Genomic DNA, 72,089 nt, shown 5'->3' with positions numbered 1-72,089 from the left:
GAACCCCGGCCAAAATTTAAAAAAAAAAATGACGTGGGGTTCCCCCTAAATTCCATACCAGACCCTTCAGGTCTGGTATGGATTTTAAGGGGAACCCTGCGCCAAAAAAAAAAAAAAAACGGCGTGGGTTCCCCCCAAAAATCCATACCAGACCCTTATCCGAGCACGCAACCTGGCAGGCCGCAGGAAAAGAGGGGGGGACGAGAGTGCGGCCCCCCCTCCCTCCTGAACCGTACCAGGCCACATGCCCTCAACATTGGGAGGGTGCTTTGGGGTAGCCCCCCAAAACACCTTGTCCCCATGTTGATGAGGACAAGGGCCTCATCCCCACAACCCTGGCCGGTGGTTGTGGGGGTCTGCGGGCGGGGGGCTTATCGGAATCTGGAAGCCCCCTTTAACAAGGTGACCCCCAGATCCCGGCCCCCCCCTGTGTGAAATGGTAAGGGGGTACATAAGTACCCCTACCATTTCACGAAAAAAGTGTCAAAAATGTTAAAAATGACAAGAGACAGTTTTTGACAATTCCTTTATTTAAATGCTTCTTCTTTCTTCTAACTTCCTTCATCTTCTGGTTCTTCTGGTTCTTCTGGCTCTTCTGGTTCTTCCTCCGGCGTTTTCGTCCAGCATCTCCTCCGCGGCGTCTTCTATCTTCTTCTCCTCGGGCCGCTCCGCACCCATGGCATAGGGGGGAGGCTCCCGCTCTTCTCTTCTTCTTTTCTTCTCTTCTGTTCTTCTTCATTTTCTTCTCCGGGCCGCTCCGCAATCCATGCTGGCATGGAGGGAGGCTCCCGCTGTGTGACGGCGCTCCTCGTCTGACAGTTCTTAAATAACGGGGGGCGTTAGAAAAGAAGAAAATGAAGAAAATGAAGAAGAACAGAAGAGAAGAAAAGAAGAAGAGAAGAGCGGGAGCCTCCCCCCTATGCCATGGGTGCGGAGCGGCCCGAGGAGAAGAAGATAGAAGACGCCGCGGAGGAGATGCTGGACGAGAACGCCGGAGGAAGAACCAGAAGAGCCAGAAGAACCAGAAGAACCAGAAGATGAAGGAAGATAGAAGAAAGAAGAAGCATTTAAATAAAGGAATTGTCAAAAACTGTCTCTTGTCATTTTTAACATTTTTGACACTTTTTTTGGTGAAATGGTAGGGGTACTTATGTACCCCCTTACCATTTCACACAGGGGGGGGCCGGGATCTGGGGGTCACCTTGTTAAAGGGGGCTTCCAGATTCCGATAAGCCCCCCGCCCGCAGACCCCCACAACCACCGGCCAGGGTTGTGGGGATGAGGCCCTTGTCCTCATCAACATGGGGACAAGGTGTTTTGGGGGGCTACCCCAAAGCACCCTCCCAATGTTGAGGGCATGTGGCCTGGTACAGTTCAGGAGGGAGGGGGGGCCGCACTCTCGTCCCCCCCTCTTTTCCTGCGGCCTGCCAGGTTGCGTGCTCGGATAAGGGTCTGGTATGGATTTTTGGGGGGACCCCACGCCGTTTTTTTTTTTTTTTTTGGCGCGGGGTTCCCCTTAAAATCCATACCAGACCTGAAGGGTCTGGTATGGAATTTAGGGGGAACCCCACGTCATTTTTTTTTTTTTTATTTTGGCCAGGGTTCCCCTTAATATCCATACCAGACCTGAAGGGCCTGGTATGGAATTTAGGAGGACTCCCACGTCATATTTTTTTTTTAATTTTGGTTCGGGGTTCCCCTTTGGGGAATTCCCATGCCGTTTTTATCAATGAACTTCTATGTGTATTGTCGGCAATGCAATAGCCGCGGGTAGTTTTAAATGAGTTTTTTCCTTCAAAATGTCATTTTGCTGTCAGACTGTTCTAAACACAGGAAACATGCGCCCCTTTACAGGCATACTATAGACACCCCCCAGGTATGAAATTTAAAGGGATATTACACTTTTATTGTTTGACTTTAAGCATTATTAAAATCACTGCTCCTGAAAAAACTGCGTTTTTAAAACTTTTTTTTGCATTGATCCATGTCCCCTGGGGCAGGACCCAGGTCCCCAAACACTTTTTATGACAATAACTTGCATATAAGCCTTTAAAATTAGCACTTTTGATTATTCATGTTCGTGTCCCATAGACTTTAACGGTGTTCGCATGTTCGAACGAACTTTTTTCCTGTTCGCATGTTCTGGTGCGAACCGAACAGGGGGGTGTTCGGCTCATCCCTAAACAAGAAGAGTACCTTGCCAAAGGGAACTCACCTGGCAAAGCAACTTGTTCCCATGGTGATGAGAAAAAGGGTCTCTTTCCCGCAACCTTGCCTCGGTGGTTGTAGAGGTTTACTGCCAGGGGGTTTCTGGAACACAGTGACACAGTGCAGAACAAGGTATAATACAGGCATACTCCACTTTTAAGTACACAATGGGGTTTATTTACAAAAGCTGTAAAGTACAAAATCAAGCTCACTTCTGCATAGAAACCAATGAGCTTCTAACCTCGGCTTGTTCAATTTAGCTTTGGTAATAAAACTTGAAAGCTCATTGGTTTCTATGCAGAAGTCAGCCTGATTTTGCTTTAGTAAATAAACCCCATTGTGTACTTAAAAGTGGGGTATGTCTGTAAGTTATAAATGGAAAAAACATCAGCTTCAGTGACCTTACAGGCAATACAGATTCCTTAGTTCAGGACCTGTTTAAAGATGATATTTCAGAATCAGAACTGAGGGGTTGCTAAGATGCTTCTGCAGCAAATGAATCCTACAGTGACTGAGTGAGTATGAATGGCATATATTACAGCATGTACTGACAGTTTTTAGTGATGTGGGTTTAATGACACCTAAATAAAATATACCTTTGAAAGTGTTTTGTTATATCTGATAGGTTAAAAAAAACAGATGATCTTGCCAGAAACATGTAAGGTTATAACTCCCTGTGCTGATTGTTATTAACTACATTATTCTCAACTAGGGTGAGCCGAACCCCCCCCCCGTTTTGGTTTGCACCAGAACATGCGAACAGACAAAAAACTGTTGCGAACACTGTTAAAGTCTATGGGACACGAACGTGAAAAATGCGGAAAAGTGCTAATTTTAAAGGCTTATATGCAAGTTATTTCCATAAAAAGTGTTTGGGTACCCTGGTACTGGCACAGGGGACATGTATCAATGCAAAAAAAGTTTTTTAAAACGGACGTTTTTTAGGAGTAGTGATTTTAAGAATGTTTAAAGTGAAACAATCAAAATGAAATATTCCTTTAAATATCGTGTCTGGGGTCCCCTTTATCTGCCTGTAAAGTAGCAAATTTTTCCCATGTTTATAACAGTACCCCAGCAAAATTACATTTGGAAAGGAAAATGTAATTTAAAATTGCTCGCGGCTGTAATGTATTGCCAGATCCCAGCAATATACATAATAACTCATTGAAAAAAATGGCGCGGGTCCCCCCCAGTCCATTACCAGGCCTTTGGGTCTAGTATGGATAATATGGGCTCCACGCCAAAATGTAAAAAAAAAAAATGCCGTAGGGATCCCCCCAAAATCCCTACCATATACCCCATACTCAGTCACAAGGGGGGGTGGGATCTGGGGGCCCCCTTGTTAAAGGGGGCTTCCAGATTCCGATAAGCTCCTCACCCGCATACCCCCCACAACCATCGGGCAAGGGTTGTGGGGTTGAGGCCCTTGTCCCCATCAACATGGGAACAAGGGGCTTTGGGGGGGACCCCACCCCCCCATGTTGAGGGCATGTGGCCTGGTACAGTTCAGAAGGAGGGGCCACTCTCTTGCCCCCTTTTCCTGTGGTCTGCCAGGTTGCATGCTCGGATAAGGGTCTGGTATGTATTTTGGGGAGACCCCACGCCATTTTGTTTTACATTTTGGCATGGGGTCCCCCTTAAAATCTATACCAGACCTCAAGAGTCTGGTATAGATTTTGGGGGGACCCCCACACTATTTTTGTTTAAATTTTGGCATGGAGTTCCCCTTAAAATTTATACCAGACCCAAAGGGCCTGGTATGGAAGGGGGGAGCACATGCTGTTTTTTTCTTCATTCTTAACTCTTAATTCTGTCATAGGGCTCCCCTTAACCACTTCAATACACTATATTATTTATTGTACACTGCACTATATTATATTTACTACACTGACTGCACTATATACTCTGAACTGCAGTATATTTACTATACAGACTGCACTATATACTCTGAACTGCAGTATATATACTATACGGAGACTGCACTATATACCCTGAACTGCAGTATATATACACATCACATATATACAGTATTGAGCCTTAGGTGTTGGTGGTGCCAGAACACTGTAACCCCTCACAGTTACTCTTGTTGGGCGCAGGAACGGGCCCTGCTGTTAAATATCATTTCACAAATTGTAATTACAGTCAGGTTCATAAATATTGCAACATCAACACAATTCTAATCTTTTTGGCTCTATACACCACCACAATGGATTTGAAATGAAACGCACAAGATGTGCATTAACTGAAGACTTTTAGCTTTAATTTGAGGGTATTTACATCCAAATCAGTTGAACGGTGTAGGAATTACAACAGTTTGTATATGTGCCTCCCACTTTTTAAGGGACCAAAAGTAATGCGACAAATTAACAATCATCCATCAAACTTTCACTTTTTAATACTTGGTTGCAAATCCTTTGCAGTCAATTACAGCCTGAAGTCTGGAACGCATAGACATCACCAGATGCTGGGTTTCAACCCTGGTGACGCCAGGCCTCTACTGCAACTGTCTTCAGTTCCTGCTTATTCTTGGGGCATTTTCCCTTCAGTTTTGTCTTCAGCAAGTGAAATGCATGCTCAATCGGATTCAGGTCAGGTGATTATATATATATATATACTATACAGACTGCACTATATACTCTGAACTGCAGTATATATACTATACGGACTGCACTATATACCCTGAACTGCAGTATATATACACATCACATATATACAGTACTGAGCCTTAGGTGTTGGTGGTGCCAGAACACTGTAACCCCTCACAGTTACTCTTGTTGGGCGCAGGAACAGGCCCTGCTGTTAAATATCATTTCACAAATTGTAATTACAGTCAGGTTCATAAATATTGCGACATCAACACAATTCTAATCTTTTTGGCTCTATACACCACCACAATGGATTTGAAATGAAACGCACAAGATGTGCATTAACTGAAGACTTTTAGCTTTAATTTGAGGGTATTTACATCCAAATCAGGTGAACGGTGTAGGAATTACAACAGTTTGTATATGTGCCTCCCACTTTTTTTGGGCCTTGGGTGGTGGTACCCTAAACCGAAAATAATGTTGGAAGCTAGCATCATCATTATTGAGGAGGAATAGGATAGGCAGCATAGGCGGTCTCAAGGGATCCCAGATCTATAGCAAATACAATCAGTTACATCAGCATCAAGTGCTTGATAGCTGCTGATCCAGGACTGATTCATTTTTATAAATGTGAGCCTATCAACGGAGTCTGTGGACAGGCGCACTCTTTGATCCATTACAAACCCCCCAGCAGCACTGATTGTGCTTTCAGAAAGCACGCTGGGTGCAGGACAGGCCAGTAGCTCAAATGATGCATATTGAGCAAGTTCTGGCCAGTGATCCATCCTCAAGACCCAGTAACCCAGTGGATGTTCTGTTGGAAAGGTATCCAAGTCTGCCCTTTCCCTAGATATCCCTGCACCATATAATGCTGATGCTGGCGATGGTTGCTTGAACAGATCAGACCCTGGCACTGAGGACTGAAAAATTGTTTAAAGGCATCGGTCAGCTGACCGCCTTCTCCACCGCTGTTCCTCTGACTGAACAAAGCCTCAGAAACACCTTGTCCAGCACCAGGAAATGGTAACCTCCCAGGGTCCGGAAATGCATTACACAAACTTTTCTTCAAGGCCTCCTGAAGATGTTTAATCCTCTGCTCCCTCTGTGAAGGCAGGATGAGTTCTGCAACCTTACCCTTGTGACGTGGATCAAGAAGGGTTGCCAGCCAGTAATGATTCCTCTCCTTGATACCATCCTTTCATAGGCTTTGAAGAATCAGGGAGGCCATGCAGCGTAAGTTTGCAGAGGCATTCGATTCTGAGTCCTCTAGGCCACTAAGGATCACATTATCCGTAACTACCTCCTCCCAGCCACGTAGAACTCCCTGAGTTTCTGGCGACTGATAACTATCCCTTGAAGACTTCTGCATGTTATCCTCAACATCCATGCTGACACAATCATCATCCTCCTCCTCCTTTTCTTCCTGTGTGTTTGGCAGCCCCGCAGGAATGCTATCTGGATAAAGGGGGCCTTGACAGGAAAGGAAGTCCTCCTCTTCCTCCCACTTTTCTGCCTCAAATGCCCTGTCCATTATTCCACACAGTTTGTGCTCCATCAGGAAGACTAGAGGGACAGTGTCACTGATGCATGCATTGTCTCTGCTCACCATCCTTGATCAGTAGCCACTGGTGTGGCGAAAAAAGATGTTAAGCTCCACTAACCCTATCCTGGTGCCATACTCACACATATACTCATTGATGGCCCTCTGCTTTGTGTGCAGCTGCTGCAGCATTGCCAATGTTGAGTTCCACCTGGTGGGCATGTCACAAATGAGGCAGTTGGTGGGCAGGTTGCATTCTCTTTGGATGTCAGCTGAGCACTGGCGTATGATCGGTGGAAATTACCACAGACTTTTCTGGCCTGCCTCAGGAGATCTTGTAATCCTGGATACCTGGTCAAGAAACGCTGCACCACCAAATTCAGGATGTGTGCCAAACATGGAACATGGATCAAGTGTCCCTGTTGGAGGGCGGAGAAAAGGTTGGTGCCATTGTCGCATACAACCATTCCTGGCTGAAGCTGAAGCTGGCATGGCGTCAACCACCTCTGAGCCTGCCCCTGCAGAGCTGACAGAATCTCTGCCCCAGTGTGGCTCCTGTCCCCTAGGCAGACCAACTCAAGCACCGCATGGCATCTTTTAGCCTGACTGCTTGTGTAGCCCCTTGAACGCTTACGTAAGAAACCGCTGGTTCAGAGGAATAATCTGCAGAAGAGGCCATAGAGGAAGAAGAAGAGGAGGGAGGGGAGCATACAGTTGTTGTGGCAGAATCACCACTAGCTTTTTGGAGGCATGGTGGTGGAACAAGCTCCAACAACACTGAACCCTGTCCTGCATCGTTCCCAGCTGCCAGCAGAGTTACCCAGTGTGCCGTGAAGGTAAGGTAACGTCCCTGCCCATGCCTGCTGGACCATGAGTCAGCGGTAATATAAACCTTACTGCTGACCACCCTGTCCAACAAGGCCAAAACATTGCTTTCCACGTACCGGTAGAGAGCCAGAATGGCTTACATGAAAAGATATGGCATATTGGAACCTGCCACTCTGGTACAGCACATTCCACAAATTCATGAAAGGGGGCTGAGTCTACCAGCTGAAAAGGCAGCAGTTGCAGTGCTAGCAATTTTACCAAGCTAGCATTTAGACACTGAGCATGTGGATGGCTGGGACCGAATTTCTTTTTAGGGTTCAGCATCTGGGGTAGGGAAATTTGCCTGCTGTAATCAACTGGTTGTGTACTAAAGTGATTGGCATCAGAGGGGGTCAGGGCCACCCGGTGACATAAACGGGTGACACCGCCACCCTCTGACAACATGGGGAAGCCATGGGGAAGTCTCTGTGGGTCAGAGGGGGCAGGGGTCACTGGGTTACGTCACCGGGTGGCACCGCCCTCAGTTATATAAGAGCTGTCACAGCGAAGATGCGTCAGATTATGGGAGCCTCCCATGGAGGCGGGTGGGTTCCGGCTTTTTGTTTTTTCTTTCTCGGTCTGTCGGGCGGCGTGAACTTACTTCATGGGACATTTTTATTTTTTAATAAAGGACTTGTCCCAAGCTGTGTCTTGTCTTTTTTACTATTTTGACACTTTTTTGTGAAATGGTAGGGGTACATTACTGTTACCAATTCACACAGGGGGAGGCTGGGATCTGGGGGTCCCCTTGTTAAAGGATAAGCCCCCCGCCCACAGACCCCCACAACCACCAGTCAAGGTTTGTGGGGATGAAGCCCTTGTCCCCATCAACATGGGGACAAGGTGCTTTGGGGGGCTTCCCCAAAGCACCCCCCCATGTTGAGGGCATGTGGCCTGGTATGGTTCAGGTGGGGGGGTGCTCTCTTGCCCCCCTTTTTTCCTGTGGCCTGCCAGGTTGCGTGCTCGGATAAGGGTCTGGTATGGGTTTTGAGGGGGACCCCTACGCCATTTTTTTATTTTGGTGTAGGGTTCCCCATAAAATCGGGTCTGGTATGGATTTCGGGGGGCCCCTCTATGCCATTTTTTTTTGAAAAATATTTATTGGGTTTTATAACATACAAAAGTATAAAAGCTTAGTGTAACAAAAGTTACAGAGTATTATCCGTTACAGTCTATAACATTCAATGACTTCTCATAATAGTTGAAATACAAGCTTGTCATATCGGTTAGAGCAAGGGAGAAGTAACAGAAAACATATGAATAAAAGAAAATTAGGGGAAAGGGAAGACAGGGGAGTTCATGTTTGCCATCTCATCAACACTATAGGGCGTAACTTTGCTTGACATATGAAATCTTAACATCTAAATAGCTTCAGGAGTGGAGGCAGCGTTTGAATAAACGTGGGGGGGGGTGGATGCCAAGGGGCACAATGGGTTTGTGGATATCCTACGGTGGGTTAAAAGTAAAGGAATCTGGGGTGGGGGGTATTTTGAGTCGGCCAAGAGAGTTGGTGAGATCTTTTGTCAAGTATCATTTCGTGTAACGAAATGGGTTCATTATCTCGATCAGAGCCTGTGAGGCGAATGTGGCTTCAATGTATTTCCTCCATCTTTTGAAAAAACGGGAAGTCGATCGGAGATTAAAGGTGATGGTGTCCAGTCTCTCTAGGTGGAAAAGTGATGCCAGGGCTTTTTTAAACATTGTTAGGGTAGGAGGAGTAGCTGATATCCAGTGAGACATAATAGTCCTGCGGGCCACTAGGAGACATAGGTGAGCCCAGTGTGGAATATTTTGTGAGACCGCCGTTGGCGATGAGGATGAAGGGGGTATGCTGAACAGGCATAATAGGCGGTCTTTGGTGCACTGAGTTTTGTGGACTTCGTTGATGTAGGTGATCACCTTAGTCCAGTAAGCATCAATCTTGTTGCAGTCCCAAAGCCTGTGCAGTAAAGTGGGGCGAGGTAAGTTACACCAGGAACATTGCGCTTGGGTGGGGTCTTTCTTGTTGAAGCGAAAAGGGAAATAAGCTCTGTGAATGATCTTGAATTGTGTCTCTCTCCAAGATTCAGAAATAGTAAGGTTACGGACTGTCTTGTACCCCTCAAGGATTTTTTCTGGCAGAGATTCGTCATCTAATACGTGTGACCACTTTTGAAAGGGTTTGAGGGCATACTTCCGTGTTTGGTGTTGTATGAGACAAGAGTAAATATTGGAGATGGAGTAGTTATTGCTTTTGATGAGAGTATCAATGCAGGATGTTTCAAGTGGGTTGGTGCTAGGTCCCGAGCAGGATTTAAGATAGCTGATGAGTTGGTGATAGAAGAAGACATGAGTTGGTGGTAGGGAGTACTCCCTCATCAGGGTTTGAAATGGTTTGAATTTGCCCGATTTGTTGAGATAGAGAGACGAGACATCTGTGAGGCCTTTAAGTTTCCATTGGTCAAAAGCTTTATGGATGATAGATGGAAGGAACATAGGGTTCCCTTGTATTTTGAGGTATTTGGAGATGCTGGATGGTACTTTGAGCAATTTTCTTACTTCTCTCCATGCAATGACCGTGTCCTTAATGATTACACTTGTTTTGAGGTGGGGGGGTAATGTATTGGGATTAGAATGAAGGATGGCCGAGAGGTCATATGGGTGCACCATAGCCTCTTCTAAGGATAGGTTAGAATATTTAGACCCACCAGTTAGCCAGTCTAAGCCCTGTCTAAGTAAACATGCCAGGTTGTAAAAACGCATATTGGGTAATCCCGCTCCGCCCTCGCCCTTCGGGAGACATAATTTCTGTAGCGCTATGCGAGGTTTCTTGTGAGACCATATAAAGGCAGTTAGGGCCTTCTGGAGTTTTTGGATGTCTGAATGCTTAATTAGAAGAGGTATGGTCTGCATTGGGTAAAGTAGGCGTGCGAAAGACACCATTTTGAAAAGGTGGCATCTCCCAAAGAGCGAGAGAGGCAGGGACCCCCAAGCCTCCAACTCCTTCACAATTTTGGTTATCAATGGGGGGTAATTTAAAGAGTACAGAGATGATGGTTCACGTCCTATTTTAATGCCCAGGTATGTAATGTGTTGGTTGGCTATGGCCAGGGGGGATAGATGTTTCCATTTACTGGAGAGATGGGGGTGTAATGATAGGATTTTGCTTTTATCAAAATTGATTCTAAATCCCGAGCAAAGTCTGAAGTCTGAAAAAAGTTGTTTGAGTCTGTCAAAGTCTGTTATGGGATCGGTGGAGAACAATAGTATGTCGTCTGCAAATAGCGCCGAACGAAGAGTGTGGTTCTCCAGAGTGATGCCACTGATTCCATCAGTTGAATTTAGTATTCTGGACAGGGGTTCGATTGCTAGAATGAACAGGAGTGGAGACAGGGGGCAGCCCTGTCTCGTTCCTTTTGTTAATGGGATCGTGTCTGAGATAAAGTCAGGGGTTACAAGACGTGCAGTAGGGGATGCGTACATTTGTGAAAGAAATCGCATAATCGGTCCTGAGAATCCGAATTGTGTCATCACTCTGAAGAGCCAAGAGAAACTGATGTTGTCAAAGGCCTTTTCGGCGTCTAATGACATGATGGCAATGTCTTGGTTGGGGTGAGTTTTGGCGTATTCCAGAGCCATTAACACTTTGCGAATGTTTAGGGTGGCCGATCTGCCCGAGACGAAGCCAGATTGGGCTGGGTGTAATAATGATGGTAGTAGGGGAGCCAGTCGTGTCGCAATTATTTTGGATAGGATTTTGACATCGACATTGATTAATGATATCGGTCGGTACGAGCCCGGTAATAGGGGATCTTTCCCTTTCTTAGAGATTAGTTTAATGTGGGCCTGTGTCCCCGTGGGAAGATAGGGCCCTCCGTCCCACATAGCTGCGTATACATGTTTTAATGTGTTCGGGATGAATTCCCTGGTCATTTTATAGAATTCGGCGGTGTATCCGTCGGGTCCCGGGGCTTTGGCCGAGGCCATGTCTTTGATCGTAGATCGAATATCATCAACAGTAATGGGGGCATTAATCGTCTCTAATTGTGTGTGACGGAGTTTGGGTAGACGTATTTTGTTGAGCAGTGAGTCAGTGGTAGGTAAGTCAGTTGGGTCGGCCTTGTATAAATTAGTGTAATATTCCACGAGTAGGTTGCTAATGTCGGCTGGGGAGGTGACCAGAGAGCTTGTCTTAGCTCTAAGAGCCATAATACGGGTAGGACGTCTGGGGCCTGAGGACATCTTGGCCAGGAGCCTACCAGCCTTGTTTCCGAATCTATGAAAATGTAGCTGAGAATATGACGTTTTGGCCGCTTCATGTTGTTCTGCCCAGAGGTCAAAGGTGTCTTTGGCCTGTCTCCATTTTTGTATGTTCTCTGTGGTGCGGTTTAATGTGAGCTGTTCATGTGCCAAGCGTAGGGTTTCGCTTGACTCAGTATATTGTTGCTTGGCTCTTTTTTTAAACTGTGTTGTGTACGAGATTATTTTACCCCGTAGAAAGGCCTTGCCTGCTTCCCAGAATAGGTTAGGGTCTGTAATGTGAGCTCCATTAGTGGAGATGTATTCCTCCCAGGCACAATATAGTGTATGTTGAAAGTCCTCATTGCCTACTAAATAGGAGGGGAAGCGCCAGGTAGGAGAGGGAGAGGAGCGAGCTGTTTGGGTTAGATGAACCACTATTGGGCTATGGTCTGAGATCACTGCGTCTTGTATGTCTGGTGCGTTTATTATGGAGCTTAGGGCGGGGGGGGCAAAGAAATAGTCTATACGTGAAAACGTATTGTGCGGGGGCGAAAAAAAGGTGTATTCCCGATCCGTTGGGTGCATTAAGCGCCAGACATCCACAAAGTGCATGGAGGCGACGGCTTGTGACAGTAGGGTAGATGCAGATGATGAGGGGGTACGGGTGTGTGATCTATGTGTAGGGGAACCTGTGCGATCAGCTAGGGAGGACATGACTGAATTAAAATCCCCACCCATTAGGTGTAGCGTCTCTGGTGTGGTTAGCACCCATTTCACTAGGTCCTGAAAGAAGGAGGTGTCAGGAGAATTGGGAGCATAGATGTTGGTAAGTGCTACAGGTTTGTCATCTATAGTCAGATGTAGAGTCAGTTTCCGTCCTTCCGAGTCAATCTTGACGTCTCTGACAGTGTGCTGTAAATTCTTGTGTAGAAGGATTGCAACACCCGCTTTACGGCCTACTGCTGGCGAGCCATAAACAGAGCCCACCCACAGTTTACGGAGACGCTGTAGGTCGTCTGCAGCCAGATGTGTCTCCTGAAGTAGAGCCACATCTGCCCGGAGACAACGCAAGTGTCTGAGGATAGACATACGTTTGTTTGGGGAGCGGAGCCCCTTAACATTCCACGAGACAAACTTTAGGTGACTCCCAAGTGCAGACTGTGACATAGTTGATATTTAAAAGCGTTTTGGTTGAGGGGTTTGTATAAGGACCCCTTTGTAGATGTGCTATCTACCTTTTGAGAGCCATCAAAGCGCCTCAGAGCCCCTGAAGACATATGAACTAAGCTGGCAAACATGAGCTTAAACTTCTCTAAGCAACAACAAATTATAAATATTAATAAGGCAGTATATCGTATAAGGAAATACATAACGTGAGTTGTGGACTTCACTTTTTTCCACATGAGGTCTTACCTATCTAGTTAGCATAGCTCCCATCGATTGCAAGCTCCTCACTTAGGGGCAGGGTGGTATCAACGGGGGGTGGGGATAGGGATTTTAGGGGAGAGGAAAGATGGATAGGGGGGAGGGGGTACAGGATAGGAAGGGAGAGTAGTCTAGGGGGGGATCCCCTGAGGAGGTAGTGCAGGCTTGAAGCAATCGATGGTGAGGTATGCCAAGCTCAGGGGAGGGCCCCCCTCTTAAAATTAGGCATAAACAGACCAGGAAATAGAAAATACAAGAGATTACAACATTCCATGTGTCCCTGAAAAGGAAAGTTTCCCAGGTATTGGGGGACTATCTCTGTTATTGAGTTCCATGACCATAACAGTATAGCTGCATAACTTTTAGCTGCGTACTTTTCAGCTACAGGTTGGGAGGGGTAGTGCTCCACAAGGAGCATGTACGGCAGTTTATAAGGTCATCATCAATAGCATCCTCCTCGTAATAATAAAACATTTTAAGAGAAAAAGAAAGGGTATGAGATGGGTTGATACTACCCGTTAGAAGATGGCGATGTGAAAAAGGTGGTGATGTGGAAGTCTCCGATGATTCCTTCAACGATTCTCAGAGCGGTATTCCTGGTTGGTGGAGCGGCTGCGCTTGTATGGAGGTTTGGTCGGGCTTCGGGGGTGTTTGGGGGGTCCATATGCATGCTGTGAAGATGACGATGGAGATCCCTCTGTCGCGGCGCTGTGTTCCATTTCGGAGCTTCTGTTGGTTAGGTAGGTTTCCGCCTCTTCAGGTGTGTGAAAGGTGAGTTGCTCCCCTTCAGGTGTTTGAACGCGGAGGACAGCTGGATAGGCTAGGGAGAATCGGGTTTGGGTGCGGTGCAGAGTGGAACATACCGAGGAGAATGCCTTGCGTTGTTTCATTACCTCTATGGAATAGTCCGCGAAAAGCAGCAGTTTCGCGCCATCTACCACCAGTGAGCGCGTGCGACAAAATTTTTGCATTATGGCGTTTTTTTCGGCGTAGTTTAAGTATTTTACTATCACATGCCGAGGTTTAGCGCGCGTGTCAGAATATTGACCCATACGGTGTGCTCGTTCAACAGTGCATGGTATGCGGAGGCCAAGTTGCTCTGGGATGGTTTTCGCACATATGTTTGTGAGGTGGGAGGCTGGGATCGACTCTGGTAAGCCAATGATGCGCAGGTTGTTCCTCCTTGAACGATTTTCCAAATCGTCCAGCTTGTCCCATATGTCTCTATATGAAGCATTGATACGTGCAAGTGCTGCAGATGAGGCTGTGTAGTCATCTTCAATTATGGAAATCCTTTCCTCTACCTGCGTAATGCGCTGGGCCTGAGCCTGGAGCTCTATGTGTAGCTGTTCCAGCCCTCTGTGTACCGCTGCGTCCACAGTGGCTGTTAGTGATGGCCCCAGTAGTTGCACTACAGCCTGGGAAATGTTGGCAGGGGATGCGGGGTCAGCTTCTGCCATTGCAGGGACAGGGGGAGGTTGTGGCTGCTGCTGAGGCCGCTCTGCTGTGTCCGGAGCGGCCGCCATCTTGGCTGTGTCAGCCGCTATGTCTCCCGCCGGCGGAGCTGTGGAGGGGGGCGAGGACAGCGCCCGAGCGTAGGATCGCTCCACGAAGCGGTCCATGTCTGCCTGAGATGGAGCAGAGGCAGTAGGGGTTTCCCCCGGTGCTGTGGCTGGCTTAAATGCCGGTTATGTGAGGAGCTGTGCGGGAGCTGGAGCTTCTCACCTCCTCCTCATGTGGCGCCGGAACCGGAAGTAGATGCCATTTTTTTTTTAATTTGGCGCAGGGTTCCCCATAATTTCCATATCAGACCCGAAGGGCCTGGTATGGATTTTAGGGGGACACCCCATGCAATTTTTTAAAAATTTTGATTCGGGGTTCCCCTTAATATTCATACTAGACCCAAAGGGCCTGGTAATGGATGGGGGATCCCATGCTCTTTTTTCAATTATCTGTATCTATATTGCCAAGACCCGACAATTCATTACAGCCGTGATCAGTTTTTAATGACAATTTTTCCTTTAGAAATGTCATTTTGCTGTGGTACTGTTCTAAACACGGGAAAAATGTGCCACTTTACAGGCATACTATAGACCTGCCCCAGGCATGATATTTAAAGTAATATTTCATTTTTATTGTTTCACTTTAAGCATTAAAAAAATCACTGCTCCCGAAAAAATAGTCATTTTTATAAAAAAAAATTTGCATTGATACATGTCCCCTGGGGCAGGACCCAGGTCCCCAAAAACTTTTTATGACAATAACTTGCATATAAGCCTTTAGAATTAACACTTTTGATTTTTCATGTTAGTGTCCCATAGACTTTAACGGTGTTCTGGCAGTTTTCGAATTAGCTGTGAACACCACACATTGTTCGCTGTTCGGTGAAAAGGTGAACACCCGATGTTCGAGTCGAACATCGGGCTCATCCCTATCTGACATGCACCCTCATCACAACATGGGAGTAAACAGCCAAGCCTCATTGTGGCTGTGATCACATGACACCCAAAATCTCAAAGGAAGCACAGCAAGGCGCAGAGTGACGATGCCCACAGCATCGTACTACTCTGCGTCCAGACCACACCCATATGTGTCAAAACACAATGACAGATCGGGTAAAAGATCACACAGACACAAGTCAATGGCACACCCCACTATAATATAATCAAATGTAGGTAGGCTAAACATCACTATTTCTGCAAAAAAAAAATCATAACAAGGTCCAATAGTGTGTAAAACTAAGAACCAATTGGATAATACAATGTCCATCACATCACAATAATATCATGCATAAATGTGGTTTAGAAATAAATCATGAAAATACATAAATTGGGGAAAAAAGAAGGGAGTGGGTTATCAGAAATTTGTCGACAACCGTCTAAACTCTATTCCTTATTGATGAAGGCATTTATATCTCAGTCGATATTCATTCTAAAAGGTAAATATGATTTGAGCTGGTAAATCCAGAATGTTTCCAGACGTGATACTCCCCGTAAGGAAGATTCGCCTCTCCAATGAGGGACAAACCTATCTATAATCTGAAATGTGGTACCTAATGGATTCTTATTATGATGGTGAAGACAGTGTCTAGGTACACTATGATTGATACAGCCTTTTTTAATGCTGGCAATGTGTTCATTCACCCTCACAAAAAAAGTTCTAATGGTTCATCCAACATATTGTTTTTTACAGGGGCAAGTTATTAAAAAAATGATATATCGAGTAGCACAGGTGGTAAATTGTTTAATTTCATATGTTATAGAGATAGTAATGGACATAAAGGACTCAGACTTACTTCTGCCGCATGTATTGTGTATGCATACATTGCATTTACGACAGGGATATTACCTTTAAGATTATGAACAAATTAAGCTCTTATCGGAGGTTCAATAACATTTGGGGCAATCTGTCCACTCAAAGGCTGTGCTCCCCATTACACAACTCCAGCATGATCCGGAAGTACGAGACCCAGCACTCGATTGTTTTTAAGCACCTTCCAATGATGATTTAAAATATCTTTAATTTGTTTGTGTTGCACAGAAAATCCAGTCACAAAAGACCACCTAAATCTTGTGTCCTGTATTTGTTTATGTTCTTCTGTTATCAATATACTCCTATCTAACAAAGACACTTTACTAATTTCCTCATCTATCCTCAAAGGGTGGTAGCCTTTCTCCACAAACCTAGACTTAAGGGTTAAAGCCTGATGGTGAAGATCGGATAAGTTCGTAAAATTGCGCTTAATGCGCAATAGTTGACTATGTGGGACCGATTTCAACCATGAATCCTGGTGACAGTTATCGACCAGAATGTATCCATTCCGTTCGGTAGGTTTAAAATAAGTCCTAGTGACCAACTGGTGGTCTAAAATGGATGTTTCCAGATCCAAAAAATGTATAGCTGTGAAACTGGCCTCATAACTCAATATGATGCCTCTCTTTGTCATTCAAAATGGTCATGAAGTCTCGTAAAGAGTCTTCATCACCCCTCCACAGGAGGAGGATGTTGTGTAACTGGCCCAAAGCACCAATTCAGGTCTATTGAGGGCATAGACAACATCCACCACCCATTGGGCCATAAAAAGGTTAGCTAAACTGGGGGCAAATTTAGCCCCCATAGCTACTACCTTTTGTTGCAACTAAAACTGATTGTTAAACCAGAAGTAATTGTGTTCAGTATAGGGATGAGCTTCGTGTTCGAATTGAACGCATGTTCGACTCGAACATTGCCTGTTCGGTCGTTCGCCGAATTCCGAACGATATGGGCTGTTTGTGCCAAATTCGAGTGGCGCGTCACGGCCCATAATTCACTGCGGCATCACAGTGCATTGCTGGCTGATGATTGGCCAAGCATGCACTATGACCTGCATGCTTGGCCAATCACAGCGCCGTCTGTACAGAGAGCTGTAATTGGCCAAAGCCAGGGTGGCTTTGGCCAATTATGGCTCAGGGGGTTTAGTACACGCCCCACACTATATAAGGCCGCCTGCACGGCTGCCCTGTGTAGTGTGTTCCAGCATTGAGAGAGAGATAGATAGACAGAGAGACAGTGTCATTTGATTTAAGTTAGATAGAGTAGGCAGGCGAGTCAGTTAGCTGCACAGTGTATTGTGCATATATATACATCCTAGGTGTTGTGTGCGTATATATATATATATATATATATATATATATATATATATATATATATATATATACTGTATATATATATATATATATATATCTATATACTGTATTCAGTTTAGCTAGATCCGTTCCTGTTATTCTCTTCCTACTACTGACAGGCAAGCAGGTGTTTTTACAGTATTTACAGCTACCTGAAGAAAATTGCTGGTGTTCTTCTGATCCTATTAGTCCTATTAACTACAGTATTTACAGTAAGTGTAGTGCGTCCTCTGCACAGTGTGCACCTAAAGCTACCTGAAGAAAATTAGTGTTCTTCCGATCCTATTAGTACAGTACCGCAGGTAGCTGCAGTATTTACAAGTTAGTGTAGTGCGTCCGCTGCACGGTGTGCACCTAAAGCTACCTGAAGAAAATTAGTGGTGTTCTTCTGATCCTATTAGTACAGTACCAAAGGCAGCTGTAGTATTTACAAGTTAGTGTAGTGCATCCTCTGCACAGTGTGCACCTAAAGCTACCTGAAAAAAATTAGTGGTGTTCTTCTGATCCTATTATTACAGTACCGCAGGCAGCTGCAGTATTTACAAGTTAGTGTAGTGCGTCCTCTGCACAGTGTGCACCTAAAGCTACCTGAAGAAAATTAGTGGTGTTTTTCTGATCCTATTAGTACAGTACCGCAGGCAGCTGCAGTATTTACAAGTTAGTTTAGTGCGTCCTCTGCACAGCGTGCACCTAAAGCTACCTGAAGAAAACTAGTGGTGTTCTTCTGATCCTATTAGTACAGTACCAAAGGCAGCTGTAGTATTTACAAGTTAGTGTAGTCCATCCTCTGCACAGTGTGCACCTAAAGCTACCTGAAGAAAATTAGTGGTGTTCTTCTGATCCTATTAGTACAGTACCACAGGCAGCTGCAGTATTTACAAGTTAGTGTAGTGCGTTCTCTGCACAGTGTGCACCTAAAGCTACCTGAAGAAATTTTGTGGTGTTTTTTGATCCTATTAGTACAGTACCACAGGCAGCTGTAGTATTTACAAGTTAGTGTATTGTGTCCTCTGCACAGTGTGCACCTAAAGCTACCTGAAGAAAATTAGTGGTGTTCTTCTGATCCTATTAATACCACAGGCAGGCAGCTACAGCATTTACAGTTAGTGTAGTGCGTCCTCTGCACAGTGTGCACCTAAAGCTACCCGGAGACAATTGCTGTTGCTCTGCTCCTATTAATACCACAGGCAGGCAGCTACAGTATTTACAGTTAATGTACTGTGTCCTCTGCACAGTGTGCACCTAAAGCTACCTGAAGAAAATTAGTGGTGTTTTTCTGATCCTATTAATACCACAGGCAGGCAGCTACAGCATTTAAAGTTAGTGTAGTGCATCCTCTGCACAGTGTGCACCTAAAGCTATCTGGATACAATTGCTGTTGTTCTGCTCCTATTAATACCACAGGCAGCTACACTATTTACAGTTAGTGCACTGTGTCCTCTGCACAGTGTGCACCAAAAGCTACCTGAAGAAAATTAGTGGTGTTCTTCTGATCCTATTAATACCACAGGCGGGCAGCTACAGTATTTACAGTTAGTGTAGTGCGTCCTCTGCACAGTGTGCACCTAAAGCTACCTGGAGACAATTGCTGTTGTTCTGCTACTATTAATACCACAGGCAGGCAGCTACAGTATTTACAGTTAGTGTACTGTGTCCTCTGCACAGTGTGCACCTAAAGCTACCTGAAGAAAATTAGTGGTGTTCTTCTGATCCTATTAATACCACAGACAGGCAGCTACAGCATTTACAGTTGGTGTAGTGCATCCTCTGCACAGTGTGCACCTAAAGCTACCTGGAGACAATTGCTGTTGTTCTGCTCCTATTAATACCACAGGCAGGCAGCTACAGTATTTACAGTTAGTGTACTGTGTCCTCTGCACAGTGTGCACCTAAAGCTACCTGAATAAAATTGGTGGTGTTCTTCTGATCCTATTAATACCACAGGCAGGCAGCTACAGCATTTACAGTTAGTGTAGTGCGTCCTCTGCACAGTGTGCACCTAAAGCTACCCGGAGACAATTGCTGTTGTTCTGCTCCTATTAATACCACAGGCAGGCAGCTACAGTATTTACAGTTAATGTACTGTGTCCTCTGCACAGTGTGCACCTAAAGCTACCTGAAGAAAATTAGTGGTGTTTTTCTGATCCTATTAATACCACAGGCAGGCAGCTACAGCATTTAAAGTTAGTGTAGTGCATCCTCTGCACAGTGTGCACCTAAAGCTATCTGGATACAATTGCTGTTGTTCTGCTCCTATTAATACCACAGGCAGGCAGCTACACTATTTACAGTTAATGCACTGTGTTCTCTGCACAGTGTGCACCAAAAGCTACCTGAAGAAAATTAGTGGTGTTCTTCTGATCCTATTAATACCACAGGCGGGCAGCTACAGTATTTACAGTTAGTGTAGTGCGTCCTCTGCACAGTGTGCACCTAAAGCTACCTGAAGAAAATTAGTGGTGTTCTTCTGATCCTATTAATACCACAGACAGGCAGCTACAGTATTTACAGTTAGTGTACTGCGTCCTCTGCACAGTGTGCACCTAAAGCTACCTGGAGACAATTGCTGTTGTTCTGCTCCTATTAATACCACAGGCAGGCAGCTACAGTATTTACAGTTAGTGTACTGTGTCCTCTGCACAGTGTGCACCTAAAGCTACCTGAAGAAAATTAGTGGTGTTCTTCTGATCCTATTAATACCACAGACAGGCAGCTACAGTATTTACAGTTAGTGTACTGCGTCCTCTGCACAGTGTGCACCTAAAGCTACCTGAAGACAATTGCTGGTGTTTTCATACTAATAATACTACAGGCAGGCAGTTATATATATATACATCCCAGCTTTGTGCAGCTCTCACTGCAGGCCATTAGTATGTCTGGAAGGCCAACAAGGAGAGGCAGACAGTCACAAGCCAATAAAAGAGGGCAAGAAGGCTCTGTGTCTAGAGGCAACAGTGCTGGTCATGGAGACGGTGCATCCTCATCAGCACATGGCCGTGGGACACGCTTGTCCTTTTTTTCGGCAGCTGGCCGTGTTGAGCAGCAACATGTGGAAGACTTGGTAGAGTGGATGACCAAGCCGTCCTCATCCTCCTCATCCTCTCTCACCCAGGCTCAGGGTACTTTGTCTGGCAAAGCAGCTGCCAACGCGGCTTCTTCCCTCGGCTCAATGGCATCAGTCACTCCTTCCCTAGCCCCACCATGTCCTCCTGAGGAGTCCCCCGAACTGTTTGACCACAGTGTTGGGTATATGCTCCAGGAGGATGCCCAGCATTTTGAAGGCTCCAATGATGGTACCCAGCTAGAGGAAGGCAGTAACGTGAACCCAGAGAGAGGGGGTGCCCAAGAAGGACAGCAATCTGGCAGTCATGTTCCCCCAGCTGCAGCATACTGCCAGCTTTGCTCCAGTGATGAGGAGGGAGGGGATGATGAGGTCACTGACTCCAGGTGAGTGCCTGATAGGAGAGAGGAGGAGGAGGAGGAGGCACATCACCAACGAGGCAGGATGCCCTCCAGGGGCCAGCTCAAGGGCAGCACACTGACTGCATCACACCACAGAGCTCCCCATGTGCAGGGCGCTGCTGTCTCTGCACGTTATTCCAAAAGTTCCTTGGTGTGGGCCTTTTTTGAGACGAGTGCATCAGATCCCACCGCTGCTATTTGCAACATATCTCTCAAGCGTATCTCTCGTGGCCAAAACATCTCCCGCTTGGGCACCACATGCTTGACCAGACATATGTTGGCCTGCCATGCAGTTCATTGGCAAGCGTACCTAAAAGACCCACACCAAAGAACAAAGAGGACCTCTCTTTGCTACTCATCAGCTGGGATCTCCAACCCCACTATACCTTCAGTCCTCTCTGAGACCTGCACTGAGAGGAATGAAGGTGTAGAATTAGGTGTGTCACAGCCAAGTACTTGGGGGCAATCTGCTATCGGTACACCAAGGTCAGATTGTACCAGGCAAATTTCCCTGCCCCAGCTTCTGCACCGCTGAAAGAAATTCGCTCCCAGCCATCCACATGCCCAGTGGTTGAATGCTAGCTTGGCAAAATTCCTAGCACTTCAACTGCTGCCTTTTCAGTTGGTAGACTCTGCCCCCTTCTGTGAGTTTGTGGAATGTGCGGTTCCTCAGTGGCAGGTTCCCGAACGCCACTTTTTCTCATGGAAGGCGATTCCGTCTCTCTACCGGCATGTTGAAGGCAATGTCTTGGCCACGCTGGACAGGGCGGTCAGCGGTAAGGTGCATATTACCGCTGACTGGTGGTCCAGCAGGCATGGACAGGGACGTTACCTATCTTTCGCGCACTGGGTGACTCTTCTGGCAGCTGGGAAGGATGCAGGACAGGGTGCAGTAGTGTTGGAGGTTGTTCTGCCACCACGCCTCCAAAATGCTACTAGTGGTGATTCTGCCACACCTCTCTCCTCCACCCCTTCCTCTTCTTCTTCCTCCATGGCCTCTTCCTTTGCTGATTTGACTTCAGAACCAATGGTGCTCCGTAGGCATTCAAGGGGCTACACAAGCACGCAGGCCAAAAGATGCCATGCGGTGCTTGAGCTGGTGTGCTGGGGGACAGGAGCCACACTGGGGCAGAGAATCTGTCAGCTCTGCAGCGGCAGGTTCAGAGGTGGTTGGTGACACACCAGCTTAAGGGAGGTATGGTGGTTTACGACAATGGCACCAACCTCCTCTCCCCCCTCCGACAGGGACAACTGACCCATGTGCCCTGTTTGGCTCATGTCCTTAACTTGGTGGTGCAGCGGTTCTTGGGCAGGTACCCGGGCTTACAGGATGTCCTGAGGCAGGCCAGGAAAGTCTGTGTGCATTCCTGCGGGTCATATAATGCCAGTGCTCGGCTGGCTGACCTCCAAAAGGAATTTAACCTGCCCAAGAACCGCCTAATCTGTGACATGCCCACCAGGTGGCACTCAACGTTGGCCATGCTGCAGTGGCTGCACACGCAGCAGAGGGCCATCAATGAGTACCTGTGCGACTATGGCACCAGGACAGGGTCAGGGGAGCTTGGTTTTTTCCCCACGCCAGTGGGCCATGATCAGGGATGCATGCACTGTCCTTTCACCATTTGAGGAGGCCACGAGGATGGTGAGCAGTGACAGTGCATGCATCAGTGACACTGTCCCCCTTGTCCACCTGTTGGAGCACATGCTGCGTGGAATAATGGACAGGGCACTTGAGGCAGAACAGAGGCAGGAAGAGGAGGACTTCCTTAGCTCTCAAGGCCCCTTTTATCCAGACAGTGTTCCTGCATGCCCACCAATCACATAGGAAGAGGACAAGGAGGAGAAGGAGGAGGAGGAGGATTGTGTCAGCATGGAGGTGGAGCCTGGGAATCAGAATCAGCAGCAGTCTTTAAGGGATCATTTACAGTCCCAAGAAACCATGGACTGGAACGTGGCTGGGAGGAGGTGGCTGCGGATCATGTCGTCCTTAGTGACCCAGAGGACTCTGGACCGAATGCCTCAGCAAACATACCCTGCATGGCCTCCCTGATCCTGCAAAGCCTGCAGAAGGATCCTCGTATTTGTGGTATCAAGGAGAGGGATCAATACTGGCTGGTAGGGATGAGCTTCGGGTTCGAGTCGAACTCATGTTCGACTCGAACATTGGCTGTTCGCAAGTTCGCCGAACAGCGAGCAATTTGGGGTGTTCGCGGCAAATTCGAATGCCGCAGAACACCCTTTAAAAGTCGATGGGAGAAATCAAAAGTGCTAATTTTAAAGGCTTATATGCAAGTTATTGTCATAAAAAGTGTTTGGGGACCCGGGTCCTGCCCCAGGGGACATGGATCAATGCAAAAAAAAGTTTTAAAAACGGATGTTTTTTCAGGAGCAGTGATTTTAATAATGCTTAAAGTCAAACAATAAAAGTGTAATATCCATTTAAATTTCGTACCTGGGGGGTGTCTATGGTATGCCTGTAAAGGGACGCATGTTTCCCGTGTTTAGAACAGTCTGACAGCAAAATGACATTTCGAAGGAAAAATTCCATTTAAAACTACCCGCGGCTATTGCATTGCCGACAATACACATAGAAGTTCATTGATAAAAATGGCATGGGAATTCAACACAGGGAAACCCCGAACCAAAATTAAAAAAAAAAAATGATGTGGGAGTCCCCCTAAATTCTATACCAAGTCCTTCAGGTCTGGTATGGATATTAAGGGGAACCCCGGCCAAAATGTTAAAAAAAAATGACGTGGGGTTCCCCCTAAATTCCATACCAGACACCTCAGGTCTAGTATGGATTTTAAGGGGAACCCCGTGCTAAAAAAAAAAAAAAAACGGCGTGGGGTCCCTCCAAAAATCTATACCAGACCCTTATCCGAGCACGCAACCTGGCAGGCCACAGGAAAAGAGGGGGGGACGAGAGTGCGGCCCCCCTCCTGAACCGTACCAGGCCACATGCCCTCAACATTGGGAGGGTGCTTTGGCGTATCCCCCCAAAACACCTTGTCCCCATGTTGATGAGGACAAGGGCCTCATCCCCACAACCCTGGCCGGTGGTTGTGGGGGTCTGCGGGCGGGGGGCTTATCGGAATCTGGAAGCCCCCTTTAACAAGGGAACCCCCAGATCCCGCCCCCCCGTGTGAATTGGTAAGGGGGTACTTACCCCTACCATTTCACTAAAAAACTGTCAAAAATGTTAAAAATTACAAGAGACAGTTTTTGACAATTCCTTTATTTAAATGCTTCTTCTTTCTTCTATTTTCCTTCATCTTCTTCTGGTTCTTCTGGCTCTTCTGGTTCTTCCTCCGGCGTTCTCGTCCAGCATCTCCTCCGCGGCGTCTTCTATCTTCTTCTCCTCGGGCCGCTCCGCACCCAATGCATGAGGGGAGGCTCCCGCTCTTCTCTTCATCTTCTTCTTCATCCTCTTCTCTTCTTCCTTCTTCTCTTCTTCTCTTCTTCATTTTCTTCTCCGGGCCGCTCCGCATCCATGCTGGCATGGAGGGAGGCTCCCGCTGTGTGACGGCGTCTCCTCGTCTGACGGTTCTAAAATAACGGGGGGCGAGGCCACCCGGTGACCCCGCCCCCTCTGACGCACGGGACATTATGGGACTTCCCTGTGGCATTCCTCGTGACGTCACAGGGAAGTCCCGTCAAGTCACCATGCGTCAGAGGGGGCGGGGTCACCGGGTGGCCCCGCCCCCTGTTATTTAAGAACCGTCAGACGAGGAGACTTCGTCACGCAGCGGGAGCCTCCTTCCATGCCAGCATGGGTGCGGAGCGGCCCGGAGAAGAAAATGAAGAAGAGAAGAAGGAAGAAGAGAAGAGGATGAAGAAGAAGATGAAGAGAAGAGCGGGAGCCTCCCCCCATGCCATGGGTGCGGAGCGGCCCGAGGATAAGAAGATAGAAGACGCCGCGGAGGAGATGCTGGACGAGAACGCTGGAGGAAGAACCAGAAGAGCCAGAAGAACCAGAAGAAGAAGAAGATGAAGGAAGATAGAAGAAAGAAGAAGCATTTAAATAAAGGAATTGTCAAAAACTGTCTCTTGTCATTTTTAACATTTTTGACAGTTTTTTAGTGAAATGGTAGGGGTAAGTACCCCCTTACCATTTCACACAGGGGGGGCCGGGATCTGGGGGTCCCCTTGTTAAAGGAGACTTCCAGATTCCGATAAGCCCCCCACCCGCAGACCCCCACAACCACCGGCCAGGTTGTGGGGATGAGGCCCTTGTCCTCATCAACATGGGGACAAGGTGTTTTGGGGGGCTACCCCAAAGCACCCTCCCAATGTTGAGGGCATGTGGCCTGGTACGGTTCAGGGGGGGGGGCCGCACTCTCGCCCCCCCTCTTTTCCTGCGGCCTGCCAGGTTGCGTGCTCGGATAAGGGTCTGGTATGGAGTTTTGGGGGGACCCCACGCCGTTTTTTTTTTTTTTTTTTGGCGCAGGGTTCCCCTTAAAATCCATACCAGACCTGAAGGGCCTGGTATGGAATTTAGGGGGACTTTCACGTCATTTTTTTTTTTTTAATTTTGGTTCGAGGTTTCCCTGTGTTGAATTCCCATGCTGTTTTTATCAATGAACTTCTATGTGTATTGTCGGCAATGCAATAGCCGCGGGTAGTTTTAAATGGAATTTTTCCTTCGAAATGTCATTTTGCTGTCAGACTGTTCTAAACACGGGAAACATGCGCCCCTTTACAGCCATACTATAGACACCCCCCAGGTACGAAATTTAAAGGTATATTACACTTTTATTGTTTGACTTTCAGCATTATTAAAATCACTGCTCCTGAAAAAACGGCTGTTTTTTAAACTTTTTTTTGCATTGATTCATGTCCCCTGGGGCAGGACCCGGGTCCCCAAACACTTTTTATGACAATAACTTGCATATAAGCCTTTAAAATTAGCACTTTTGATTATTCATGTTCGTGTCCCATAGACTTTAACAGTGTTCGCGTGTTCGAGCGAACTTTTTTCCTGTTCGCATGTTCTGGTGCGAACCGAACAGGGGGGTGTTCGGCTCATCCCTACTGGCTGGCAACCCTCCTTGATCCAAGCTACAAGGGTAAGGTTGCGGACCTTATCTTGCCTTTGCAGAGGGAACAGAGGATGAAACATCTTCCGGAGGCCTTGCAGAAAGGTCTGTGCAACACGTTCCCAGAGACTGGGAGGTTACAAACTCCTGTTCCTGGATAACGTGTTGCTGAGACTTCGGTCAGTCAAAGAAGGAGCGGTGGAGAAGGTGGTAATCTGACCGATGCGTGCAGACAATTTTTTAGTCTGCAGCCCCAAGCTATAATCAGTTCCAGCAACCATCGCCAGCGTCTGTTTTACATGGTGCAGGAATACCTAGGGGCAAGATCTGACTTGGACACCTTTCCCACCAAAAATCCTCTGGGTTACTGGATCTTGAAGATGGATCACTGGCCAGGGCTTGCACAGTATGCAGTTGAGCTACTGGCCTGTCCTACATCCAGCGTTCTTTCGGAACGCACATTCAGTGCTGCTGGAGGTTTTGTAACCGATCAAAGGGTGCGCCTGTCCACCGACTCAGTCGATCGACTGACCTTCATAAAAATGAATCTGTCTTGGATCACCACCAGCTACCAAGCACCTGATGCTGATGTAACCGAATAATTTTTTTTGAAATGTCAGATCCCTTCAAGACTGTCTATGCTGATACTGAGTGACTATCCTGTTATGCTGAGTGACTATCCTCTTCCTCCTCAATGATCATGCTGATATCTTGTAAGATATCTTGGCTAAGGCCCAATTTTTCAGCCCCTGTTTAACAGGGGTGTGTAATTACAATTTTTGATGCAATATTTTGCAAGGAGGGTTCGTTGCTGCACTCAACTAGAGTATTTGTGAGGGGTTGCAGTGTTGTGGCACCAGCACCAGTGCCTAAGGCCCAATTTTTCAGCCCCTGTTTAACAGGGGCGTGTAATTACAATTTTTGATGCACTACTTTGCAGCAGGGCTTGTTCCTGCGCTCCATCTAGAGTATCTGTGAGGGGTTGCAGTGTTGTGGTACCAGCACCAGTGCCTAAGGCCCAATTTTTCAGCCCCTGTTTAACAGGGGCGTGTAATTACAATTTTTGATGCAATATTTTGCAGGAGGGCTCATTCCTGCGCTCCAACTAGAGTATCTGTGAAGGGTTGTAGTGTTGTGGCACTAGTGCCTAAGGCCCTATTTTTCTGCCCCTGTTCAATAGGTGCATGTAATTACAATTCTTTCACAGCAGGCCCAGTTTCTGCGCCCACCAAGAGTAACTGTGAGGACTTACAGTGTTGTGGCACCAGCACCATCACCGCCAAAGGCCCAATTTTTCTGACCCTGTTCAACAGGGGCATGTAATCATAATTTTTGATCTAATATTTCACAGCAGAGCCCATTCCTGCGCCCACCAAGAGTAACTGGGAGGGCTTACAGTGTTGTGGCAACACCAACACCTAAGGCCCCAATTTCTGCAGAGTATATAGGGCAGGCCCCTACTTTCAAACATCCAACTTACAAACGACTCCTACTTGCAAACGGAAGGAGACAACAGGAAGTGAGATGAAATCTACCCCTAGGAAGGGAAATTCTGTCCTGTAAGAGTTAATATGGGAAAAACGTGTCTCCTTTCCACTGATGCTTTATCACCAATCCTTGTTTCAATAAAAACCCCAAAAAACATTTGTCATTGGGACACAAAGTGAGGTAAAATCTTCTGAAGAGGTGCACAGACAGTAAAACAAATGTCACAGGGGTGATAACCCTTCCCTATGTTTTCCAAAAAGCTTAAAAATAGATTTTTTGGCTGGAGCTACACTTTAAAAATGTACCAGTTCAAAATTACAAACAGATTCTACTTAACAACAAACCTACAGTCCCTGTCTTGTTTGCACCACCTGTATACTGCTGTTCAGAGGGCCTGGGGCCCCACGCCTTTCCTTTTTTTAATTTGGGTGCGGGGTTCCCCTTAATATCCATACAGAACCCAAAGGGCCTGGTAATGGACTGGGGGGTACCCATGCCGTTTGTCTCACTGATTTTCATCCATATTACCGGGACCGGACATTACATTAAAGCCGTACGCAATTTTAAATGACTTTTATTACTTTAAAAATGTCATTTTGTGCAGGGAAACACGGACCACTTTACAGGCTTACCATCGACTCCCCCCAGGTATGATATTTAAAGGAATATTTCACTTTCCCGTTTACTCGGCTGCCAATGGCGCCGGTTTTAAGAAAATATACAGTATTCAGAATCACCGAAAATGACAATCTGAATACTTTGAAGTGCAAAGGAAGGATCGGGGGTCTTTTAGACCCCCGATCCCTCCATAAAGAGTACCTGTCACCACCTATTACTGTCACAAGGGATGTTTACATTCTGTGACAGCAATAAAAGTGATCAAATTTTTTTTTTTTTAAACACAATTTATAAATATAAAAATAAATAAAATAAATAAGAAAAAAATTTTTTAAAGCACCTGGCATATGGAAGTCGCGCCCGCATATATGTAAAAGGTGTTCAAATCACACATGTGAGGTGTCACTGCGATCGTCAGAGCGAGAGCAATAATTCTAGCACTAGACCTCCTCTGTAACTCTAACCTCGTAACCGAAAAAAAATTTAAAGCGTCGCCTATGGAGATTTTTAGGTACCGTAATTTGTTGCAATTCCACGAGTGCGTGCAATTATAAAGCATGACATTTTTGGTATCTATTTACTCAGCGTAACATCATCTTTCACATTATACAAAAACATTGGGCTAACTTTACTGTTTGTTTTTTTTTTAAATCATGAAAGTGTCCCTTTTCCCAAAAAGTTGCATTTAAAACACCGCTGCACAAATACCGTGTGATATAAAATATTGCAACAATCTATATATATATATATATATATATATATATATATATAATGTTTGGGGGCTCTAAGTAATTTTCTAGCAAAAAATACGTAAACACCAAATGTTAAAAATAGGCTTAGTCATGAAAGGGTTAATAATAAAGTGTCTTTGTATATTCAGTTTCCATTAAAATTTCTGTACAAAATTTCTGTGCAAAAGTTTTTTTGGTGGGACATATTTAAGTCCTTTATCTAAAATAAGCTTTTCAGCATCTGAAAAAGTCGCATGACTAAGATTAAAAATTCCTTTATCATTTATGTTCTTTTCCTCATTCCTGGCACACCGCCCCCCTCTGAAGCTTCATTTTTTTCTTGTCCTCGTTTGTGACCTGATATTTCCTGAGGAAAAGCCCCAGCATGGGAGGGTCCAGGATAGGTCTGATTATAACTATACAGTGATTTATTGTATTGGTCGTGTTCCCTTTCCTTATAGGGATAGTGAGTATTATATGTCTCTCACGGATAATAGTCTCTGAGGGGTGAGAAACAACTATAAGTGCGTATAGGTGTTCTCTGAGTATGGTATTGGTCACGATGATAATCTCCTTGGTTACCATACCAACCATGTGGTGATTGTTCATGTTTTTAGTGATCGTAATATTGTGAGCCTTCCTGTTTGCCACGCTGTTGGCCTCTACCCCTATTCCTACTACCTCTCCCTCTCCCATAGTTGGACTGTGTCCCTCTATAGTGATGATTAGGAGTATGGACACTAGGATGTCTATTCCTGGGCCCACTGGGGGTGATTGGATGATCTATCCTCCCCATTTGAAAAGTCTGGGTAGAATATGGTACTGGCCTAGATTCACTAGTTAATATAGAGGGAATGGATGTCTCCATTTGTGATGATTCAACATCAACATTAGAAATATCTTCCCTCTTTTGTCAACTAAAGACCATGTTAGATTTATAATCATTGATGTCTCTAGTGTATTTTTTTTTTGTTTCTTTGTTTTCTGTTCCCTTTCTTCCTTCTCCAAATGATTTTTTAGATTGGTTTAAAGGGAAATATATTTGGATGTTGTTTTATGTGGAAAGAGTTTCTTTCTGAGATCTTTTGTGTCTTTATCAATAGTCATTAGTCTAACCCTTTTACTTTTCAGTCAGAAAATTGATACCCGTATCAATAAAGGAGCGGAACCAAGTTTCTGTTTCAGAGTCTCCTTGTTGTGGATGTATATCCCATCATAGGCCTCTAGGTACCATGTGTTCCTTAGAGTATTGTTCAAGGAATACTATGTCCCTCTTCAAGTGTAGTTCAGTTACCATAAGGTCTCATGAAGAGGCCACCTAATTCAGTATCTACATTTAAAGTAACAAATACACCATGCTCATAAGTTTACACACCCTGGCAAAATTTATGATTTCTTGTCCATTTTTCAGAGAATATGAATGATAACACAAAAACATTTCTTTCACTCATGGTTAGTGTTTGGCTGAAGCCATTTAATATCAATCAACTGTGTTTACTCTGTTTAAATCATAATCACAACCGAAACTACCCAAATGACCCTGACCAAAAGTTTACATACCCTATTGATTTTGGCCTGATAACATGCACACAAGTTGACACAAAGGGGTTTGAGAATGGCTATTAAAGGTAACCATCCTCACCTGTGATCTGAAAACATGTGGTGTGGCTGTTTCAAGATGCACAATAAGGAGGCACTTGAAGAAAGATGGGCTGCATGGTCGAGTCGCAAGAAGAAAGCCATTACTACGCAAATGCCACAAAGTATCCCGCTTACAATATGCCAAACAGCACAGAGACAAGCCTCAAACCTTCTGACACAAAGTCATTTGGAGCAATGAGACCAAAATTGAGCTTTTTGGCTACAACCATAAACACTAAATTTGGAGAGTAGCCAACAATGCCTATGATGAAAGGTACACCATTCCTACTGTAAAACACAGAGGTGGATCGCTGATGTTTTGGGGATGTGTGAGCTACAATGGCACAGGAAATTTGGTCAAAATTGATGGCAAGATGAATGCAGTATGTTATCAAAAAATACTGGATGAACATTTGCATTCATCAGTCAGGAAGCTGCGTATGGGACGTACCTGGACATTCCAACATGACAATGATCCAAAACACAAGGCCAAGTTGACCTGTCATCGGCTACAGCAGAATAAAGTGAAGGTTCTGGAGTGGCCATCTCAGTCTCCTGGCCTCAATATCATTGAGCCACTCTGGGGAGATCTCAAACATGCAGTTCATGCAAGACAGGAAATTTACAGGAACTGGAGGCTTTTTGCCAAGAGGAATGGGCAGCTTTACATCTGAGAAGATAAAGAGCCTCATCCACAAATACCACAAAAGACTTTAAGCTGTCATTGATGTTAAAGGGGGCAATACACGGTGTTAAGAACCGGGGTATGTAAACTTTTGATCAGGGTCATTTGGGTAGTTTCTGTTGTGATTATGATTTTAAAAAGAGTAAACACAGTTGATTGATAACAAATGGCTTCAGCCCAACACTAACCATGAGTGAAAGAAAAGTTTTTGTGTGATCATTCATAGTCTCTGAAAAATAGCCAAGAAATTATAAATTCTGCCAGGGTATGTAAAATTACGAGCACAACTGTATAGTGTATAACTGTATAGCATATAACTGTGAAGTGTATTATATAATGTACACCACCGAATGAACTGTATATACACACTACACTAAATGCAGTGTATGTGTGTGTATATATATATATACATATATATATATATATATATATATATATATATAGATCTATATATATATTATATTAAACCGTGTGTGTGTATATGTATATGTATGTATATATATATATATATATATATATATATATATATATATATATATATATATATATATATATATATATATATATACAATATCTCACAAAAGTGAGTACACCCTTCACATTTTTGTAAATATTTTATTAAATCTTTTTATGTGACAACACTGAAGAAATTACACTTTGCTACAATGTAAATTAGTGGGTGTACAGCTTGTATAACAGTGTAAATTTGCTGTCACCTCAAAATAACTCAACAAACAGGAATTAATGTCTAAACCGCTGGCAACAAAAGTGAGTACACCCCTAAGTGAAAATGTCCAAATTGGGCCCAAAGTGTGGCCATATTTTGTGTGGCCACCATTATTTTAAAGCACTGCCTTAACCCTCTTGGACACTAAGTTCACCAGAGCTTCACAGGTTGCCACTGGAGTCCTCTTCCACTCCTCAATGACAACATCATGGAGGTGGTGGATGTTAGAGACCTTGCGCTCCTCCACCTTCCGTTTGAGGATGCCCCACAGATGCTCAATAGGGTTTAGGTCTGGAGACATGATTGTCCAGTCCATCACCTTTACCCTCAGCTTCTTTAGCAAGGCAGTGGTTGTCTTGGAGGTGTGTTTGAGGTTGTTATCATGTTGGAATACTGCCAGTCGCCGAAGGGAGGGGATCATGCTCTGTTTCAGTGTGTCACAGTACATGTTGGCATTTATGGTTCCCTCAATGAACTGTAGCTGCCCAGTGCCAGCAGCACTCATGCAGCCCCAGACCATGACACTCCCACCACCATTCTTGACTGTAGGCAAGACACACTTGTCTTTGTACTCCTCACCTGGTTGCAGCCACACACGCTTGACACCATCTGAACCAAATATGTTTATCTTGGTCTCATCAGACCACAGGACATGGTTCCAGTATGATGAGACCACTGGATGGGTTGCCACATCTCTCCTTACGAGATAATAGCTTTGTTTGGCAGCCCTGGCTTTTTCCTTAGACCCAGCTGGGTTGCTTAGATTGGCCCTATGGCTTTATTCCTGGGCTCTTCCAGGCCAACTTTTCTGTGTGCAGCGAGCGCAGTGTCCATCTTCCTAGTTTGGCTCAACATCAAATCTCAGTGACACATCTACCTCAGTGAAACATCCCCTGAGGAGCCCTAGAAGGCAAAAAATGTCGGGATACCATTGCTGAGTGACTGTTTTCATCATTTATTAGATGTGTACCGATGTGTACTGATGTCTGCATAATATATGTATACAATTTTTATACTTGTCTTATGTCTAATAAATTTTGATATTTTTCTTACTTTGGTGTATTATCAGTAATTTTACTTGCCCGGCACGCAAAAAATCCTACCAAATCATCCTTCTGTCTATACGTCCTTAATCTGCTTGTCTTCAGTAAACTATAAGAGGCTTCAGACCAATTTAATGCAGTGTGTGGCGTATGGTCTGAGCACTGATAGGCTGACCCCCCACCCCTTCAACCTCTGCAGCAATGCTGGCAGCACTCATACATCTATTTCCCAAAGAAAACCTCTGGCTATGACGCTGAGCTTGTGCAGTCAACTTCTTTGGTCGACCATGGCGAGGCCTGTTCTGAGTGGCACCTGTCCAGTTAAGCCGCTGTATGGTCTCGGCCACCATGCTGCAGCTCATTTTCAGGGTCTTGGCAATCTTCTTATAGCCTAGGCCATCTTTATATAAAGAGACAATTCTGGAGGAGCTCAAGGTCTCTAACATCCACCAGCTCCGTGATGTCATCATGGAGGAGTGGAAGAGGACTCCAGTTTCAACCTGTGAAACTTTGGTGAACTACATGCCCAAGAGTGTTAAGGCAGTGCTGGAAAATAATGGTGTCATTTCTTCAGTGTTGTCACATGCAAAGATATAACAAAATATTTACAAAAATGTGAGGTGTGTACTCAGTGCAGGCAGTGTATTTTGATATAGATTTTTTATATATATATATATATATATATATATATATATATATATATATATATATATATATATACTATTCAAAATATAAAGTGCAGCACTAAAGTTAAACTAAACAATTCATGATGACACAATGCATATAGCATGTCATAAACATAAAGTGCATATGTGCAATGAAGCAATATATGGTGCCAACTATGACTGATATACAATATCAATACAACTGTGGCAAAAATATATACTAAAAAGAAAAAAAGAAGAAATTCATGTGTGAATAGCACAATGCGTATTAAGCATATAATGAACTATAAAGTGCAAACGTACAATAACAACTGTGACCAATGTGCAATAATGAGTGACAATACAAATTAAAACTTTTAAATGAAACGAAAAGTACATATTTGACTGATATTCAGTCCCTGGTATTCAGTAAAGGAGATCCCATATAAGTGTAAAGCGTTGATCAGGTACTTGGCAGTGTGATACTAATCACCATAGTAGGATTAAAGGCTTACTAGAAAGCCTGCGACCACCCTTACTCGGGGGGGGGGGGGCACAAAGCGCTTTGTTGGATCAAAGATCCACTGAAGGGGTGTCCAAGCACCTCCCACCAGAAGCCTCTGTGTGCAGCGGGTGATAATCAAAAAACCTGAAGTTCAGACAGCCTCAGCAACAGGATGTTTGTATATGCAAAGAGACAAGAGACTCCAGATAGTGTAATATTGTCACTTTAACAGTTTTATTGGCAATGCTGCAGTGCTGCATACACAGGTTTCAAACTCTGAGTAAATTCCCAGTATAAAACAATCCAAAAAGCAATTCCTTACAGGTTACAGGTCCATAAAATAAATTGCGCATGCACAGAGCGTCCCTTTGTTTTGATGATGGTTTCGTCATATAAGGGGTTTAGTTTAACTTTAGCGCTGCACTTTATATTTTGAATTACATTTTTGTGCCCAATATCTGGGTTATAGTGTTCAGCTGCTATTTTTTATTCACTAAGCTTGGGAATAATTATATGTGGTGGGGGAGCTCAGAGCCCTCCTTGCCCCAAAGCACCCACCCCCCCCATGTTAAGGGCATGTGGCCTTGTATGGTTCAAGAGGGTGGTGGGGCTGCTCGCTTGTCACCCCTCTTTTCCTGACCTGCTTGGCTTGGCTGGATGCTCCGATAAGGGTCTGGTATGGATTTTGGGGACCCCTTGCCATTTCTTTCTTTAATGATGGCCTGGTATGGACTGGGGGGGGACCCCATGCTGTTTTTTTATTACCAACATTTTTTTTAGTTATTCAGTGGGGAAACCCATTGACAGCTGATGACTCATCGGTTGTCAAGGACACAGCAACTGGCTTCCCGGCCCTGTTCCTTACCAACCAGCTTACACTGCACCCTAATTGGGCAAATCTTTGCCCAATCAGGGCACAGAATGCACTGTACGGTGCACAGTGCATTGCAGGGTGTTCGTCAGGGCGAATACCCTTCAAATTTGTGAGTTTGGCGAACAGCCGAACAGGCAAATGTTTGGCCCAAACTCATGCTCGGGTTGAACCATTTGCCCATCCCTAATGGAGACAAGACCAGAGCACAAGGAGAGACAACAGCAGTGACTGCACAGATCTGGAAGAAATATACAAAGCACACCAAGATTTAAATAAGAATACACATAACATATGCATTTAGACAATATTTGTTTAGCCCAGAGTTCAATCTTTTTACCTTTTTAAAAAAAACTTTTTGTAGAATTAAATGTATTTATTGCCATGTGCAGAAGCATATTCTAAAAGCATTATCAAACAGGAATGTGATAAAATGAATCATTTTATTGCAATGCAGAGCACGGCACTCTGGTTCGACATTACCAGAAGGCATAGGTGTAAAGACAACATAATAGATTTATATTGTTAATTGCTTTTTTACAGATTTGCATGTTTAATTTTCACCAATTTCCAAAAAAGCATGATTTAAAATGTATAAATAATTGTTATTTATTAACTAAATACAGATATGTTTTTTAGATCTGGTGGGGATGTTATAACTTTTGTTGTGCTTGTAAGCATTAGTAATAGGTTTAAAATATTTTCACCATACATATCAGTTTGATAAACATTTGTGCAACTACCACATGACCTAAAAAAATCAATATCACCATATTTTATTCTACCGATCCTGTGCTTTCAGAAAATGTATGGCCTGGGGGTGTGGTGAACTCTGAAAGTTGGAACTGAAAAATAAAAAAGGGAAATACTGCAAAATGGTGTGGCCACCAGGAGTTAAAATTGGAACACAGGACCAGGCAGTGAAACAGTTAATAAAATACAAATTCACAAAAGATGCATATAAAATATCTTGTGCAAAAAGGTATTAAGTGAATACTTCATTCTGAGCAAAATTATAATTTTGTGTCCATTTAGATCAAAACCTTAAGACTTTACATGCACATTTTAAGATTCACGCCTTCCCTGTAGTTTTTTTTCCTATAAATATGCAGATTGCCCCATTAAATTATGAGATCCTTGGAGCTTACAACTTGTATTTAAAGTGTAGATATTGTCACAAAGACTCACAACATCCCTGCAGCCTATCATTACATAAAAAAATACATTTTCAGAAAGATATTTATAAATTATTCATTGAGATCATAACAATTAAGCGTATAATGTCTAGAGGGCTACTTAATATTTTGCAATTGCTTTAGTATAGCTGGGTATGCCAATTTTTTAGCTTGAGAATCTTTTTCTTTTCAGTGTAAGATATTTGCTTTTTGATAAATGGGGTGATACGGTAATGGATCTGGTAAAATGGCTCTAATTATGACCCTGGTAGCCTTGTACTTTTCTGTGTGAGATAATGTACCCCTGATTCTGGACTGGGTAATGTTTTAATATTCTTTGGTTTAGTAATATGACACCTATACGCTCAGTACTGCTTAAAGCTCAATTGAAGTTTCCATATAAATCTGCTAAATACATTCCATGTGCAGCCAAACATATATACTGTAGCACTTTTACATTTAAGTGGCTAAATGATCCCCATAGTGAATCTAAACCACTGCCCCTGTGTTTGGCTGCACAGAAGGGATGCTGCTCTCTGTGTGGAAACAGCAGTCTCTCTGCATTGGTCTGACAATGAATCAGACCTACAGACCTAAATACTGTATATAGTGGTATTATTGAGAGTGGCATGCTCAATTGGTATTAGCAGTGATTTCTACACTAGACAGAAACACCAAGGAACAGTCCAAGCAAGTTCGCCCTACACTATTATTTGGCAAGGTACCAAAAAAGCAGTTTCCAAAGCAGGAGGGCCTTGTCTATATTGCAGATAGGTTTTGCCACAGCATAACACAAACAAATCTGTTTGTCCAAACCACTAACTAATCTCAATTTAGCTCCTGACTAATAGGGTGCCCTCTGCTAGGTTCCCCAAAACAAACAGGCAGCAATTGTAGCTTGTTTGTCCTGCACTCAGTCTTTTCACCCAGCAGCAGGCTCACACAGCAGAGGGAGGTGGCCAGCCACGGACTATGATGGACATGTGAGAACACAGCTCCGCTAACACAGGGGACATAGCAGTACGAATCAGCTCACAAAAGCCTGATCTAAACACCCCACAGCGGCGATCCAGCTCTTGGGCACGCAAGGATCATGTCAAGGAAACATAAGGAGGAACGGAAACCCCAGAAGCTGACTGCTTTCTTTACACAAAAGTAGCATGGGGGAAGCCAAGCTGGCGCTGGCGCCGACTCCTCTCCTTCCTCGGCACCTCATTCTCCTCCTCAAGCACATCCAGCAGACTCTTCCAGCCACAAAGCTAATTCTTCTCACAACCCTCACTCTCTCTCCTCTACTCCAATGTCTGGAAGCCCTGAAAAAGCCAGATTCAGAATGGATGGGACAGGACACGGGATTGAGGTGAGCCCTAACACCCATAACACTGACTCAGGGGAGGACACTAGGAAATTACCTGACTCCATTGAAGAATTTCTCACTAATAACAAGCCAGTTATGGACACAGTCCTGAAGAACATGCTCATGTTCCTAAGTAGCTCCCTTCATGCAGATATGATGTCCTGTATGCAGAAGTACTACAGAATTACAGGCTGTTGAATCCAGAGTAGATCATATAGAAAAAAAAATGGGAGAATTTGCTAACACTATTAATAATCTTGTGGATGCTAATGAAGAAAACGAGGATGACACAGAATGAGTTGAGGCTAAACTAGTGGACATTGAAGATGCACGAGCAGATCTCCGCAATTTTGCCACACAACAGGGGGAGAACTAGAGAGCCTTGAGCTTCAGTCAGCTCACATACAGTATATAAACGCATGTGCACAGCTAAGAATAATGTATACTGGGGGTTATTTACTAAAACTGGTGCAGATGTATATATAGTAACCAATCAGCTTCTAACTTCAGCTTGTTCAATTAAGCTTCTTACATTGAATTTGGGACCAATAGTCACTGGCTGATTTCCCCAGTGAATCTTTGATAATATACCTCTAAATTAATAAAAGAAATGTAATTTTATTTTCAAATAACTTTTCCATTCTTTGCAGCAGAAACTTAATTTAATTGTCATTGTAAACTTTAAAAATCACATAAAACATATCAAGCTAGACTTCAGGACTTTAATTTGTACATTCACACACAAACCACGCAGGTTCAGGCTCTTTATGAAGAGAAGGCGACAACAAAGATACTACCAGCACAGGAGAGACCATGGCAGAGACAAACCAAATGAAGGTTTTAAGATTGAGAACAATGATCACATCAGCCTGAAAGTGTCTGGTCAAGATGGATCAGTGGTGCAATTTTAATTAAGAGACATACACCGCTTAATAAACTTATGAAGGCTTATTGTCAACGTCAGGGTTTGTCAATGAGGCAAATTAGATTCTGGTTTGATGGTCAGCCTAATGAGATGGACACACCAGCACAGTTGGAGATGGAGGATGAAGATACAATTGATGTGTTCCAGCAGCAGACGGGAACAAGCTATAAATACCCAGCTGCTTCCCACTGCTTCCACTTGAACATGTTCATCTCCATCCCTCTTCCCGTACTGTATATACATTAGGGTGGATGTGTATTATTTTAGGTAATGTTTTCCTACTGCCCTCCCCGTGTTTTGTTACCCCACTTCAACCACTTCAGCCCCGGAAGGATTTACCCCCTTCCTGACCAGAGCACTTTTTACAATTTGGCACTGCGTCACTAACTGCTAATTGCGCGGTCATGCAATGCTGTACCCAAATGAAATTTGCATCCTTTTTTCCCACAAATAGAGCTTTCTTTTGATGGTATTTGATCACCTCTGCGGTTTTTATTTTTTGCGATATAAACGGAAAAAGACTGAACATTTTGAAAAAGAATTATATTTTCTACTTTTTGTTATAAAACAAATCAAATAAACTCAATTTTAGTCATACATTTAGGCCAAAATGTATTAGGCCACGTGTCTTTGGTAAAAAAAATGTCAATAAGCGTATATTTATTGGTTTGCGCAAAAGTTATAGTGTCTACAAACTAGGGTACATTTTCTGGAATTTACACAGCTTTTAGTTTATGACTGCCTATGTCATTTCTTGAGGTGCTAAAATGGCAGGGCAGTACAAACCCCCACCAAATGACCCCATTTTGAAAAGTAGACACCCCAAGGAAATTTCTGAGAGGCATGTTGAGCCCATTAAATATTACATTTTTTTGTCCCAAGTGATTGAATGATGATAAAAAAAAAAAAAATTACTAAAAGTTGTCACTAAATGATATATTGCTCACACATGCCATGGTTATATGTAAAATTGTGCCCCAAAATACATTTAGCTGCTTCTCCTGAGTATGCGGATACCACATTTTTGGGAGCCTGGCTGCGTACGGGGCCCCGAAAACCAAGCACCGCCTTCAGGATTTCTAAGGGCGTAAATTTTTGATTTCACTCCTCACTACCTATCACAGTTTTGAAGGCCATAAAATGCCTCGATGGCACAAAACCCCCCCAAATGACCCCATTTTGGAAAGTAGACACCCCAAGCTACCTAATGGGGTCATTTGGGGGGTTTTGCGCCTCCTGGGTATTCCATGGCCTCTGAAACTGTGATAGGCAGTGAAGAGTAAAATCAAAAATGTACGCCCTTAGAAATCCTGAAGGTGGTGTATTTTGGGGCACAATTTCACATATAACCATGGCATGTGTGAGCAAAATATCATTTAGTGACAACTTTGTGCAAAAAAAAATTGTCTTTTTTCCGCAACTTGTGTCAAAATATAAAATATTCCATGGACTCGACATGCCTCTCAGCAAATAGCTTGGGGTGTCTACTTTCCAAAATGGGGTCATTTGAACTGTCCTGGCATTTTATGCACAACATTTAGAAGCTTATGTCACACATCACCCACTCTTCTAACCACTTGAAGACAAAGCCCTTTCTGACACTTTTTGTTGATATGAAAAAATTATTTTTTTTGCAAGAAAATTAGTTTGAACCCCCAAACATTATATTTTTTTTTTTAAAGCAAATGCCCTACAGATTAAAATGGTGGGTGTTTCATTTTTTTTCACACAGAATTTGCGCAGCGATTTTTCAAACACATTTTTTTTGGGAAAAAACACATTTTTTTAATTTTAATGCACTAAAACACACTATATTGCCCAAATGTTTGATGAAATAAAAAAGTTGATCTTAGGCTGAGTACATGGATACCAAACACGACATGCTTTAAAATTGCACACAATCGTGCAGTGGCAACAAACTAAATACATTTTTAAAAGCCTTTACAGGTTACCACTTTAGATTTACAGAGGAGGTCTACTGCTAAAATTACTGCCCTCAATCTGACCTTCGCGGTGATACCTCACATGGATGGTGCAATTGCTGTTTACATTTAACGCCAGACTGACACTTGCATTCGCCTTTGCGCGAGAGCAGGGGGGGACAGGCGTGCTTTTTTTTTTTTTTTTGCTTTTTTATCTTATTTTTAAACTGTTCCTTTCATTTTCTTTAAAATCATTTTTATTGTTATATCACGGAATGTAAATATCCCCTACGATAGCAATAGGTAGTGACAGGTACTCTTTTTTGAAAAAAATGGGGTCTATTAGACCCTAGATCTCTCCTCTGCCCTCAAAGTATCTGACCACATCAAGATCGGTGTGATAAAATGCTTTCCCAATTTTCCAATGGCGCTGTTTACATCCGGCAAAATCTAAGTCATGAAATGCTCGTAGCTTCTGGTTTCTTAGGCCATAGAGATATTTGGAGCCATTCTGGTCTCTGATCAGCTCTATGGTCAGCTGGCTGAATCACCGGCTGCATTCTCAGGTTCCCTGTTGGGACAGGAGAGCCAGAGAAAAACATGGAAGACGGTGGGGGGACATTCCCTCCCACTGCTTGTAAAAGCAGTCTAGATGCCAATTAGCCGCTAGGATTGCTTTTACATGAAAGCCGACCACTGGCTGAAAAGAATGATACCAAGATGATACCTAAACCTGCAGGCATAATTCTGGTATAACCACTCAAAGTCCAGCAACATATCAGTACGTTGCTGGTCCTTGTTGGGCATATATTGTAATCTTTTTTTCCATGCAGCCTGTGGGCTGAACGAAAAAAAGAGATTGATCAGTGGGTATGCTCTCCATTAGAATACCTCCCTTCATCCACCCACTTCTAATGATGGGCATACATGCACCGTTTATATATGCCAAAGCATGGGGGCATCCCCCCCAAAAGGTAGGAGCAAATCGCTCCTCCACCCCTTCTGCCCCCATGCTTCAGTAACAGTTATACGGTGATCACTGATGAAAGGGTTAACTAGGGGGCAATCAGGGGGTTAAAACCTTTATTAGGTAGTATATGGGGGTCGCTGACGCTATAAAACGCTGACGGTAAACCTAAATACTTACCTCCCTAACTAGCGTCACCTGTGACACTAATACAGCGATCAGAAAAATGATCGCTTAATGACACTGGCGACGGGGGGTGATCACGGGGTTAAACCTTTATTAGGGGGGGTAGGGTGGTATCCTAGACCTAAAGGGGGCTAACACTAACTGCCCTACCACTTCTAACTGTCACAAACTGACACCAATGCAATAATCAGTAAAAAAATGGGGGTGAAAAGTGTGCCTAGAGTGTTCTACTGTACGTGTGGTGTTTGGTGCACTTACTTGATGTCTTCTCTCCTCGGTGCCGGAACGAAAAAGACCGATTCGAGGAGAGATGACGTCACTTTCTCTGCCGCTGTTTACATTACAGAGGCAGAGGAAGATTGTCATTCATTGGGAGCGATCGCGAGGGGGTGTCCACGAATGAGTGGCCTCCCCCTCAGCATTGATCACTCCCCTAACGATGCCGACCGCCTCGGGCACCGGGGGGACGTGATGTGCCCCCCGCCCGCGGGAGGCACACCACGTACCAGGTACGTGATTTTGCCTGCTCGTGCCATTCTTCCGCAGTATGTCTGCATTAGGAGGTCGGCAAGTGGTTAAAAAAACAACATGCAATTATGCAAGAATCTGAACACTTAGGCCTATGTTATAATTATGCAGACTTGGTATGTCTAAACTTTCTCATGTTTACCTAGTTTCATTAGGGTGGTTATTTGAGCTTTTGAGCTCCCTGAGATCTGATAAGTTGTTGCCTCAACTAGCTACATGGGCTAATGCTGACAACACGCTCTGTTCTTCAGCTCCTTAGTATCCATAAACGTATCACACACAGTCCTTTTTACTACACGGCTCTGTTATGTGATACTGCTGTGAACACTAAGAAGATGGCTTGTATATTCAGCTACAGGTCATGCAGCGGCTGTCGGAGTTCAGGCAACCTCTGATTCAAAGGGGTCAGTTAATCCTCCAAGTAAGCAAAGCAATGGTAAGCCTGCTCATCTGTGATGAAGTTTGAACATTCATATTCTTGCATAGGCTTGTGTGACTGTTTTTGTCCGTTAAGTAGGGTTTATTGTATGGATTTTGTGAACTAGTCACCTGTCTGGCCCCAGTTCATCAGGTCTGATTATTTTGCAGGATCAGTTGGTTTGCGACTTTTTATTCCTTTTCCAAAGAATCATTCCATAGACATATGGTGAACCTAAGCTTTTGGGATAAGGAGGCACAGGATGAGGAGTTCTGAGATTTGCTTGGACTAAGCAGATATAGCTCAGCTTAAAAATTCACTCTTCCTCTGACCCTAACTTGATGGTGTTCTTCTTTTAAAGATTTGCCTCCTTTTCGACCAAGTTAACTTTTTTTTAATGCTTTCAGCTCATTCCAGTAAATTATTTTTCTTTATCATTTTACAAAGCCATCCAGGGGTATTGAATAATGCAAGACAGATACTGGGGTGGGTAACTTTTCCATTACAATTTTTCACAGGCACTCTTATTCCAGATTTATCATATTTAAGGAAGGAAACCCACCTCTCAGTTGAACCTATTTTTTATAGTGAAGCTGAAATGATTTTATAACTTTTTGTATGTAGCTGTTACATGTAGCTGGGTGAAGAATTAGAAAAGATGTAAAAAGATTTAAAAAGTTTAGGTAGATTTTTCTCTTCTGACATCTTGTTGTTTAAATTTTGTTTAAAATAAATTACTTTACTACTTAATTTGTACAATCTGGAGGAAAGAAGGGAAAGGGGAGACATGACTGAAACCTTAAATACATCAAGGGGTGAATAAGGTTCAGGAAAGCAGTTTTTCCAATATGAAACCAAAATCAAGAACACAGGGACATGACCTCAAACTAACTGGAGGGAAGTTAAAAACAAATCTTAGGAGGTATTATTTTACTGAAAGAGTAGTTGATGCTTGGAATAAACGACCAGCAGAGGTGGTGAGACAGTCAACAGTAAATGGTTTCAAACATGCTTGGGACATGCATAGATTTATAGTCAGACAACAAAGTTAATGAAAAAAAATACAAAAACAAAACAAGCCCCCAAAAAATAAACAAAAAAAAAACAAAAAACAAGAATGGAGTACTCTGTCTTTTTCTGCTGTCACTTTTCTGTTTCTATGTTTCTACTGTAAAAATACAAGTGCTGGAACTTAAATAGTTAAATTATAGTATGTTGGTTCTATTATCAGAATTGATTTAATTAGATCTCAACAGCTTCTCCATAGAAAATTTTTATTTAAGCATTACAGCAACAACATCCTCCCAAAATACTGAAGCGTTTTGGCCTTAGGCCTTCATCAAAAGCATAAAAATATGACATTAGAAACAAGTATATTTAAGGGAAGCAGCCCTTGTGAGGTATGAAGGGCAAAAATCACTTAATTAAAAAATCAAACCATTAATTGGTTACAGGTGGAGATGACCAGACCTGGGCCAAACAAACATACACAAAACCAGCGGGTTTCAACAAAGAGCATGGAATGTTAACCATTACATTCCCACTGATACAACAGTGGAAGATTTTCAATAAAAAATCATGAATTGCTATACTTAAGAGCATTATTTCAAAAACAGGCTAACATCCATCCTTTTTTCATACCCAACGGCATTCTGGTATTTAATGTGTGTATCCATCACACCTCCCGTTGGAGCAGGGTGCGATAGGTATCCCCCCCCCCCCCTCTTGTAGACCGTTTAACATGTTCTAAACCAAAGAGAAAAAGTATCAAGGTTACCTCTATGCACTGTCTTGAAATGTTTATGATACATTAGAAATATTTTTGCCATTTGGATTGACAGTGTCATTATAGTGTTCAGAGACTCTGATTCGTAGATGGCGAATGGTGCAACACACGTACTGTATCTGACAAGCACTACATTCCACTGCATAAACCACTGATTTAGAGCTGCAATTAATAAAATGTTTAAGAGTGTAGGTTTTGCCTGTGGAGAAAGAGGTGACAGCTTTGTTTTTTCTGTGTCTTCTGCATTGTCTACATGTTGCCACAAGGAAAAGATCCAGTGGTACTTAGCCATGTCCATGAGGGATGATGAGGATGAAAAAGAATAGGAGATAGGATAGATCCCAGTGTGGGAGCCTTGTACTGGAAAAAACTATATCCCTGTTGTAAAATGTCATACAATGTATTATCCGCATATAGAATGGGAAGGCACTTTTTGACAATTGCTACAATTTGATTATATTGTTTCGAGTAACAAAATGTATTTTATTTCTATTACAATTGGACTGTCTTTTCATGTCACCCGGTGGCCCCGCCCTCAGCTATATAACAGCTTTATAAGAGTCACTCATCGGGAGCCTCCCATGGAGGCGGAAAGGTTGTGACTTTTTTTGTTTTTTTTGGTCCGTCACGCAGCGTGATTTTACATCGCTGGACATTTTTATTTTTTTATTTTTTAATAAAGGCATTGTTCCTGTCTCTTGTCTTTTTTACCATTATTGACACTTTTTTTGTGAAATGGTAGGTGTACAATGTACCCCATTACCAATTCACATACAGGGGGGGCCAGGATCTGGGGGTCCCCTTGTTAAAGGGGGCTTCCAAATTCCGATAAGCCCCCTGCCCACAGACCCCCACAACCAATGGGCAAGGGATGTGGAGAAGAGGCCCTTGTCCCCATCAACATGGGGACAAGGTGCTTTTGAGTCAGACCCCAAAGCACCCTCCCCATGTTGAAGGCATGTGGCCTGGTACAGTTCAGGAAGATGTGCTCTCTCGCCCCCCCTCTTTTCCTGCGGCCTGCCAGGGTTCCCCTTAAAATCCATACCAGACCTGAAGAGTCTGGTATTGATTTTAGGGGGGACCCTTACGCCATTGGTTTTTAAATTTGGCACAGGGTTCCCCTTAATTTCCATACCATACCTAAAGGGCCTGGTATGGATTTTGGGGGGACCCCCACGCAATTTTTTTTTAATTTTTGGTTCGGGGTTCCCCTTGATATTGATACCAGACCCAAAGGACCTGGTAATGGACTGAGGGAGCACCCCATGCCGTTTTTTTCAATGAGTTTTATCTATATTCCCGAGACTTGACAATTCATTACAGCCTCGATCAGTTTTGAATAACAATTTTTCCTTTAGAAATGTCATTTTGCTGCGGTACTGTTCTAAACACGGGAAAAATATGCCACTTTACAGGCATACTATAGTTTATAGTTTAAATATAGTGAGCTATATTTCACTGTAAGCATTAAAAAATTACTACTCCCTAAAAAATGCCCATTTTAAAAAAAAATTTTGCATTGATACATGTCCCCTGGGGCAGGACCCAGGTCCCCAAACACTTTTTATGACAATAACTTGCATATAAGCCTTTAAAATGAGCACTTTTGATTTTTCATGTTAGTGTCCCATAGACTTTAACGGTGTTCTGGCGGCTTTTGAATTTGCCCCGAATTTCGCAGAACTTCTGATCAATCAAAATTTGGCCCAAATTTATGCTTGGGCCAAACCGTTCACCCATCGCTTATCAGGAATATGAAATGTTGGGGTAATATATTCTTTAATATTCTTTTTCAGCCTATAAAATCTCCTCATCTTATAGACTAGTCTAGAGATCATAGTCAAACTCTACCAGTGGTTGTCTACATAGTAAAGTTACTTCATTTGCAATCCAAAACATACTTCTGAGTACTTGTTATGAGCAACAAGTCCTTCTGTACTGATTTTTGTACAATATCTCCTCCTGGTACTACAAAGCAAAATCAGTGTGGAAAGAAAGGGGTGAGCAATGTTAGTTACAATGAATTGCATTGCAAATATAATGAATGAAAATAGTATAAAAACAACAAAATGCAAAAAACTAAAACAAGTGTAAAAAAGAAAATTGAATAAAGAAATAAAAGAAAAAAATTCAAAATAACAATACATCAAAAAGATTCAGATTTATTATAAAATGTCAATTAAATAAAAAAAAACAAAAACAGATTTAAAATGCTATATGAAATTAGGTTTAGCATGGCTAGCATAAGAAGCATCATGTGCATGCATCCCAAACACTGGTAGCATATGAAGGCAAAATGGTCATGACCAACAGATCATCAAGCTTGTAAGCAGGAAAAAAAACAGCATTCTCTATTTTGTGTGTTAGAAAAAGAAGCTCACCCACCTCATGTAATGAAGGGGATACCTCAAATTTCTACTTATCTACTTTGTTGTTGTTGGGTAACAATATAGGGAGGAAGCCATAGCAGAGTAAGTCAGATGGATAATCATGTTTATCTTTATTTTTTGTGTGAGGAGGGAAAGAAGGAAAATGTAGCGTTTTGAGGTTGAGGCTGACCTCTTAATTAACTAATGCATTGCAAGCCAAATGGCAGAGGAAGTTTACAGTGGGAGCAGAGAATTTCTTGGTTCAAATAACTTGACAGGCTGATGTTTGCTTCTTTATGGACTAACAGGCACATTGTTGCCATGGAAAAGAGAAATGACTACTGTGTAGCTGCATCATCACCAAAAGCAAAGTATTTTTGCAGGATACTGAAAAGGGGCTAAATGTAAATAATATTAACCTGTTCCCATCCCACGTATAGGCAAATGATGGCCGCAAGGTGTCTCTCTTATCCTGGGAGGCCGTCATATGACATGCTCGGCTTCCCGGCCGCTAGGGGGTGCGAGTCACCACCACGTCACTTGGGAGCTGATGTGTGTGCCTGGTGGCTGCAATAAATGTGAATGGTCCCAAAATAGTGTCTAAACTGATCTGTCCGCCGCAATATTTCAGTCCTGACAAAAACCATTACTAGTAAAAAAAAATGTAAAAAAATGCCATAAATCTATCCCCTATTTTATAGGTGCTATAACTTTTGCGCAAACCAAATCAATATACGCTTATTCTGATTTTTTAACCAAAAGTATGTACAAGAATACATATCGGCCTAAACTGGGGAAAAAATGTTTTTTAAAAAAAATTGGGATATTTATTATAGCAAAAACTTTTAAAAAATTGTTTTTTTTTTCAAAATTGTCAGTCTTTTTTTGTTTATAGCGCAAAAAATAAAAACTGCAGAGGTGATCAAATACCACCAAAAGAAAACTCTATTTGTGGGAAAAAAATTATCAAAATGCCATATGGGTACAGTGTTGTATGACCACGCAATTGTCATTCAAAGTGTGACAGCGCTGAAAGCTAAAAATTGGCCTGGGCTGGAAGGGGGTGAAAATGCCCTGTATTGAAGTGGTTAAAGCGGTTGTGAAGACTCAAGGTTTTTTACCTCCATGCATTCTATGCATGAAGGTAAAAAACCTTCTGTGTGCAGCATCCCCCCTCCCTCCCCCCCCACCGATCCAGCAATGTGCACGAGAGCAGTGGCTCTCCCGGGTCTTTTCCTCTTCATTGGCTTAGACAGCAGAAGGAGCCATTGCCTCCCAATACTGTCAGTCAAAGCCAGTGGGCCAATGAAAAGAGTGTAGGGGCAGGGCGGTGAATATGTGCAGCTTTGCATTTCTTATATTGTGCTGTATAAATATAAATTCATGCACAGTATATACCATACATGAATAAATACACTTACAAATGAAGGTGCAAGGTAAGTTGATGGGAGTTTTTCTCCTCAACAAAGCTTTAAAACCTTGTTTCAGTCAAATTATGAATTAGTACCTCACTGTGTAACTATGCTCAATCTATCTATAGCAAAATTGGCTGTGTAGGGGAGGCAGAGCAATCTTATGGCTCAGAGAGAAGAACTTTACAGAGCCAATTAATGCATTGCAGGGGATGTATGAAAATGACCTGTTTATGGGTATACTGTAGCTCTTTATTAAAATAGTGGTTCTTGGTTCCAAAGCCATATTTGTATCTTTGCCACCAATGCTTTGTGACAACACCAAAAGCTCACCAAAAGCAAAGCAATAAAATGTTTATTGATATTTTTCATTCAGAACCACTGAGCTACAACATGCTGAGCAAAAGAGCCATACACAAGATTAAAAATGTTAGATTTTACAGTTAAATGAATTCCTTTCTGCTGGGTTCTCAGAGCATCTCTCATTGTGATTGTTAATGGTTCTACATCAATAGCAACCCTGACAATTTGCTCTCCCCAAGCTGCAGGCATGTGGCCTGATATAGTTCAGGAGGGGGAGCACTCTTGCTGTCCCCCGTTTTCCAGGTTATCCAGACTGTATGCTTGTGATTTGGGGAGGTCCCACACTTTTTTGTGTGTAGGTACCGCTTTAAAGCCATACCAGACCCCTAAACTAGATAAGGGTCGGGTATAGTTGCTGATGGGGATGCTTGTGATTTGGGGAGGTCCCACACTTTTTTGTGTGTAGGTACCGCTTTAAAGCCATACCAGACCCCTAAACTAGATAAGGGTCGGGTATAGATGCTGATGGGGATCCCATGACAACTTGGTTACAAACAGAATAAAGCCAGCCAAGAAATGTAATTTAGTGGCAATATGGAATATATATTAAAAGTGCACCACTTCACATGCAGGATTAAAGCATCCCTCAAGCATGTTATTTAAAGCAATTGGGTATTTTTAATTTTGGCCATTAACCCTCTTGTCAATTAGTATTTTTTTTTATATAAATTCTAAAATTGTGTGTATTTTTTGCATTAGTGCATGCCCCCCATTACAGTTCCCAGCTCCCGATGACCTGTTATTGCTATAATCTTGAAAATTTACCTTGAAAATGGTCAAATCAAGCAAACCACACACAGGCCAATTTGCTTATCATGAATGTGAATATGTGTTCTACAAATACTAAATACTGACATTCTTCTTTAAAAAAAAAATATATATATATTGTAGATAGATGCAACTTAAAGATGATTTATGCCTAGTACAATGACATGTTTTGGATTATTTTTCCATAAACAGTATAAATAATATGTTTCAGCCACAATTACAATATTTCAGTGTTTTATAAATTATGTAAAAAGAGCATGCCTCATACATTTGCACAGTAAATGATTTTACACCTCACCTCTGTGATCAAAAACTATATAAAACCCTCTAAAACATTACCTGTTTAGCTATGGTTAAAATAAATAGGTGCTAAACCTCTAAACATCTATGCATAATTTTCTTTGGGTGTATGAGTAATAAAAACATCAAATTCATCTTTTTAGTAGAAAACTAAAGCTTACATCTAATTCATGGAAAGTTTAATTTAACATTCAGAAATGTGTTCAGGTAGAATTTTTAGATGTTTGAACACAAATAATTTATCATAGCATTGTAAATAAATCAGTGAAAATGTTGAAATGTTTAAACATTAAAGATGATGTTCTTTAGCTGTGTATGCTGAAAGAAATATAAAAAGTAGCTGTTGACCCATGTGTTTCAATAAAATTTCCAGTGTGTATGGGAAAAGCAGAGACTCAATACTATATGATTATATTATGCACAAATTTAGAGTATCCATGAACCAATTGTCATACTCACATGTTCCTCACTCCTGGGCAGAGTCTTCTACTCTGTGTGTGACTGCCAGCTTCCTTTATCTGCAGGTGTCACAGCCAATCATGAAGGGAGCACTGTCTTAAAGGTTTAGTGTGTGGCTTGCTTATTGTTTTGAGTAATGTGTCTATATGCTAGAAGCAGGACCTCCATGTTCCCTAGTGCCTTCTTGCATTGTCTCAGTGACCTCCAGTGTTCCCCAGTGCCATTCGGTTTTAAAGCCTTGTGATTAGTGTTGGTGAACTGTTCAAGCCAAGCAAAAGTTCAGCCCGAACATCGCCTGTTTTCCTGTTCAGTGAACACCCAAATTTGCCTAGCGCCCCACAGTACACGCTTCACAGTGCATTCTAGGGCCCTAATTGGATGAAGTCTTGCACCTGACTGCTGGTCAGGTGCAAGGCTTTGCCAATTGGCATTGTCAGAGCCCTGATTGGACAAAGTGATGATGACTTTCTCCAATCACGGCTCAGTGCTCATAGTCCCACCCCACACTATAAAAGGTATCTTCCCATAGAAAGATTTTGCAGTGTGTTGGAGTGGAGATAGCTAAAACAGGCTTCAATTCGCTACTAGCAAGTTAGTGGGTTCACGTATTGTGTAGAGTGTTACTGTAGTGTTTGTATAGTGTGTGAGTATAGTGTGTCACTGTAGTGTGTTAGTGTACACCTTGTTCCAAATTATTATGCAAATTCTATTTCAGTGTCACAAAGATTAAATATTTTGTTTTTCAGTTTAACTCATGGATGGCATTGTGTCTCAGGGCTCTTTTGAGCACTGAAAACAATCTCAGACAACTGTGATAATTAGATTGCCAGGTGAGCCCAATTAAAGGAAAAACTACTAAAGGAGGGTGTTCCACATTATTAAGCAGAGCACCATTTTCAAGCAATATGGGGAAGAAAAAGGAACTCTCTGCTGCTGAAAAGAGTGAAATAGTTCAATGCCTTGGACGAGGTATGAAAACATTAGATATTTCACGAAAATGTAAGTATGATCATCGCACTTTTAAGAGATTTGTGGCTGATTCAGAGCACAGACGGGTTTCGTGCAGATAAAGGCACATTGAGGAAGATTTCTGCCAGATCCATTCATCGGATCAAGAGAGCAGCTGCTAAAACACCATTACATAGCAGCAAACAGATATTTGAAGCTTCTAGTGCCTCTGGAGTCCCACGGACATCAAGGTGTAGAGTCCTCCAGAGTCTTACAACTGTGCATAAACCTTCCATTCGGCCACCACTAACCAATGCTCACAAGCAGAATTGGCTGCATTGGGCAGAAAAATACATGAAGACTAATTTACAAACAGTCCTGTTCACTGATGAGTGCTGTGCAACCCTGGATGGTCCAGATGGATGGAGTAGTGGATGGTTGGTGGAAGGCCACCCTGTTCCAACAAGACTGTGACGTCAGCAAGGCGGGGGTGGAGTCATGTTTTGGGCTGGAATCCTGGGAAGAGAGCTGGTCGGCCCCTTTAGGGTCCCAGAAGGTGTAAAGATGACCTCTGAAAAGTATGTGGAGTTCCTGATTGACCACTTCCTTCCCTGGTACAGAAGGAAGAACTGTGCTTTCCATAATAAAATCATCTTCATGCATGGCAATGCACCATCTCATGCTGCAAAGAATACCTCTGTATCAATGGCTGCTATGGGGATAAAAGGAGAGAAAGTCATGGTGTGGCCTCCATCCTCCCCTGACCTAAATCCTATTGAGAAACTTTGGAGCAACCTCAAGCAAAAGATCTATGAGGGTGGGAGGCAGTTTACATCCAAACAGCAGCTCTGGGAGGCTATTCTGTCATCTTGCAAATAAATTCAAGCAGAAACTTGTGAAGCTGCTATCAAATAAGGGGTCCTATGTTTAAATGTAACGTGACCTGTTAAAATGTTTAAAAAGTTAAAATGTTGTTCAAAGTTTGATTGAAATAGCTTTTGATTTCAGTAAATATATGCTACAAACACAAAAATGACAATTTTCAGTTCTTTACAACCTATAAAGTGTTTTGAAACTCACTGTGCATAATAATTTGGAACAGTGCATTGTATGTTTTTTATTTTGAAAAAAAAAAAAAACCTGTTATCATTAGGAGGTTTGTTCAATAAAATTTGAATTGTACTCTTAATAGTTGATAACATGAGAATTATGCTGACTATTGTTTACATCAATTATTTAGGTAAATGAGAAAAATATAATTGGCATGATAATTTGGAACAGGGTGTAGTGCAGTGTTTAACAGAACTTTACATAACATTTGACTCGGAGGATAGAGTGTAGTGTTAGTATAGTGTGTGAGTATAGTGTAGTGTGTTAGCGTAGTGCAGTGTTTAACACAGCATTACATAACATTTAGTGCTGTATATAGTGCTGTATAGCCTTTTTTTTTTGGTTACTGCGTGTTTTTTTTTTGTCTTTTTTTTGTTCCTTGCCAGCCCCCCTTTTTTAAATTGTCAGCCACAGTTTTTTTGACTGTGATGCTGGTATTCTCCCTTTTAATTTTTTTTATTTTTGTTACAGTTATTACATTTCTGTAAGCATCAGTCCTTAAGTGCCACTTTTCATTCAAAAAATTCTATTAAATTTGGGTGATAACCCCCCCACCATCATGTCTGGGAGGCCAACAAGGAGAGGCAGACATTCCCATGTCACTATGAGGGAGCCAGCAGCGTCTGTGTCTACAGGCAAAGATAGATGTGGTCCGTCCTCAGGCAGGGCACTTTTGTCTCTGTTTAATGATATTGCCCATGCTATCCAGCCACAGCATGTAGAGGAGGTGGTGGACTAGCTTACTAAACCATCCTCATCCTCCTCATCCTCTATGACCCAAGCTGACACTAGTGTGCAGTCCACCGCAGCTGCCAGAGCAGCTTATTCTGCCTCCTTGTTCACAGCTACTTCTGCCATAGTCCCAGCATCATGCATAGAGAAGTCAGCTGAATTATGTGAACACAGTGTCAGCCACTTGCTTCTTGAGGATGCACAGACATTACTTGATTCTGATGTTGGTTCTGAGGTAGAGGAAGGGAGTAACATGAGCCTGCAGAGAAGGGAGAACACTAATACACAACAAATTGACAGTCATGTTCTCCCAGCCACAGCATATTGCCAAGTTGGCTCCAGTGATGATGAAGATGGAGGTGATGATGATGATGATGAGGTCACTGATGTGATTTAGGTGCTGGATAGAGCAGAGGAGGAAAGTGAGGAAGAGAAACAACCCCAACGAGGCAGGATGTCCTCCAGAGGTAACCATCATGGAAGAGTAGAAAGCAGTCACCCTATTCCATCAGATTGTGGACCTGCTATCTCCTGGCCTACTTCCCACAGCTCAGCTCTGTGGGCCTTTTTTAGCACATGAGCAGCAGATTGCCGCAAGCAGATGAAGCATGGCAAAAACACCAGCCATTTGGGTACCACATGCTCGCAAAGGCATTCAGCCCTCCACCACTCAGCTCACTGGTAAGAGCACCTGAAAGCCACACACAAGGGACACAATTTTTCTCCACACTCCTCACCTTTCATGTCTACCCCTGCTATATCCCATGACCTCTCAGGAGCCTCCACTGACAGGGATGATGATATAGCAAAGGGTGTCACAGATCCTTGCAACTTGTCTGCCAGTAGCATGGCCAAAGTATAGCAGGCAAATTTCTCTGCCCCAGCTGCTGCAGAAAAAAAAATACACTCCCCGCAACCCACATGCCCAGCATTTAAATTCCAGCTTGTCCAAATTGCTGGCTTTACAACTCCTGTCTTTCTGTCTGGTAGATTCCATCTGGTGTCCTCCAGAGGCAGCCATAATGGAAGAGTAGAAAGCAGCCACCTTATTTCATCAGATTGTGGAGCTGCTATCTCCCGGCCCACTTCCAACAGCTCAGCTGTAAGGGCCTTTTTTAGCACAATTTGCAATCTCTGCCACAAGCAGATCAAGTGTGGCAAAAACACCAGCCATTTGGGTACCACATGCTTGCAATGGCATTTAATCTCCCACCACTCAGCCCATTGGCAAGAGCACTTGAAAGCCACACACAAGGGACACAATTCTTCTCCTCTTCACTCCTCACCTTTCATGTCTACCCCTGCTATATCTCATGACCTCTCGGGAGCCTCCACTGAATGGGATGATGGTATGGCAAAGGGTGTCACAGATCCTTGCAACACATCTGCCAGTAGCATGACCAGAGTATTCCAGGCAAATTTTTCTGCCCCAGCTGCGGCAGCAAAAAAATAAATACACTCCCTGCAACCCACAAGCCCAGCGTCTAAATTCCAGCTTGTCCAAATTGCTGGCTTTACAACTCCTGCCTCTCGGTCTAGTGGATTCTGCCCCCTTCCGTGAATTTACAGAATGTGCTGTACCAAAATTGCAGGTTCCCAGTCACTATTTCTTTGTACGTAAGGCCATTCCAGCTCTGTATCATCATGTGGAAGGCAATGTTTTGGCATCATTGGGCAAGGTACTCAGCCACAAGGTCTACGTTACTGCTGACAAATGGTACAGCAAGCATGGTCAGGGACAATGTATTTAGTTCACAGCACACTGGGTAACTCTGCTTGCAACTAGGAAGGATGCAGGACAGGGCTCAGTGCTGGAGCTTGTTTTGCCACCTACGTCTCTATACAGCATGTTGTTATGATGCAAGATCAGTCAGCTCTACCCCTTCCTCCTCCATGCCCTCCTCTGCTGGATTGTTCTATGAACCACCAGTACCCTCTAAGCCTTCAAGGGGACATTCAACGAATCAGGCTAAAAGAGGCCATGCAGTGCTTCAGCTCATCTATCTAGGAGACGAGAGCCACACTGGAGCAGAGATTTTTTCAGCTTTGAAGGGGCCCAGAGAAGGTTCATGCCATTGAACCTTGAGCCAGGAATGGTGGTGTGCGATAATGGCACTAACCTTCTGTCCGCCCTTCAACAGGGAAAGTTAACACATGTGCCATACCTGGCACATGTCCTCAATTTGGTGGTGCAGCATTTCTTAAACAGGTACCCAGGTTTGCAAGATCTTCTAAAGCAGGTGAGAAGAGTCTGGATCCATTTCAGGTGGTCAGACACAGCCAGTGTTCGGTTGTCTGAAATTCAACGTGAGTTGCACCTGCCTGTAAACCACCTGATTTGTGACATGACCACCAGGTGGAAATCAACTTTGGCAATGCTGCATTGGCTGCACATGCAGCAGAGGGCCATCAAAAAGTACCTGTGTGAGTATGGCACAAGGACAGGCTCAGGGGAGCTTGTTTTTTTTCCCTACACCAATGGCTGCTGATAAAGGAATTGGGCACTGTACTGTCACCATTTGAGGTGGCAATAAGGATGGTGAGCTGTGACCATGCATGCATCAATGACAATTCCACTTGTGTTCCTGCTGGAGCATACTCTGTGTGGCATTATGGACAGGGCACTCGAAGCAAAGCAGTGGGTGGAAGAGGAGGACTTCCTTTCCTCTCAAGGCCCGCTTTATGCAGACACCATTATTGTGATGCCACTGAACGCACAAGAGGAGCGGGAGGAGGAGGATTCTGGCAGTGTTGGAGGCATAGAAGCGGAGCAAGACATATGGCAAACCTTTAGAGATGGTTTTTAGTCCCCAGAAACCTTGAGAGTAGTATGTGACTGGAAGGTGACAGTTCGAGATACTGTAATCCTCAGGAACCCCAAGGACTCTGCTTCTCATGCCTCCGCAAACTTGCAGTGCATGGCCTCCCTTATTCTTCAAAGCCTGCGAAAGGACCCAATAATTTGTGGCATCAAGGATAAGGATCATTATTGGTTGGCAACCCTCCTTGACCACCGTTACAAGGTCAGCATGCATTTCTAAATTCAAGACCAAGCAAATCCTTTGTTCCTAGGAATTGTAAGCTGATCAAACTTTAGCCACTGTGTTTAAAAATCCACATTTGTCAAAATGAGTCAGTCCTCAATTAGCAGCAGCTATCAACCCCTGATGCTGATGTAGCTGATTAAGTGTTTTTGGGTTCTCCAATCTCTGCAAGACTGTCTTGGCTTCCCACCTTTGTGGGTGTTGATTTTATGTTGAAATAATTTTTTAGTATAGGTTTAATGGGCACATTAACACCCAAGGGACAATTTTTCCGCACCTGTTTGACAGGGGCATCAAATTTAAATTTTTTACAGCAAGGCCAATTCTTGCTTTCATCGAGAGTACCTCTAGAATGTGGGGTGAAGGCACCAACAACACCCAACCAGGAGCATCAAATAAATTTTTTTTTACAGAAAGGCCAATTCTTGCTTTCATCAAGAGTACCTATAAGGTTACTGGGTGAAGGCACCACCAACACCCAATGACCAATATTTCCGCAAATGTTTGGCGGGGGCATCAAATTTCAATTTTTTACAGCTAGGCCAATTCTTGCTTTTATCAAGAATACCTACATATTGTTACGGAGTGAAGGCACCACTAACACCCAAAGCCCAATTTTGCTGCACCTGTTACTTCTATCCAAAGTCCAGCCCTGTGATCCTTGTTTAATCCAGTCAGAAACAAATAAAAAGAGAAGGGTGCTCCGACTTAGTGCATTACCTCAATAAAGTTTATTTCAAGATAAAAACAGCAATACATATACTCACAATTTTTTTACAGCAAGGCCAATTCTTGCTTTCATCAAGAGTACCTCTATAGGGTTACGGTGTGAAGGCACCACCAACACCTAAAGCCCAATTTTTCCACAACTGTTTAACGGGGGCATCTAATTTAACTTTTTTACAGCAAGGCCAATTCTTGCTTTCATCAAGAGTACCTCTAGAAGGTTAATGGATGAAGGCGCCACCAACACCCAAAGGCCAATATTTCTGCAAATGTTTGGCGGGGGCATCACATTTAAATTTTTTACAGCTAGGCCAATTCTTGCTTTTATCAAGAGTACCTCTATAGTGTTATGGGGTGAAGGCACCACCAACACCCAAAGCCCAATTTTTCCGCACCTGTTACTTCTATTCAAAGTCCAGCTCTGTGATCCTTGTTTAATCTAGTCAGAAACAAATAAAAAGAGATAGGCACACCGACCTAGCGCATTACCTCAATAGAGTTTATCGCAAGATAAAAAGAGCAATAAATACACTCACAAATGCATATTGGTTAAATGCATATCATAACAAGTGGGTTCTAAGGTCTAATCAAGTCCATCAGTATTGCCAGAAGACCAGAAGGCATCCAAAATGGCTGGCGTATTTCAAGGGCGAATCCTCTTCATCAAAGCCAGGGTAGTGTTAACCATTGCAAGCGCAGGAGAATATTTGCTTGTTTAATCTAGTCAGAAGCCAGTCTCCATTCATCCCCATGTCTTCCTGTATGTTCTTGCCGGTATCTGCACCTCTGAACTCCCAGTCAGTTTACTCATTGTGTTTCTGTCCTATCTCTTTGGATTGGGTTACCTACAGAATTGTTAGGCACTCATTCAATTCCTGTGTTCTTCTAGCTATCAAAATTCTTCTCTATGTTCCACCAGTACCTGCTTTTCAGCACGTGTTTGATTTTCTGAGTGCATCAACCACTTGTTACTAACACCTGTGCACTCCTAGTCTGCTTCCTGCTGCAGTGATCTTATGCACCCATGCCTAAAACCTGCTCCCAGGGACCCCCTGTGATCCCATGCACCTCAACCTATTCAGATGGCCACTGTGTTTTTCATGCACTCCTGCCAGCTTGGACTGTGTTACCCACTGACCGGTCTCAGAGCTGCAATGGACCTTTTGCTGCATACTCCCAGTTCCTTGTTATCTCGTGTGAATGAGAGTGCCCTAATCTGGGTGTCACCTGCAGTTAAACCAATCCCTACCTTCAGAAGCTCTATGAAAGACAAAGTGACATCACGTGTGCAGCGGGCCAATAGCTGCGTTTGCTGGGATTGTGGCTACGGAGGCATGTAAGAAACATGGCGGAAAACAGTAGATATTCACAAGCTGAAGCTGGCAGAGTTCAAACAGGAATGCCTGGCCGGGGTTTTGGATGTGAAAGGGAATAAGAGTAAGCTGATCAGCAGACTTCAAGTTTATCTAGAGGAACATGCTGAAGAAGAGGCCAATGAAAAAGATGTTCTAGGTGATGACACAGAGGGAGTAGAGCAAAAAAGCCTTTTGGCAAACCAGGACAAATAGAAACAGTAAAGAAAGTGGTGAAGATAACAAGTGGGATGCCTCAGTCTGACAGACTTCAGAAAAGAGCTGAAAGGTTTAAAGTTTTTGCCAATTTGGAGAGCAAAAAGGCAGCTTGTGTTATACGGTTTGGTCTTCCTTCCACAGAGCAGAAAGTGCAGATGACAGGAGTAACATTCCTGGTGAATATTGATAAACTTAAAGAGAGAGTCCAAATGTCTGGTCTCAGCATTTCTCCTGTCTCAAAAAGACTGAAGATGCTGAAAAGCAGAAGAAAAGGAAGGAACATTTTGGTATAGTAACAAACTCTGCATCCATTTCTGATGATACTGCGGCAAAGAAGAAGAAAAGATCAGAGGGATTTGGCTTGGTTTAGTCATTCTTACCAATTTGTTTTTGTTTTGTGCATCGCTGCTTAGTATTGTATAATGTATTTCTTTTTCTTTGTTTCATATAATTTTGATTGTCAAAAAACAAGGCAAGAACAGTATACTATGACAGAAAAGGAAACCGATACAATCGGAACATAAAAGGTATATAATTTTCACAATAGATTATTTCAAAATCAACATCTAATCATTACGTAACGGTAATCCATCAGTACATGTAGCTTTCAGTGAATGTACATAGCAGATTAAACGATTGTAAGATGAATAAAAGAAACTTTAGCGATTTAAAGAATCCTTAAGAGAACTCTTAAGGGGTCTACGTTTTGGAGTAAGAAAATCTAAAGGAGCATATCCACATCCCCAGCACCCCTAATGGGATCATGCTGTGCGAGGGATGTGGCCGTGGAGTCATGTCATGTTGTGTTAATATTGTTGATCTATTCAGAAATATAGTTTTGTACTCCATGTTTGGTATGAGATTATATATTTGACATATCTGTCAGGACATTGGGAATTTCGTGGTAAATAAGGAAGGAAGGAAGGGATGGGGAGGGGGGGGATATGACATAGAGGAGTCCAGACTTCGGTCTTATAGGTGAGGATTGAAAAATTATCGGATAGCAACCATGTGTTAGCCATTTGTGGGTATTCAGCTATTTTATTCTCAGGATGTCAAGAAGGGGATAGTTGAGGGTCAAGTGTGTAGTAGTGTGTACAGGTAAGTAAGGAGGGCAGATCATGTGTATCATGAGCGGGTATTACAAATAATATTACAGGAGTTTAATCCTTGTGGGATGTGGTTAGGAGGTCTGGAGAAGCTCCTTATATTTCGAGGTTTCTTTGAAGTGTATCCAACAGGCCCATGTCTTTATGTATTTTGTTGTGTTTTCTTTAGCTTGGTGTATTAAGTCTTCCATCTCTGATATCTTTTCTATCCGTTTCAACCAATTTGCTATTGTGGGTGGGAGTGTGTTCCGCCAATATAGTGGTATGCATTGTTTAGCAGCATTTACTAAATGGAGCATTAGAGATTTTTTATAGGTGGAACGAGGAATCGATGTGTGATGTAATAGATATTGAGCTGGCGTGAAATCTAAGTTGTATGTTGTAATGTGAGATATTGTCTCATGAATCTTCTCCCAGAATGATTTTATATGTTTGCAATCCCCCCCAGATATGGATTTGGGAACCCACTTCAGAGTTACATCTCCAGCACATTGGTGATTTCGATGGTTGATAGAGGTGAATTTTGTCTGGTGTGCGGTACCATCTCGAATACATTTTTTAGTTATTTTCTTGTGCGGAAACGTTTACGGAGCCTTTGTGAATATGTTCATAAATGCGTTCCCAATCTTCTGAGTGTAAATCTATCTGTAGTTCCCGTTCCCATCTCTGGTTAATTGAACTGGATTTGGGATCATAAGCATTAATAAGAAGCGAATAAACCGAAGAAATGAGATGTCTTTGAGGTTCTGTACTGGAGCATAAAATTTCAAAGGGGGTTTGGTCTCTATACCATTGCATAATAGGTCCGTTGCTGTTCAAGAAATGTCTAATTTGTAGAAATTTGTAAAAAGGGATGTTATATTCTGGAAAATCGGACGCTAAATCACAAAAAGGGAGCATAACATTGTTATGAAAAAATTGGTAGGCTTTTGGTGATTTTGGCGTGTGTTCGGGAGTCGGGTGTAAGAGTGATAAGCCAGGAGGAAAAGCTGGGTTATCATTAACAGGGGTCATTGGGCCTGGTGTGGGATTCCATTTGAATGTGTGGGATATTGTTTTGAATACGTGAATTGTGGGGCCCGTTAATGGATGTGTCGAGCGTTCTTTAGGTATTGATTGAGCTGTAATCCATGGTAGGTGTGAGAGAGGGATTTTTGCAAAAGAATCCTCAATAGAAATCCAATCTTTAGATTGATTATGGATGTGCCAGTCAATTATTCTAGTGAGGTGGCATGCTGAGTAGTATTTATGGATGTCAGGAAGGCCTAAGCCGCCCATCCTTTTGGGAAGAGTCATTTGGTTCCAGCTTAGTCTTGGGGACTTGGAGGCCCAAATGAAATTTCTGCAGATTTTATTGTAAGTCACGAAGAATGATGGAGGTAGTTTAATTGGTACGGTTTGCAATATGTATAATATCCTGGGTAAGATATTCATCTTTAGGATGGCAATTCGTGCAAACCAGGAGAATTGTCTCAAAGTCCATTTATGTAGATCTTTTTGGATATTTCTTAGAATTGTCAGATAATTCTTGTCATATAGCTCTGTCAAGTTTGATGGGATATTTATACCTAAATAAGTGAGAGCTTGGGGTTCCCAACTAAAAGGAAAATTATTTTTGCATTGGTTGACCACCATCGACGGGAGGGAAATGTTAAGTGCTTTGGATTTCGTGAAGTTAATTTGCAGGTTAGATAGGTTATGGAAAAGGGTAAAGTCTTGGAGCAGATTGGGTAAGGAGATCAAAGGGTCTGAGAGAAAAAGGAGGATATCGTCTGCATAAGCCGCGATTTTGTAGGTTTTGTTACCAATATTTATGCCTTTGATGTTGGAGTTAGCCCTAAGTTTGCATAGAATGGGTTCCAGGGTGAGTATAAACAAGATAGGTGATAAAGGGCATCCCTGACGTGTGCCTTTCGACATGGAGAAGGCGTTCGACAGGCGTCCGTTGACCCTCACTCTAGCCGAGGGGCATGTATATAGCATGGATATCAGTTGGACAAAATGATCGGGAAATCCCATATTCTGCAGCGTTGCAAACATGTAGTCCCAAGACACTCTGTCAAACGCCTTCTCCGCGTCTAGAGATAGAAAGAACCGTGGTTTAGAAGATGTTGACAGCCAATGGTGGATGTTGATTGCTTTCTGGGTATTATCTCTAGCTTCTCTACCAGGAATGAATCCTACCTGATCAAGGGAAATCAAGTGAGGGAGGAGAGGGAGTATGCGATTAGCCAGTATTTTGGCGTATAGTTTAATGTCCACATTGAGGAGGGAGATAGGTCTATAGTTAGAATCTATCTTTTCATCTTTATCAGGTTTTGGTATTAATGTGATATGTGCTTCTAGTAGTTCTTTGTGTGTTTGTGGTTTGGAACATAGTGAGTTAAATGTCTTGGTGAAGTATGGGATAATTGTTTCTTGAAAAGTTTTGTAGTAGCTTACAGTCAGTCCGTCTAGGCCTGGGCTTTTTCCCGTCTTAAGTTGGTTCAAGGCTAAGGTAGTTTCCTCAGTATTGATAGGACTATCTAAACCTATTGTGTCTTCTGGAGTAAGAGATACTGAGCAATATTGCGAGAGGAAATCTTTGATGGCCTCTTGTCTGTTTGAGGTGGGGCCAGTTGTGGTCGTGGGGGGTAGATTATACAGTTTGGAGAAGTACTGCACGAATTGAGTGGAAATATCTTCTGGTGAGACAAAGGTGTTGCCGTTAGGGTCTGTGATTTTATGTATGGTGTTCATTGCTTTTTTGCATTGTAGTGCTCTAGCCAGCATTTTCCCTGACTTATTGCCAAATTCATAAAATAGTTTCTGTGTTAAAATATATTTACGTTTCAGTGTTTTGCCTAATTCTTCCTTTAGTTCTTCCCTAGCTTTTAGAAATTGTTCGAGCGTTTTAGTGGCTAAAGATAGTTTATGGGCCTTCTCCAGAGAGTGAATTTTAGCAGATAAAGTGGCAATATGATTTCGTCTGAGTTTAGATCTGGCAGCAGCAAGGGAGATGAGTTCTCCTCTTATTACACATTTATGTGCAGCCCAGACAGTAGCTGGTGAGGAGTCCTCGGAGGTATTTTCTAAGAAATATTGCGTAAGGCGGGTGGTGATTTTTTGTGTGACTTCAGGGTCAGTTAAAAGAGAATTATCACGACGCCAGATCGAATTTGTGATACAAGTTTTTGGTAGAGTTAGGGTAATAGTGATGGGGTTATGATCTGAGATCACCATAGGATCTATGGTTGCTTTCGTAAGGAGTGTGAGATCGTTCTGGGAGATATAAAGGTGGTCGATTCTAGTGTATTTGTTGTGGGGAGGTGAATAAAATGTGAAGTCTCAATCCTTCGGATGTAACGTACACCATGTATCGTGTAGAGTTAATTCTCGTAGTTGTTTTTTGATAGCTGTCAGGGCTCTATATGGCATGGAGGATGTTCCATTAGAAGAGTCTTGGGTCGGATTTAATTCTACATTAAAGTCTCCACCAACAATGAGGATTCCAGTGTGAAATTCAGTGAGTAAGTGCAACGTGTTTCGAAAAAAGGGGACTTGTTGTTTGTTAGGGGCGTAAATGTTGGCGAGAGTAATGGGTCTGTCGCCTTTAAGGAACAAGTATCGTCCGTTAGCATCCTGTTTGATGTCAGAGATATGCAGGGGGCAGTTTTTCACTATTAATATGGCAACTCCTTTGGATTTGGAACTGTCAATGGTGGCATGGTATACTTTTGGGAAGTAATGATTGTATAGTTTGGGAATGTTATCGGAGCGGAAATGGGTTTCCTGAATGAACGCTATTTGGGTTTTGCTTTTCTGAAGTGTGTAAAGTAGTTGGGATCTTTTCTCAGGGGTGTGTAAGCCCCGTACATTGATTGAACATTGATTGAACATAGCTTAACTTGCGAGCATGGTGTTTGTCTGAGAGAACTGGTCGAATCAGGAGTGTTGGTGTCTGTCATGATATGTAGAACAGTGGTGTGGTAAGCGAGGAGAGTTTTGAGAGTAATTACCCTCAATTAGTGTTAAGTCGTGGTTGCGTATCCGTGTAATGAGAGGGGATCAGATAGAGTGGGGGGAAGGGGAAGTAATGAACTAACCTGTTCTATAACTAGAGAGGTTAGACAGGTACAGTGAGTAACCAGTGATGTCTAGCCTCAACACTAGCTTAGCACCAATTAACAACACTGAGTGGGGGTTGGTAAGGACCTAACAACGAAGAAACTTCTGTACAGCGAAGCAGGTGGTCTGCCGTTACCATCCAATGGAGCTATGAAGTGGAGGTTGTATTTAGTAGGGGGGTTAATATTTTGTCAAAATGAATATGGAAGATGTTATCGATTGAATTATTTGTTCATTCATTTAGTTATTGATATGAAGATTTGCTATTTGGATTATATTGTATATCACATGTGAGCCTATCTGTTGAATAGTAGGAGCGCCAGGTGTAAAGAAATGCATCAATAACGAAAAAACACGTAAACCACGTAAAGTTTAGAACCTGTAGTTTATCAAAGTTGTAACTGTAGATACTAGGGTAAGCTATGTTGTAAAGTAATTCCTCACAACTCACTACCTTGTCTCATCTGTCGTTGTCACCCGTGGCACTCATCTATGTATGAGTCGGGGGTGCATGTTATATCATTGAGGTGTTCGTTTACCATTCTGATAGGAGGTGGAGCAGAGGTCAGAGGGTATAGGCATAACATATGGTAATTATAGCCATCGATGTGAATGGTCTAGCTAACTTATTGCTGAGTGCGGGTGTTGTAATGTGAAATAGGACTAGCCTATTCTAATCTCTGAAGAGTGTAATTCAGAGTGAGTCTTATCGGTTCTCATTTCTTGTGGCCCGTAGATGTTATAAGAGTGAGCAAGCAATGGGAATAAGATGGAGGGGAAATGTGGTAGTTCTGAATGATGTGTAGTGAAGAAAACTGAAGAGAAGTATTATGCACCTAAAGGTGAATAGTGAGGTTTATGATAGTATATCTGCTATGGAATTGTAGATGTGTTTCGGTTAGCCTATACTGTTAGCAATCTCTCTTATCTGTGAGCCCTGGTGTAGAAATCATGCACATCCCGCTGTTATTACTCTAGAGGGCAGCAGTTACCCACCTCTTGTAGAAGCATCACATATACATATCTATAGCAGATTACTACTATACATCATTCAGAGTTCAAGCGTCTAGTCGTGTATGGAAGATTGAAGAAGATAATAAAAATAAAAATAAAAGTTTAAAGATTTGTGGAGAGCATGGATAGTTCTGGCATCATTTAGAGGGACAAGTAATATCCAAGCAGTATCTAGGTAAAGCAAAAGTTCGCAATAAAGATTACAGCCTTCTAGCGTGGGCATAAAAATCAACATCCTCCATGTTGTGGGAACGAAGGGCGAGTGAGGGAGTCCAGAGTGCTCGCGTCAGGAGTCAACAGGTTTATATTTATGGTTACGTCCATTAAAGGGGGAGGAACAACATCTGCGGTCAGCAATATGTTTATAGAGTACCTCTAGTTAAAGTATCTGAATCATGGGTAGTCCTCCATATATTTAGCGATGGTAAGGAGCATTTTGTGCAATGCCAATGGTCTCTTAAACAGTAGAGAACAATCAACAACAGATGACATTGCGTAACTGAGGGTTATGTAAATTAAGCCAGGGTCCTGGATAATTATTCAGTAGTCTCTTCAGGCCCTCCGGGCTCTTGGGGAGTCAGATGAATGATATCCGCGCTTCAGATCCTGGTGTGCGGTGTGAGATCTGGTGTAGGACGGAGATCTTCTCCTGCGGAATCGAGTATCCTGTGCCTCCATTGGTTCTTCTGTGGGTGTGCGTCTTCTTGTGGTGGGATGGCCGTAATCAGCATACCAGGTAGGAACCTCTACTATGGGGATGCCTAGGCTATTGCAAAATGGATGCAGATCCTCAGGCACTCTAAGTAAAGCTGTACAGCCTAAGTGAGTAGCCGACAAACAAAATGGGAATTTCCACCTATATTGTATTCCGTTTGCACGGAGGACTTCCAGGAGTGGTTTTAAATCTCTGCTGTAGAGTAATACCTGACAAATCTTGGAAGATTTGGATGCGTGTTCCCTCATATAGCAGTTGTGGTGTGCTTCTTGCTTGTCGTAAGATTTCCTCCTTAAGCTTATAATCCACAAGGCAGCATATGATGTCCCTGGGGGGTTCGGATTCTCTGCCTCTGGGGCGTAGGGCTCTGTGGATTCTCTCCATATCTATCTTGGTCTGACGTGGTCTGTTGAGCAAGCTGTTGAATAGGTCAGTCACCGCGGGAGTCAAGTGTTCCGAGTCGATGGATTCGGGCATGCCTCTGATTCTAAGGTTATGGCGATGGCCACGGTTGTCAAGATCTTCGACATGGCGTTGTATTTCCCGCATTTGCAGAGTATGCGTGTCAATCTTTCTTGTCGCCTTACGGATCACTGTATCATGTTGCGCTGTGGTTTTTTCAACATCATGAACCCTGTCTGTCAGCGCGTGGATGTCCAGTCTCAATTCAGTGATTGCGGCCGACAGAGTATCTTTAATATCGGCGGCGATGGTCCTTAAGTCGTGTATATTGAGGTATGGTTGGTGATGACTGGCGTGTGTGTCCGGTATCGGCGGGGGTGAGTTCTATAGGTTCCGTCAGTGGAGGAGCTGAAGTGTGTGAGGATCTGTTGCTCCGCTGTGTCCTGAACAGTTCGGGGATAGTTTGACTGACACCACTGTTCTGTTCAAGGGGAGAGCGGGACCTTGACGCTGAAGATTGTTGGGAAGCTGTCCCCATCTCTGCTGGCAAAATTAGAGTGTATGAACCTCCGGTAAAGGGGTCAATAGAATGGTAACGGTAGTAGCTATTCTCTCAAGCGGCCATCTTCTTGCTCAGCCAAACCACGCCCCCCTATTTCTTTTTCTTGATTCATAAGGTTTTAACTTTTAAAAACCAAAATTGTCAATCGAATACTTTAATTTATTGACTAAAAAAGTTCTCTGGGAGGTGTGGCTTTGCGGTAGACATGAGCAAACACTGGTTTGGCATCTCCCACACCATATTGAATTCTACAAATTTTTTCTCTGTCCTTAAGTATTTATTTTGATCACAGACCTTCCTATGTGTCTCCTCCACATGCTGAGCAAACACCATGGTGAAAACTGGGCAGGAAAAACCTGCAAGTGCTTTGGAAATCATGGCCAAATTTTACCATATCCAAGCTGGTATCAGTGACCACAAGGGTGTCTCACTGGACCCAGAGCATTCTACATTAAAAGAAACGACCTGGAGTGCTGTCCTGCAATGATTCTCCATCCTCACCTACCTCTTTGGAGCAAATACAGTCATCTCCTGATGTCAAAGTAACCCAGGCTCCAATCAGAAATGATTTTCCTTCTGAACCTACACTCACACAAATCATGGATGCTATCTGTGACTGTAAATATGCATTAACCTCACAAACTGAGAGTGTGCCTATAGACTTTTCTTTACTGAAACAAGACCTTCACAATTTGGGGACCACACCGCAGCTGCTGAAGGCCGTGCCTTAGCACTATATTCAAGAATTTACTGAGGAAAAAAATATCTTAAGTAGTCAACAGCATGGGTTTAAAAAAGGTTGCTCTTGCCAGACCAATCTGTTAACATTCTATGAGGAACTGAGCTGCCATCTAGACAGGGGAAGGCCTCTGGATTTAGTCTACCTGGATTTTGCAAAGGCATTTGATTCAGTCCCCCGTAAACGCTTAATCTACAAGCTGCGGCCTGCAGGGATGAACCATAAGGTTTGTTCTTGGGTTAAAAACTAGTTACAGGGGCGTGTCCAAAGGGTAGTGATAAATAATGTGTACTCAGACTGGTCTGGAGTGGTAAGTGGGGTGCCCAAAGGTTCTGTCTTGGGACCGATTCTATTCAATTTATTCATAAATGATATAGAGAATGGGATAAATAGCTCAATCTCAGTTTTTGCGGACAGCACACAATTAAGCAGGGATATAACTTCACATGAAGATATAGAAATTTTACAGAAAGGCCTGCACAAAATAATGGAGTGGGCAACTACATGGCAAATGAGGTTTAATGCATTCGGGGCAAAAAACATAAATGCAAACTACTCACTAGGGGGAGAACCGATGGGGGAATCAAGAATGGAGAAAGATCTGGGGGTCCTAGTAGATGACAGATTGAGCAATAGCATGCAATGTCAAGCTGCAGCTACCAAAGCAGGCAGAATTTTAGCATGCATAAAAAAGGGATATACAGAGGCGCATGTGCGGTAGCTCGCAAGATGGCCGCTGCCCTCTAGAGCTCCGCTCCACCACAGCCCTTTGATTGCCGCCGGAGCCCGCTAAACGAACCCACGATCCTGTCACCGGGTGGATCGGGTTGGGGAGACACTAGGGATCCATCCGATGTCCGCGGCACAAGCGAGGAGGAACCTGAGTGAAAGGATGGCCGCGGCGGCCATTCCACTCAGCTATGCCAAGATGGCGGCGCGAGGCCTACACGGCGCGGAGGATCCTGAGGCATCCATTGCGGATCAGGACTCGCCACCCCCACAATCACCAGGTATCTCCTCTCCTCCCTGGGAATGGGCTGCCTCCCCTACCTCAACAGAGTCCCTGATACACAGACTGAATGACGGTCTCCCCTCCACACCCATGCTTGATCCACACACTGGCATGCTCCTGTCAGTGAGTGAGGAACTGGCTGCCATCCCATCTCCAAATGATTTCCCCTCCATGATGACAGCATTCTCTCTTCTGCTTTATAAAAGCTTAGCAGCAAATGCAGCCCAAATCACTTCGTCCATCCATGCTGACCTGCAGCAAATAGGATTGAGAATGGACACTATAGAAAGGAAAGCAGATCAGTCAGTTGCAAGGATTAACCAGAACTCAGCAAGAATTCAGGATGTCCAGGACCAGCTAGAAGCGGCGTTTGCAAAGATCGATGACCTTGAGAACAGGTCCAGACATTATAATTTTAGACTCAGGGGGCTCTGAGTGCACGCTGCTGTAAAATCCCTGATTCAGGCTCTCATCCCAGGCATTCCTGAACATCGTTTGGAATTAGATAGGGCACACAGAGCCCTACAACCCCCCCGCGCAGATGGTCTCCCTCGAGATATCATCGTGAAACCATATTTTTATTCGGTGAAGGAGGAGGTCATGAAAAAGTCCAGGACTTCTGACAATCTAATGCTACTGGGCCATAAAATCCAGGTGTTTGCGGATTTATCACCATACACAGTACAGAAGAGGCGGCCACTTAAACCGCTCCTGCAGATTCTAATGGAAAAAGAAATTACATATAGGTGGTCCTTCCCTCTCCGTTTGAATTTCTCCTACAGAAATAAGAGCTATGCCTTCTCATCATTTGCCAAAGGGGAACGCTTGTTTTTGCACCTGGACCTAATTGTGCAGGAACCCCCCAGCTCCAAGTCAGCCAAGGGATCCTCATCATCATCTAAAAGGCCTCCACCAGCTAGCCCGCTGCAACCCACCTGGCTTCAATCAAGCCACAAGCGATCCAAAGAAAATGCTCCGACATGATTCTCTGGTTATGTTCACTGCCTTTGGTACTGTTTGGAGACTTTCCATTATTCCCCTCAGTCTGGACACAGATGTCCCCTAGAACTTCCGGGACGCACCCCTCACTAGCTGGCACACTTTGAACCGTGCTCTTCACCAACTCTTTCTAAGAGGGGGTTTTAGTCCAAGTTCACATCAGACCGGAAGCTACCTACACCCGCTGGGGTCGGACATTGACGTAGGGAAGGGGTGGGGGTAATACACTCCTACAGTCTCCTCTAGTTTTTTTTCATTTTCTGATATTTCAGTTTATACATTTGTGCCTTTCTAGCTCGCTTAGACCCTTTAGGGTAGGACTCGAAACCCCACACATTAAGGGACTCCTAAACAGGTTAAGAAAGTTCTAAGTTGGTTTACATTTATGTCTATTTTTCATATCCTCTGATCTTCAGCATGTATGTGGTTACCGACTACCCCTTCACGTGACTGGCGAGGGACACTTCGTGGGCGGCGTGAGGGGTGAGTCCCATGGGATCCAGTCTCCTTTGGCTTTTCACTCAGAGTCCAGGATCTCACCTAACTATATGTCAGTTGGCTCTCCTGGGTTCCCAGCCTCATGAACTGGGGATCAGGGCACTGAACGGGCAAGGTTTTTCACACTCGGTGATTCAAACTGTTTGCAGTTGTACTCCCTTTTTGATTGGGTCGTTCAGGGCATTACTAAGCATAGGCCTCAGATTGGCCTTTAGTTATAAATTTATTTTTTTAGGCGTAGGGGCTGTGGTGGACCCAGCACGCCTCCAGCGGATTCCGAGTTCACAGTAGGTGCACTTGGTTTCCTTTCCAGATCCCCATAGTAGGGGTTTCTGGTCCTCTTAGGATTAGGGGGTTGAGTTGGCAAGTTCTCTTCAACCCAGGGGTGGGAAGGGGGTCAAGGACCCCATGGCTCACTGTTATCAGGGAATGTATTGGTTTGTCATACATATACTTCTGACTAATGTAATGTTTTTGTCGCCCTTCCTCTCTTATTTTCTTCCTTCCTTCTCTACACTCCTCTTTGCTCATCTGAGCACTCCAAGGTTCCGGACGGGTTCATGACCTTCCACTGCAGGTACGCGTTATTTGGCCCAAAGGTTCGTTTGGCTGCTTGATTTGATATCTCTGATCAAACGGGGTAAGTCAAAGATTCTCAATATAGAGGCGCCTCCTCTGGTTCATGGCTGACACTCATGGTTCTTTCCCCTCCCTTAACATAATATCTCATAATACACAGGGTCTCAATTCCCCCGTTAAACGTAGGAAATTATTCCAATTATACCACTCCATGCATGCAGATGTACTACTCATTCAGGAGACCCATTTTCCTTCTACATATAAACCTTCCTTTCTCCACCAACGCTTCCCACAATTTTTCTTAGCTTCCGGAGATAATAAAACTAAAGGGGTAGCTATCTGCTTTGCCAAACACATCAACATCTCACAATCAGAGATATTAATTGACCCTCAAGGCCGATATATTCTGGTTTCTGGCCATATAGACGGAGAATTCTACACGTTTGTTTCCTACTACTCTCCTAATAAGGGACAAAAATTTTTTTTCGAATCACTATTACACAAATTAAAACCCCACCTGCGAGGCATGATCATTGTTGGGGGAGACTCCAACACGGCATTCGACTTTTCCATTGACAAGTCTGCTGGTGACAAGCCGACATCTAGACGCACCTCCAGACAGAGCGTTAAAATTGCAAGGTTGCTTCATGAGGCGGGACTGGTTGATATTTGGAGAGAAACAAACCCACGTAAGAAAGATTACACCCACTTTTCGGCACCGCATAATTCCTACGCCAGGATAGACCACATTTTCACACGTTCAGTTTCAATCCCTCTAGTCAGGAGATCTAGGATAGTAGATACCCCCTTGTCAGACCATTCGATGGTGACACTTCTCATGAAGAGGTCGGGGGGCGCTGGGAGCCCACCTCGCTGGCGTCTGCAGGAATCCCTACTGAGTGACCCGGTGCAATGCTCCTTAATAGAAGAGGCCATCAACGAATACTTCCAAATTAACGTGACCTGTGAGGTTTCCCCAGTAACAGTCTGGGCAGCCCACAAGTCAGTAATTAGAGGGAAATTGATACAAATGTCGTCCAAACTTAAAGCAGAACACAGAGTAGACACAATCAGACTGACAGAGGAATTTCAGAAAGCTTCAAAGGTACATAAACAAAACCCCACGCCTGAATCCTTGGAAAACTTGGATAAGGCCAGAACCCTCCTAAACCTTCAGCTGACCACAGCAGCCGAAAAACACCTTAGGTGGACGGGGGCTAAACTTTATTCCCAAAAAGACAAAATAGGGTCCAAACTGGCAGTCAAACTGAGCCCCAAAACCCGCTCTTTGGCATTCCCGAAAATTAAGTTGCTCTCAGGGGACCTGACCCAGAATCCCGAAAAGATCATGACAGCTTTTCATAAATTCTACTCAGATCTTTACAAACCGAAATTCTCCTCTCCCCAAAGCTCGCAGCATTCTTTCTTGGACTCCCTAACACTACCTACTTTGTCACCTGAACACAGGGACTTCCTGGAGGCTCCCTTCTCAAATGACCCAAAAATAACTAATTGCTTAGACCTATAATAGATGACATATATTAGTTTGAGATGAGAACAAAATTTTCGCCATATAAGGTGTGCTAATGACATTCAGGAACAAGCTTCCTGGTTTGCATTTCATAATGCGAGCTACGTCGAGGCTTGGTATCCTTTGCACATGCTCAGATTGTAATTCGTTCTTTGGACGAAAACGAGGCTTGAATAGAGAGGAAGCATTATAACGGGAGCCATATCGAGGCTTGGTATCCTCAGCTTTTCATAAATTCTACTCAGATCTTTACAAACCGAAATTCTCCTCTCCCCAAAGCTCGCAGCATTCTTTCTTGGACTCCCTAACACTACCTACTTTGTCACCTGAACACAGGGACTTCCTGGAGGCTCCCTTCTCAAATCAGGAAGTACTGGACACAATTAATTCATTAAAAGTAGGCTCCTCACCAGGTCCTGACGGCTTTTCAAATGGTTACTATAAGAAGTTTAGCGCTTCTCTAGCTCCCTATCTGACAAAACTCTTTAATACACTTCGGGAGGGGTCTCATCTTGACCCTGACCTCAATTCAGCGTACATTTCAGTTATACCAAAACCGGGCAAGGACTCCAGCGAGGTGGGCAACTATCGCCCCATCTCGCTAATAAATAATGACATCAAAATTATGACTAAAATACTAGCAAATTGAATAGGGAGTTTCATCCCACTATATATTCACGGGGATCAGGTGGGATTTATCCCTGGAAGACAGGGCCCTGACCAGATCCGCCATTCCATAGATATTATCTCTCTCCTGCGGTCTCAGTGGGACGGGGGACCTCCTCAGACAGG

General features: G+C 43.5%; 2 pseudogenes; both read left to right on the top strand.

Annotated features, from left to right (window-relative positions):
* The first annotated feature begins 38,263 nt into the window (after positions 1-38,263).
* LOC141141279 (small ubiquitin-related modifier 2-B-like) lies at positions 38,264-38,667 on the top strand (annotated as a pseudogene).
* Positions 38,668-53,297: 14,630 nt separating this feature from the next.
* On the top strand, positions 53,298-58,400 carry LOC141141277 (SAP domain-containing ribonucleoprotein pseudogene; annotated as a pseudogene).
* The last annotated feature ends 13,689 nt before the right edge of the window (positions 58,401-72,089 follow it).

This window comes from Aquarana catesbeiana, linkage group LG04, assembly GCF_042186555.1.
Source record: "Aquarana catesbeiana isolate 2022-GZ linkage group LG04, ASM4218655v1, whole genome shotgun sequence".
In the NCBI taxonomy this organism is placed as follows: Eukaryota; Metazoa; Chordata; class Amphibia; order Anura; family Ranidae; genus Aquarana; species Aquarana catesbeiana.
This window is presented reverse-complemented; position numbering and strand designations above follow the sequence as displayed.